At 48.0% G+C, this 71391-nt stretch overlaps 1 protein-coding gene across 2 annotated transcripts; it reads right to left on the bottom strand.

The window, feature by feature from the left end:
- Positions 1-28391: 28391 nt before the first annotated feature.
- On the bottom strand, positions 28392-70639 carry FAM167A (family with sequence similarity 167 member A). Of its 2 annotated transcripts, none has more exons than XM_058550402.1 (4): positions 70453-70639; positions 63818-63917; positions 50179-50951; positions 28392-31670 (listed from the first exon to the last, which is right to left on the bottom strand). In XM_058550402.1, exons 3-4 carry the CDS (start codon positions 50521-50523, stop codon positions 31407-31409), a joined length of 609 nt encoding a protein of 202 aa, XP_058406385.1. In that variant the 5' UTR covers positions 50524-50951; positions 63818-63917; positions 70453-70639; the 3' UTR covers positions 28392-31406. The 2 variants fall into 2 exon arrangements, with proteins under 2 accessions (XP_058406385.1, XP_058406386.1); XM_058550403.1 differs by lacking the exon at positions 70453-70639 and adding an exon at positions 67280-67340.
- Between the last annotated feature and the right edge of the window lie 752 nt (positions 70640-71391).

Here is a 71391-nt window from a genome sequence, read left to right as displayed (position 1 = left end):
AATTCTGGCACAGAAGAGAGAGAGAGAGCGCTCATCATTCCCTGTCAGAGGCTGCAACCCAGGAGTGGGTCTAGAGCCGACAGGCACCCTCTCAGTGACACCGATTAGGCTTGCACTCTGAGGACCCAGCTCAGAATTCACCTCCACCTCCAGGTCACCTTAAAGCCCTAGTGACGCTGGGCTCCCTCTAGTAACACTTGCCTGTTTATAGTCTCTCCAGGCTATTCTGATGACTTCTACTGGACACAGAGACACAGGGACAGATGGTGTCAGTAGAATGTGTGGGAAATGAGCATCCTGAAGAGGAGGGTACGAATCTCTATCCAGGGCTTCTTGACTGGGGGGCTGTGAGCACAGCACAGGTGTGCTGACACTGATGCCCTCGGCTCCGGGGAACCCTTAGAATAGACATTTATTTCTCACAGTTCTGGAGGCTGGAAGTCCAAGATCAAGGCACTGGCGTCTGTAGAGAGCCTTCTTCCTGGTTCGTAGACGGCTGTCTTCTTTCTGTGTCCTCACATGGAGAAAAGGGCGAGGGAACTCTCTGGGCCTCTTTTATAAGGGCATTAATCCCATTCATGAGGACTCCACCCTTATGACCTAATCATCTCCCAGATGCCCCACCTCCTAACACTATCATATTGTAGGTTAAGTTTTCAATATATGAATTTTGGGGGGACACAAACTTTCAGTCTATAGCACCTTAGCTGACCCATCCTTAACCCCAGTGATTGGCTGGGGCACATTTATGAACACTTCTGCCTCCTCTCCTGTCTTGCTGCTCAAAGTGAGGTCCACCTACCCCAGCCCCATCACCTGTTAGAATGCAGACTCTCAGGCCCCACCGCAGACCTGCCTAGTAAGTCAGAATTAACAAGATCCCAGGTGATTCAGTACACATGAATGTTTTTGAGAAACGCTGCTCTACCAGATACTAAGTTAGTGGTGTAAGGAAAAGCACGGTCGCAGGGCAAAGTGTGGCAGATGGAGCCACACAGTTGTGGTTTCAAACCTGACTACACCACTCCCACCCATGCAACCCACTGCAAGTTACTCACCTTCTCTGAGCCTCAGTTTCCTCACCTGCAAAACCAAGACAATCACAGCACCAGCTTCATAGGACTAGGGGAAGTGTTAAATAGGCTGATTATGTGAAGTGCCTGGTGCACAGTAGGTGCTTGGTGGATGAGAATTCTCTTTCTGGAGCCTCCTTCCTGGCCGATTCTTCAGGGGTGGGGCTGAGGAATGGGCATCCTTAAGAGCTCCCAGGTAATTCTGATGCAAAGGCAGGTGACACTGCTTCATATCACTTACAGAACCTACTACCTGGAATTGTGCCCGGAGAGTGCCTGGTGCCTGGGAAGAGGCTGACTACTGTTGGAAGGTGAAATTCCCCGCAGTGAGAAGAGGACACTCCTGATGGTCATGGCAGTGAGTGATGGTCCAGCCCCTCAGAAACATGGTAGAAGATTAGATTTGCCAAGCGACACTCACCAAAAACACGGGAGGGAGAAGTGGAGGCAACAGGTTTAGATTAGCCATTTTAGGGGCTTGGCTGAGAAAAGAAAGAGATTTGCTATAGAGAATCAAAAAGACTTTTAAGAAAGTAGAGAATTGGGATGGTATTATGGGAGTTAACTAAACCAGCATTTATTCAGCACCTAACATATTCTTCTATAGGCTTGTTTTTTTTTCCCCTTTGGAAACAGCATAATATAACATACATATAGAAAAGTGCATAAAACAAAAATGTATGGTTTAACAAATAATTATAAAGCAAAGTCTTCCGTAGCCACCAACTAGCTCAAGAGACAGAACCTTGTCAGCACCCGGAAGTGAGTGAGGAGCATGGACTCTCTTGCAGGAAACTGCACCTACATGTTACTTTATTAGTGTCCCTATTTTACACTAATAGCAGGAAACCAAGACTCAGGGAGGTTGACTATCTCCCCCAGGGTCAGAGCCAGAATTCAAACCCACCTGCATCTGACTGCAAGCTGGTGCTAATGGGGCAGGGCTCCTGCATGGGAGGGGGAGGGGAGGACTGGAGGGCCAGGCCCCAGAGGAGGTGGGCAAGGAGGGGATGGACTTGGGGCCTTGGGTTAATGCTTCTGAGCAGGGAGGGCTGAGAGGAGAGGTGAAGAGCAGTTACTTTGGAGTGAAGAGGAGCAAGCCCCGAAGGTGTCTGTCCTCACCATGCTTCTCGTCATCTCTCCCCAACAGTGCCAGGAGTGGTCAACCCTCAGAAAGGCTTGGGACAGGATGCCCTTGAATCTTTCTCCTAAACAAAGAGCTTGGCAACTAGGTCTGGGAACAGAGCAGGGCAGGATCACCGAATGAAAGAATGTCCATGGAGACGATAGAGAGCCAAGCAGAAAGATGGAACTACCTGCAGAGGGAAGGATCCCAGCTGAGCTGGCTCAGCGCCCCTGGGCCCACTACTGTCAGAAAGTGGGGCTGTTTGCAGAGGAAAATGCTCTGCTGGGTTGGCCTGAGGGCTCCTGCTGGGTTTCAAGTGAGATAAGACAGAAAAAATGGCACCAGTCAATGGCAAGTGAAGGTAAACCCCAGTCAGAAGGAGTTATCATTCTGAGGAGATCACATAACCAAGGTGCAACTCCCCCAAATAGGGACCTTTCTGCTTTTCCATAAGCAGCTGGGAATTTCTGAGACCTGTTTATGTAGAATTAGAACTTCTTACAAAGGAAACCTGACAAGTGTCACACTCGCCCTTGACCTCCAGCTGCCCAGTTCCCACCCGCCCCCGGGTAAACTCTATTCTTAGTTTCTTATGCACCTTTCCAGAGCTTTAGAAATGCATAACCAAGCGAATCAAATACTAGATTATTATTCCCCCCCTTTTTAACACAAAAGTAACCTATTGCAGAGAGGGGTTTGTACCTTGCCTTTTTCCCCCCAATTTTTAAAAATTTTAGTAAAATCCACATAACAAAATTTACCGTTTTAACTTTTTCTTTTTTTTTTTTTGGTGAGGAAGATTGTCCCTGAGCTAACATCTGTTGCCAATCCTCCTCTTTTTGCTTGAGAGAGATTGTCCCTGAGCTAACATCTGTACCAGTCTTCCTCTACTTTGTATGTGGGATTCTGCTACAGCATGGCTTGATGAGTGGTGTGTAGGTCCACGTCTGGGATCCGAACCCGTGAACCCTGGGCAGCCAAAGTGGAGCATGCAAACTTAACCATTACGCCACTGGGCTGGCCCCCATTTAAACCATTTTTTAAGTGTACAGTTCAGTAGTGTTAGGTACATTTACATTGTTGTGCAATCATCACCACCATCCATTGCCTAGCTCTTTTCATCTTTCAAAACTGAAACTCTGTCCCCATTAAACACTAACTACTCATTCCTCCCTTCCCCCCAACCCCCGGCAACCACCCTTCTACTTTCTGTCTCTACGAGTTTGTCTACTCTAGGTGCCACATATAAGTGGACTCATACAGTATTTGTCCTATTGTGACTGGTTTATTTTGCTTAGCACAATGTCCCCGTTTCATCCATGTTGTAGCATGTGTGAGAATTTCCTTCCTTTTTAAGGCTGAATAATATTCCATTATATGTATATACCACATTTTGTTTATCTAGTCCTCCACTGATGGACACTTGGGTTGCTTCCACATTGTAGCTATTGTAAATAATGCTGCTGTGAATATGGCATATTCACATATTGGTATATATGCATCTTGCTGTTTTAACTTAACAGTGTCTTAGTGATATTTCCTGACCAGTAGAAGACTCATTTTATACATGAAAAAACTAGATCCCAAAGAGGAAAATTTTGTTGAAACTGGAACTGGGTCTCCAGACAGCCCTTCTACTCCCAGACCAGCGTCTTTTCTAGTATATTACTTTTCCCCAGCATCTGTTATATTAAAATGAATACTAGTCCACAAGTTCAGGGCCTAAAACTACCATTCTATTGAATAAGTTTAAATGAGGACATTTGGAATGTGGTTCTCACCTCAGAGCTGCATTTTCTTTTGGGCCCCACACATACCTCCAGCAATGATGTTGAATGCAGGTGGCCATAAATTCACACACAATGGACTGAACAAGCACCTCATAATTTATGTGTATTTCATATCTTAATGTTCCATAGACATCAAAGCATAGAATTTCCTTAACTCAATGTAGAAGGAAGGTTTGCTTGAAAGTTCTATTATTCAATGGACCAGCCAATGTTTTCTTTATCTTCACAGCGTTCCTTCTTTGGGAAAACGTCCTCTCCCATTTCAAGGAGGGAGCATCCTTGTAGCACCACACCTCCCGCTACAGGTACACCGTATGGCCAAACACACTGTCCAGTCTCCTTGGCAACCATGGTGTCCAATAAGGTCTGTTATGGATTGAACTGTGTCCCCCACCCAAATTCATATGTTGAAGTCCTAACTCCCAGTACCTCAGAAGGTGACCTTATTTGGAGATAGAGTCTTTATAGGGGTAATCAAATTAAAATGTGGTCACCAATCCATTATGACTGATGTCCTTATAAGAAGGAGAAATTTGGACAGAGACAAGACACACATAGAGGCAACACAATGTGAAGACACAGGGAGAAGATGGCCATCTACAAGCCAAGGAGAGAGGCCTGGAGCAGACCCTTCCCTCATAGCCCTCAGATGGAACCAATCCTGACACCTTGATCTCAGACTTCAGGCCTCCAGAACTGTGAGACAACACATTTCTCTCAGTTTAAGGCCCTCAGTTTGTGGTACTTTGTTAAGACAGCCTGAGCAAACTAATGTGGGTCCTTTTTGGGAATTGGCAGGTGGACAATGGAAGAAAGAAAATCTTTGTTGTCAGACTTGCTAAGCTGGGAGAATGTGAATTGGGTGCTGGAGGCTTCTTTCCCAGACATGGGAAGAGAAACCATCCTCAGAACTGAGCCAAGCAGACAGAGGTGAGTGATGGATTGAGAGGGAAATGCCCGGAAGGCCTTTTCTGTCCCTGAGGCCCTGTTCCTGAGCCCTCCCTTCAAACTTATGAGCTCTCCAGGATCTTTCCCAGCCCCCTTGGAGTGGGTTGGAGTTGAGAGAAAGTCTCGATCTCTGCACACCACTGTGTGGTGGGCATATTTGCTCTTTGAAGACCTCTTTTCTACAGCTATTTGTAAATGGGCCACTTCCCATAAGCCCACTCTCTCCTTGGCACCTTCTATCTTTTCTCAAAGATTTCTTTGTAGCTGGGTCAGCACCGCCACATTCCAAATCAACAGTCAGCTACACTCTGCCTCCCCACCCCCACCCCAAACCAGGTCCTCGCCTCCCCGCTGCCTGACCCCGGAGTGGAAGGTCATCAACAGCCACTGGCTAAGCTCATTGGGGGGAAGTGTCATTCTCCTGATAAGGAAACCAGAAAATTGTTTACATATGCCTGAGGAATGTTCCAGAGCAGGCCTGGGACTAAGGTGAGGCAAATGATGCACTCTTCTCGGGCACAGAATTTAAGGAGGTGCCAGAAAAAATTTAGTAATCAAGATAAATAATATTTTAATGCAGTATTTAAAAATTGTAGTAAAATATACATAACAAAATTTACCATTTAGCCAATTTTAAGTTCAATGGTTTTGGGTACATTTCACATTGCTATGCAACCATCGCCACCATCCATCTGCAGAACTGTTTCAAACTGAAACTTTGTGCCCATTAAACACTAATTCCCCATTCCTCCCTCCTCCCAGCCCCTGACAACCACCATTCTACCCTCTGTCTCTATGAATTTGACTACCCTAGGAAGCTCATATGGGTGGAATCATACAGTATTTGTTTTTGTGATTGACTTATTTCACTTAGCTTAATGTCCTCAAGGTTCATTCATGTTGTAGCACGTGTCAGAGTTTTCTTCCTTTTTAAGGTTGAATAATATTCATTTGTACATATATACCATATTTTGTTTATCTATACATCCATCAATGGATATTTGAGTTGCTTCTACCTTTTGACTATTGTGAATAGTGCTGCTATGAACCTGGATGTACAAAAATCTGTTTGAGTCCCTGCTTTCAATTCTTTTGGCCATATATCCAGAAGTGGAATTGCTAGATCATATGGTAGTTCTATGTTTAATTTTTTGAGGAACCACCATACTGTTTTCCACAGCAGCTGCACCATTTACATTCCTACCAGCAATGAACAAGTTCCGATTTCTCTACATTCTCTCCAACACTTGTTTTCTGTTTTCTTGGTAATAGTTATCCTAACAGGTATGAGGTGATATCTCATTGTGGTTTTGATTTGCATTTCGCTAATGATTAGTAATGTTGAACATCTTTCCACGTGCTTATTAGCCATTTGTAAGTCTTCTTTATATAGTCTGGATATGAATCCCTTATCAGAGATGTAATTTGCAAATATTTTCTCCCATTCTGCTTGCCTTTTTACTCTGTTGATAGTGTCCTTTGATGCACAAAAGTTTTAAATTTTGATCGTCTAATTTACTTTGCTTTTTGTTGTCTGTGCTGTTGGTCTCATAGCCAAGAAATCATTGCCAAATGCAAAGTCATGAACTTTTTAAAAAAATCAAAATTAATGCAAAAAAATCCACATGAACACACTATCAAAATATAACTGACAGGATCCAACCCACATTTGCATTACTCTCCTTACTCACCTCACCCTAATCTTGGCTCTGTCCAATCCTGTCTTCACTTAAAATTTTGATATTTTCTTCATCACAGGGTTTGGGGGGCATTAATTTTGATCTTTTAAAATATTCCATTAAAATACTAGTCATCTTGATCACTGAGTTTTTTGATGCCCCCTATAATTTTGCACCCGAGTCGAGTTCCTCCCTCACCTCAGCCTAGTGCCCACACTGCTCCAGAGACAGCAGTTAGCCAAGGCTCTCTAGAGCCGACAACTCTCTTCACACTGGACCAGTGCTCTTTTAAGACTAGGTGGGGCAAGCCAGAAACCCACCTCCGCAGAGAAGCCCTTTGCTCTGTCAGTAGTTAAATGGACAAATGTCCATTACACAACTCACCAAGATCTCGACCAGTGGTGTCCTGGTAAATGTTTAACAATTGGCTCTTGGTGGAGTCAGCGGGGGGCAGGGTGGGCTTGGTTTGTAGTGTTTGCAGATTTCCATGACCTAAATGCTCCCCCTACGGCTGATTTCAAGCCACAAACATGATGTTGCTGAAAGCGGAGTTGGGAAGAGATGGCAATGGGCAGACCCAAGCTGTGGAAGGTGTTGAAGGGAGAACTCGAGGCCAGTGGGAGAGAGGGGCAGAGCCTCCTTGTGGGATGTTACTATTTGGCGTTAAAATTGCGATGCATCAGCCAAAGATTAACCAGGGAAAACACGTTTATAGTAAAGGAGCTTTAATGCAGGGAATTGGTTACCCAGGTGATGGAGGGACTCAGAACCAAACAGAGACAATGCGAGATGAGGAGCAGCAGGAGGTCACTCGATCCCTAGGCTGAGAGAAGTGTGAGGAGGCGATGGTGGTTACCAGAGTCAGGGGCCGGGGTCCCCAGGCAGAACCTCAGCAGCAGAGGGCATGCACGGTAGTGGCTGAAACCACCGACGAGATACAGATGCTGCTGGAGATGCCGCCGGAGGCAGAGAGGGAGGGAGAATACCCTGGCTTCTCTTCTCCTCCCACCTTTCCTCCTCACTGGTTCTTCCCATTGGGCTGAACCCAGGTAACAGCTGAGAAGCGGGCTCGCAGGCTGCAGGACACTGCTTCAATATACAGCAGAGCAGGGAAACGGTGAGGAGCAGATCTGAGGGCAACCAAGCCCAGGACTGGCACATCCAGGTACTGGGTACCTAGCGCTGGTCCATTATCATGGTGCCCATTGCAAGGGCAAATGGTACAGGTGGCCTGGCCCCATGTTTCTGAGTATTGCTTGGCTATTAGACTATCTACGGAAGGAAAGGGCATATGGTTTAAATAGTTGAGGACTTTAGATCTAAATGTGAAAAAATTCCTATAGAGCAGCAAACTTTTCCAATGCAGGGACCTACAGATAATGTGCTTAGATTTCCTAACAATATAAGCAGAGAGGATACTAAAAATGTTTAATAACCTTAAATGATAACCTGAATTGCTAGTGTTGCGAAGCAGGTTGGAAATCAGATCAAGACTTACATATAGTCACTTACATAGAAACTGTGAAATGGGAGTCATTAAATGTTTGGGAAATCTATTTTCAATTATAGATTTGGCTTCAGTAAATAATATCTAACAGACCTCAAAACTTTGTTTAGCTTTACTAGAAAGAAATATTTCAGTTATTAAAGCTGATAGATTATTTTGGTGAATGATAAAAATCATTCTTATAAGTCTAAATACAAAAAATAACAAAGAGAAGCAGAAGATATTAAGAAATGAGGAAATAATGAAGAAATATATCATTTTAAAATAAAATACCAATCACAAGAGAAAAATTATTAATTTCCAATAAATTATATATAAATGCGTTTATTTGATGACAAAAGTAAAAGACATAATGAATTCAAAGTTCTTTCAGTGCGGCTGATTGATATTCACAAAGCCCCATGGATTGCCAATGAACATAGGTGACAAAATTAAACCAATTCTTTAGTAAGACATTTCAATAAACATTCTTATGATTTAGTTGATAATAGCACTATTGAATAAATAGAAATATCAAACAATGTTATAAGGGTTAAGAAATTCTTTAGTGAAATTCCTGTCAGTTCAGTAGAATCCAAGAGAAGATTCAGCACCAAAACCCAAATTATTGATGCTAAGAGAAATTTACTTATTAAGACAAAAAGTCACCTATTGAATATCAACCTAGTGGGAAAGTTGTTGAAAACAGTTTGATGTGATTCCCAAGTCAAATTATGGCTCAGGCAAGGGTATCATCTAGCAGGTGATAACCAGCCAAAAAAAAAAAAAAAAAATTATGGCAAAACCTTCTAAAAATAAATACATGATTTGGAAACTACTAGAATGATTTGGCGATTTATTTTCACAATAATTTGTATCACTTGATAAGCCATTATAGTATTCATATAATTCAATTTATTTAGATATGAAATAGAATATATTTTTGCTGATTTGATTTGCATATGATTTACATTACCATTCCTGCTGTTAAATATTTTCAGATCACAGCTGCATACGGAGCTCATTTCAGGGAGGAGAGGCTGGAGGTGAGTTTCAATTGATAAGTTGGTAGAGAGGCTTCAGCTACACATGGCATATGAACATACAGCGGCCTCCGTAGACCGCCAAGTGTGGGCAGGGAGAGCTTACTGGTGATTTCAGTCATTCGTTCAACAAATATTTATAGGGCACCTACTGTGTGCCAGGAACTGTTTTAACTGCTAGGGTACTGCAGAGAGCTAAAAAGATAAAGATCCAGTCTCTCATGGACCTTACATCGTTGGGGAAGACATGATAGGGTACAGAGCGATTTTTTAAAAAACTGAGGGATTTTGGTTTTGAAAGTTATACAAATCTCTGCCACCAGGGGGCACCCCAGTGTTGACCAGGCAGACAACTGGAGAGAGCATTTCATGGGTTGGTATTTGCTGAACTTGATTGTGAGAGGGCAGGCAAAGGTAATTCTGTGTGCTGTCAACAAGGGTGCATCTGGAGGGGGCCATGTCTGTCTGAGGAAGCCAAGAATCAGGTTTGTGTCACCCTTTCTGTTCCACATAAACAAAATGCAGTGAAAGTTACTAACTTTACATGTTATGACATGAAAAAAGTGAGATGTAGTTCACTTTAATTCTTCAAATGAATGTGTGTGATGTGGCATTAGGGAAGGACACGTGAATATGTCAAAACTGTAAAAAGGATGGAGATGCACCAAGTGCCCCTCTCTATACCACCCCCTTTCCCAGAGAAGTTTTGACTTGAGGTATATGCAATAACACATAAGAGGTGTTTTAAAATTTGTAGGGGAAGACAAAGGAGACTTTTGGACTGTGCTCGCTTGACTTATCAGATTTGGCAATTATGTTAAAAAACAGCCCCACCCTCTAAAGTAACATTACCAATTCTTTTTTTTTAAATTGAGGTAACATTGGTTTATAACATTATGTAAATTTCAGGTGTACATCATTATATTTCAATTTCTGTGTAGACAAGGTCATGTTCACCACCCAAAGACTAATTGCCATCCGTCATCATACACATGTGCCCCCTTTCTCCCTCCTTCCTCCCCTCTTCCCCTCTGGTAACCACCAATGTAATCTTTGTATCTATGTGTTTGTTTTTTTTTGTTGTTGTTGTTTTTATCTTCTATTTATGAGTGAGATCATATTGTATTTGACTTTCTCCTCTGACTTATTTCACTTAGCATAATGCCCTCAAAGTCCATCCATGTTGTCACAAATGGCAAGATTTCATCCTTTTTTATGGCTGAGTAGTATTCCATTGTGTATATATACCACATCTACTTTATCCATTCATCAGTTGATGGGCACTTAGGTTGTTTCCAAGTCTTGGCTATTGTGAATAATGCCACAGTGAACACACGGGTGCATATATCTTTATGCATTCATGTTTTCATGTTCTTTGGATAAATAAACAGCAGTGGAATAGCTGGATCATATGGTATTTTCATTTTTAATTTTTAGAGAAATATCCATACTGTTTTCCATAGTGGCTGCACCATTTTGCTTTCCCACCAGCAGTGTATGAAGGCTCCCTTTTCTCCACATCCTCTCCAACACTCGTTATTGCTTGTCTTGTTAATTATAGCCATTCTGATGGGCATGAGGTGATACCTCATCGTAGCTTTTATTTGCATTACCCTAATAATTAGTGATGTTGAACATCTTTTCATGCGCCTGTTGGCCATCTGTATATCTTCTTTGGAAAAATGTCTGTTCAGATATTTTGCCTCTTTTTTAATTGGGTTGTCTGTTTTTTTGTTGTTGAAATGTATGAGTTCTTTATATATTTTGGATATTAACCCCTTTTCAGATGTATGGTTTGCAAATATCTTCTCCCAATTGTTAGGTTGTCTTTTTGTTTTCTTGATGGTTTCCTTTGCTGTGCAGAAAGTTTTTAGTTTGATGTAGTCCCATTTGTTTATTTTTCCTTTTGTTTCCCTTGCCTGGTCAGACATGGTATTTGAAAATATGCTGCTAAGACTGATGTCGAAGAGGGTACTGCCTATGTTTTCTTCTAGAAGTTTCATGGTTTCAGGTCTTACATTCAAGTCTTTAATCCATTTTGAGTTAATTTTTGTGTATAGTGTAAGATAATGGTCAACTTTCATTCTTTTGCATGTGGTTGTCCAGTGTTCCCACCATTTATTGAAGAGACTTTCCTTTCTCCATTGTATGTTCTTGGCTCCCTTGTCAAAAATTAGCTGTCCGTAGATGTGTGGGTTTATTTCTCTGCTCCTGATTCTGTTCCACTGATCTGTGTGTCTGTTTTGTGCCTGTACGAAGCTATTTTTATTACTATAGCTTTGTAGTATATTTTGAAATCAGGGAGTGTGATACCTCCAGCTTTGATCTTTTTTCTCAGGATTGCTTTGGCTATTCGAGTCTTTTGTTGTTCCATATAAATTTTAGGATTCTGTGTTCTATTTCTGTGAAAAATGTCATTGGGACTTTGATAGGGATTGCATTTAATCTGTTGATTGCTTTAGGAAGTATTTTAGCTATGTTAATTCTTCTAATTCAAGAGCATCTAATATCTTTCCATTTCTTTGTGTCTTCAATTTCTTTCAGCAATGTTTTACAGTTTTCAGTGTACAGATCTTTCACCTCTTTGGTTAGGTTTATTCCTAGGTATTTTATTCTTTTTGTTGCAATTATAAATGGGATTGTATTCTTAATTTCTCTTTCTGCTACTTCATTGTTAGTGTATAGAAATGCAACTGATTTTTGTATGTTGATTTTGTATCCTGCAACTCTACTGAATTCATTCATTATTTATAAAAGTTTTTTGGTGGATTCCTTAGGGTTTTCATATACAAAATCATGTCATCTGCAAATAGTGACAGTTTCACTTCTTTTCCAATTTGGATCCCTTTTATTTCTTTTTCTTTCCTGATTGCTCTGACTAGGACTTCCAATACTATGTTAAATAGGAGTGGTGAGAGTGGGCATCCTTATCTGGTTCCTGTGCTTAGAGGGATAGCTTTCAGTTTTTCACCACTGAGAATGATATTAGCTGTGGGTTTGTCATATATGGCCTTTATTATGTTGAGGTACTTTCCTTCTATGCTCATTTTATTCAGAGATTTTATGATAAATGGATGCTGTATCTTGTCAAATGCTTTCTCTGCATCTCCTGAGATGATCATGTGATTTTTATTTTTCATTTTGTTGATGTGGTATATCACATTGATGGATTTGCAATGTTGAACCATCCCTGCATCCCTGGAATAAATCCCACTTGATCATGGTGGATGATCTTTTTAATGTATTGTTGTATTTGATTTGCTAGTATTTTGCTGAGGATTTCTGCATCAATGTTCATCAGTGATATTGGCCTGTAGTTTTCTTTTTTTGTTGTTGTCCTTGTCTTGTTTTGGTATTAGGGTAATTTTGGCCTCATAGAATGAGTTAGGAAGCTTCCCCTCCTCCTCAATTTTTTTGGAAGTGTTTGAGAAGGATAGGTATTAAATCTTTGAATGTTTGGTAGAATTCACCAGGGAAGCCATCTGGTCCTGGACTCTTATTTTTTGGGAGGTTTTTGATTACTGTTTCGATCTCCTTACTGGTGATTGGTTTATTCGAATTGTCTATTTCTTCTTGATTCAGTTTTGGAAGGTTGTATGATTCTAAGAATTTGTCCATTTCTTCTAGATTATCCAATTTGTTGGTGTAGAGCTTTTCATATTATTCTCTTATAATCTTTTGTATTTCTGAGGTGTTCGTTGTAATTTCTCCGCTTTCGTTTCTGATTTTATTTATTTGAGCTTTCTCTCTTTTTTCTTCATGAGTCTAGCTAAAGGTTTGTCAATTTTGTTTATCTTTTTAAAGAACCAGCTCTTAGTTTCATTCATTTTTTCTATTGTTTTTTAAATCTCTATTTCATTGATTTCTGCTCTGACTTTTATTATTTCCTTCCTTCTGCTGATTTTGGGCTTTGTTCTTCTTTTTCCAGTTCCTTTAGGTGCACTGTTAGATTGTTTATTTGAGATTTTTCTTGTTTGTTGGGGTAGGCCTGTATTGCTATAACCTTCCCTCTTTGAACCACTTCTGCTGTATCCAATACATTTTGGCATGTGGTATTTTTATTTTCATTTGTCTCCAGGTATTTTTTGATTTCTCTTTTGATTTCTTTGTTGACTCAATAGTTGTTCAGTAGCATTTGTTTAATTGCCACATATCTGTGATTTTCCAGTTTTCTTCCTGTAGTTGAGTTCTAGTTTCACACTGTTGTGGTCAGAAAAGATGCTTGGTATTATTTCAGTCTTCTTAAATTTATTTCGACTTGTTTTGTGGCCTAGTATGTGATCTATCCTGGAGAACGTTCCATGTGGATTCAAAAAGAATATGTATTCTATGGTTTTTGGATGGAATGGTTCTACTAAGTTTATCTGGTCTAATGTGTCATTTCAGGCCAATGTTTCCTTATTGATCTTCTGTTTGGATAATCTATCCACTGATATAAGTGGAATGTTAAAGTCCCCAATATCATTGTGTTACTTTCTATTTATCCTTTTATGTCTGTTAATAATTAACATTACCAATTCTTAAGTAGGTTGGTGACGTCTAGCTCGAAGCTTACAGCCCTGTACAGAACAGGGCTATATTCTGCATTCCACAAGCTAGGTCTGATTTAAATTACTCTTTTCTATTGTGACCGCCAGTGCCTTTGCACTTATCAGATCCTGCCTCTGTTTGGCTTTGGGAAACACCATTGTACTTCTTGGAAAACAGAAAATCCAGACGTGGTGCCCCTACCTTGCCCCCATTCTGTGAGTCACTAGGAGAGATCTGATGGGATTTCAGTAGGAGGTAACAGTTGGTGTTAGGACCATGCACAGGAGGTAACAGTCCTGAGCTGAATAGAAGGGTTCAGGACTGACTTTTAAGTTCCTAGAAGGCAAGGGCTGTGCCTTATTTATTTCTGAATGCCCGTTATCTAATAATGCCTTGCCTGCATTATTATTTCAATACATTGTTGAATTGAAATATTAATGAGTAAAGCCTAGCCTAACACAACAAGCAGAGTTATAGTCACTCCATCCTTTGAGAAATACATGTGGAGTGGCCTGAGCAAGAAAATGAAGGTTACATCATAGTTCTTCTCAGATCTGTTACTGTTTTGTTACTGATATGTTGTTGCTCATGGTGATTCTAATTAATTACATAATAACTGAGTTACCTTTCCAAGGGACGGGAAGATAGGGGAGGTAAGAGAATTTGGAAATCAAAGTTCGTTGGCACTTGAACTTGAATCCCAGGTCCATCATTTTCTGTGTGATCTTGGAAAAATCACTAATTTCTCTGAACCTCAGTCCCCTTTTCTGTAGCAATGAAGATGACGATAGTATCTGAGTCAAGAGCCATGTGAGGATTGAATAAGAATATAGGAAGATGTCTGGCCACAGACTGTAAAAGCCAACGTAGATGTGAAAGGCTTACTGTGATGGTGGTTGTAACTGTGGACAGGCACGACTGGCAATTGATGCAGAGAAAAAGTCAACCGAACCTAGATGTGAATAGACAGGGTCCTGTCCATTGTACCACAGGTGTAACTGAGGCTCAGCAAGGGAGAGGCGTTTCACAGAATCTCACTTGCTTTACCTCTTGTGTCTTCTGGCCTCTGTCTCTAGGACTCCAAAAAGTCATGATTTTCCTTTCCATCTGTTAATCTCTAGTGTTTTCTAAGCCTTATTTTTCCCCAGAGAGCCTACATTTTTTTTGGAATGAACTTTATTGAAGTATAATTTACTGAGCCCATCTTGATGAGCTTTGACACATGTATACGTTCATACAACCACATTCAAGCTACAGAATATTCTTGTTACCCCAAAAACTTCCCTGTGCCTCATCCCCAGTCAGTCCCCATCCCTGCCCCAGGTAACCACTGAGCTACCGTCTGTCACCCTAAATTAAATGTGTCTTTTGTAGAGTTTTATGTAAGCAGAATTATACAGTTTGTACTCTTCTGTGTTTCACTTCTTTTGCTCAGTGTAACGTTTTTGAGATTCCTCTACTATTGTATCTATCAGTAGCTCACTCCTTTTTATTGCTGAATAGTATTCTATCGTAAAAATATACCACAATTTTTTATCTGTTCACCTACTGAAGGACATTTTAGATTGTTTCCAGTTTTTGACTATTATGAATAAAGCTGCTATGTACAGTCATACGAGTCTTTATGTGGATGCCTGTTTTCATTTCTCTTGGGTAAATACTTAAGAGTAGAATTGGTGGGTCTTGTGGTAAGTATATGTTGAACCATGTAAGAAATTCCCAAAGTGGCTGTACCATTTACAATTCCAGCAGCAATGTATGCGAGTTTGCTCCACATCATCGTGGGTGTGAAGTGGTATACCGTTGTGGTTTTAGTCTTCATTTTCCTGATGACTAATGATGGTGAACGTCTTTCCATGTGCTTTTTGGCCGTTTGTATACCTTTTTCTGTGAAGGGCATGTTCAAAGTCTTTGCTTATTTAAAAAAAATTAGGTTGTCTTTTTATTATTGAGTTGTAAGAGGTCTTTACATTTTCTGGATATAAGTTCTTTATCAGGCATATATATTGAGAATATTTCCTCCCAGTCCACAGTTTACCTTTCCATTAACAATATCGTCCAAAGAGCAGAAGTTTAAAATTTTGATGAGGTCCAATTTGTCAAATTCTTTTTGGTTTGTGCCTTTCGTGTTTTTTTCTAAAAAATCTTTGCTTACTCCAAGGTCACAAAGATTTTCTTCTGCATTTTCTTTTAGAAGTTTTATGATTTTAGTTTTTATATTAGGTCTATGATTCATTTTAAGTTAATTTTTGAGAATGTTGTGAAGTAAGGGCTACAGTTCACTTTTTTTCTATATGAATAATATGAATGTCCAGTTGTTCCAGTACAATTTATTGAAAAGGCTATACTTTCCCCATTGAACTACCTTGGCAAGTTGTTGAAAATCAATTGACCATATATGTGGGGATCCATTACTGTGCTCTCTTTTCCGTCCATTGATCTGTACGTCTATCCTTATTACTACACTGTCTTGATTACTGTCACTGCATGAAGTCTTGAAATTAGATAGTGAGGGCCTCTAACTTTGTACTTCTTTCCAAATTTATTTTGGCTCTTCTAGGTCGTTTGTATTTCCATGTAAATTTTAGAATCAACTTGTCACTTCCTACAAGAAAGCCTACTGGGTTTTTGATTGGAGTTGTGTTATATCTATAGATCAGTTAGGGAGATCGAGTCTTTCAACTCATTAAAATGGTATATGTTTCCATTTATTTTGGGCCTCTTCAGTTTCTCTCAACAATATTTTATATTTCTCAATGTATAGGTCTTACCCATACTTTGTTAAATTTATCCCTAATTATTCATGTTTTTGGGTGCTAATTTTAAAAAATTTCAATTTCTTTGTGTGTGTGTGTGTGTGTGTGTATGTGAGGAAGATCAGCCCTGAGCTAACATCCATGCCAATCCTTCTCTTTTTTCTGAGGAAGACTGGCCCTGGGCTAACATCTGTGCCTATCTTCCTCCACTTTATATGGGATGCCGCCACAGCATGGCCTGACAAGTGTTGCATCAGTGCGCCCCCGGGATCCGAACCCGGGCCACCAGCAGCAGAGCGCGCACATTTAACCGCTATGCCATGGGGCCAGCTCTCAAAAATTTCAATTTCTAATTGCTAATATATAGAAATACAATTGATTTTTGTATATTGACTTTGTAACTTTATATATTGTTACTCTCACATTAGTTCTAATAGCTTTCTTGTAGGTTTCTTAGGGTTTTCCATATATATGATCACGTAGTTTGCAATAAAGATAATTTTACTTTTTACTTTCCAATCTTTCTTTTATTCCTTTCTTTTTTCTTTTAATTTTTTTTTTGTGTGAGGAAGATTAGCCCTGTGCTAACATCCAATGTCAATCCTCCTCTTTTTGCTGAGGAAGACTGGCCCTGGTCTAACATCCGTGCCTATCTTCCTCTACTTTATATGAAATGCCACCACAGCATGGCTTGACAAGCAGTGCATCGGTGCCTGCCCAGGATCCAAATCCATGAACCCTGGGCCACCGAAGCAGAGCACGTGCATTTAACTGCTATGCCACTGGGCTGGCCCCATGTTTTATTCCTTTTTCTTGCCTTATTACATAGGCTAGGACCCCCAGTTCATCGATGAAAAGAAGCCATGAGAGTGAGCATCCTTACCTTGTTCCCAAACTGGGCATGAACACATTCAGTCTTTTGCCATTAATCGTGATGTTAGCTCTAGGTTTTTCATAAATGTTTTTATCACATTGAAGAAGTCTTCTACCCTTAGTTTGCTAAGAGTTTTTAACATTAGTGAGAATAGAATCTTTTCAAATGTTTTTTCTACATCTATGAAGATAATCTTTTTTTTCATTTATCCTGTTACAGTGAATTACATTAATTGATTTTTGAATCTTAATCAACCTTGAATAGCTGGGATAAATCTTACTTTCTGTATATTGCTAAATCCAATTTGCCAGTATTGTTTTCCATGAGAGATATTAATCTGTGCTTCTCTTTCTTTTTTATGTCTTTGTCTGATTTTGGTATCAGAGTAATAAAGACCTTATAAAATGAGTGGGAAAGTGTGCCCTCCTTTATTTTCTGATAGAGTTTGCATTGAATTGGTATTCTTTTTCTGTCTAAATATTTCATAGAATTTAGTAGTGAGACCAGCTGGGCCTGGAGCTTTCTTTGTGGGAAGGCTTTTCATTACCAATTCAATTTCTGGGGGCCGGCCCAGTGGCATGGTGGTTGAGTTCACGTACTCTACTTCAGCAGCCCAGGGTTTGTGGGTTCAGATCCCGAGCATGGACCTATACACTGCTCATCAAGCCATGCTGTGGCAGCATCCCGTATACAACATAGAGGAGGATGGGCACAGATGTTAGCTCAGGGCTAATCTTCTGCACCAAAAAAAAAAGAATTCAATTTCTGTAGTAGTTATAGAGTTACTTGCATTTTCTATTTTTACTTTAGTCAGCTTTGATGATCTGTGTGTTTCAAGGAGTTTTTCCACTTTATCTAAGTTGTCAAATTTAGCTATGAAATTTTTCATAACATTCCCTTATTATTGCTTCTACAGAAATCTGTGTGCTGTTCCCCTTCACTCCTGCTATTGGTAATTTGTATCTATTCTCCTTCTCTCTCTTTAATTGATCAGTCCAGCTAGAGGTTTATCAATTTTATAGATCTTTTCAATTAACTTACTTTCAGTATCATTGACTTTCTCTATTGTTTTTCTGTTTCTATTTAATTGAATTTTGTGCTAATATTTATTGTTTTCTTCCCTCTACTATTCCAGGTTTAATTTGCTCTTTTTTTCTAAGTTCTTAAGGTGGAAGATTAGAAAATTTACTTTAGGCTTTTCTTTCATTCTAATATAAATATTTAAAGGAAATTTCCCTCTAATCATTGCATTAACTGGAATATCATAAATTTTGATATGTCATGTATCCATTTCAATTGGCTTAAAAGATTTTCTAATTTCCTTTTTTATTTCTTCTTTGACTCGTGGGTTATTTAGTAGTATGTTGCTTAATTCCCAATTATTTGGGGATTTTTCAAAGAGCCTTGGTCTAGAGAAGGGAAACGTTTGCACAGGCTCACCGGGTTTGCCTCTCCTGCCTCTGGCTCTTCTCTAGGATGTGGCATGAGCAGGACTTTTGTTTTCACCTGCTGTCTCTAATGTTTTCTGAGATCCAAGTGTGATGTCTTCATACAAAGGAGACTTTGAGGTTGGCCATGCCTAGAAGGGCCCAGTCTTGATTTGCAGGTGACTTGCTGTACTTGTGGACAATTAGAAGGAGCATCAGCAGAGGGGGCCAGCGACTCAGGCCATGGGAAGTGACTGTCCAGGTCTAGAACGCCCACTTCTGGCTCAGCTCAGTCACAACCGTGCAAGAGTATTGTTCTTCCCCAGGACCCGGAGTCACTTTCTGTAAACACTTGAGGTAGATGAGACCCTTAAAATAATTCTGGGTCTACTCATTTTCCTCACATTTATTGAGGGCCCTGACCGCTCTGGTTACTGACTTAGGTACTAGGCGTTTAGAGAGGAAACTTATAGGCTAATTGTGGAGTTGGGACAAACACAGGGAAAAGAGGACCAGATGCTCAAAGAGGCAGGGAGAAAATTGTATGTATATATATATACACACACACACACACACACACACACACATGCACATACACACTCACGCATATACCTGTATCTACACATTTTTTAAAACCACTGACCTAGACAGTAGGTCAGAAATATTCTGATGTTGTGGGTATTGTATAGTTTGGATGCTTAATATGTTCACTATTAACAATTTAATGTTTGTTGACAAACTTTAAGCTGGAATTTGGGCCGGCCCAGAAAAGGAGAATCACACATCCAGTTCCTGAGGTTATAGAGGTTGTTGGGATGGTTTGGGTTGTTTATTCCTTCCTTTCAATCATTTTCCCATTCAGGTTTTGAGAAAAAATTATAGGTATAAATTGCATTATTTCTTGAACTCAAGTTAATATTAAGCTCAAGAAAGCCCTCCCCACCTTTTTTTCTTCCACAAACTGTTAATAATGGATCACATGGACTTTACTGTGGTGCTAACTTATATCTGGATATACTGCCAGGAATAATTAAGGTGAAGATATACTGCTTGTTGGAAAGGGCGGTGGCCATTTGGAGAGAGGGGAGCAGCTCAGAGAGGCATCTCCTCTTAAAGGAAAAAAAAAAAAAAAAAAGCAAGACCATAAAAACAAAATGAATTGAGACACATCCAGTTGAGGACAATTAGTCATGAGGAAACTTTACGACAAAGAACAGAAAGCATTTTGTAAGTGCCATCCTTTTGTTCCTGACTGACGGGAGGAAATTGAGAGACAGAGATGGACAGTGAGAGACTGAAGAAGCAAATTGAATTACTTGAGTCACTGTCTTAGAAAGTTTTCCCTGGGGCCGCCCCGTGGCTTAACGGTTAAGTGTGCACGTTCCACTACTGGTGGCCCGGGTTCGGATCCTGGGCGCGCACCGATGCACCGCTTCTCCGACCATGCTGAGGCCCCGTCCCACATACAGCAACTAGAAGGATGTGCAACTATGACATACAACTATCTACTGGGGCTTTGGGGGGAAAAAAGGAGGAGGATTGGCAATAGATGTTAGCTTAGAGTCGGTCTTCCTCAGCAAAAAGAGGAGGATTAGCATGGATGTTAGCTCACGGCTGATCTTCCTCACCAAAAAAAAAAGAAAAAAAAAGAAAGTTTTCCCTCTTGATGAGGAAGCCAGATTTTAGCTGCAAGCTGAGCGACTGCTAGAGCTTTGAAACTGAGTGAAGCCAACGTGGGGGAAATCTGGAGCAGTCCAGGTGTTCTGATATGAGAGAGCAAACGAGAGAAAGATGGAAGGGTTTCTTGATTTTCAGTTGTAATGGAGAAAATAGCTGCATGAATTAGCAATTGTAGCTTTTCACAATGTAAAGGAAAGCACCAAATTAAACAATAAAATTAAAAACTTACACTATTTTCAGGTTAACGGCCATTTTATTTTCTTTACAAACGATTGTGTTCCAGAACTGAGGTGAAACACGAATTTCGGTTCAGATGGCATGAATGAAACCAAAGCGTTGTGTCTCTTCAGTTTTTAGTCATCTTGCTTTCCTAGAGATGGCATGGTGCTTGGCACATACTAAATATTAAAAAGTATTTGTAGAATTTAATTAAATTGAGACAGAATACTCCATATAGAGATTTCAGGTTTTGAGTGCTGGAAACAGCATCTGAACTTGAAATTTTCCAGCAAACATGGAAAGTGATGACAATAGCAAACTGCAAGAAATCAAGCAAACATCAAGGTGTAAATTATTGGTGTTGCTAAACTATTTGACAAAAATCCACATGTAAATAGATTCCGCTGTTTTTCCAGCAGGGGGCACTTTAGGATTTCCTTAACACAGTGGGTCTGAATTACAAGTCTGGCAAAACCGTTTGTTGACTCCTCAGGGGACGAACTTCACAGATCAGCTTTCTCAGTCCTCCTCTGCGTGCTTCTGGTGAGAAGAACTCAGAGGTGGAGGAGCTGCAGGGAAAAGAGTGTGTTGGGAAGAGACACATGAGGAGTCAGGAGACCGCGGGACACACCCAGCTCTGCACCAACTGGACAGTGACCTTGGCCAGCTGCTCCCCCTCCTGGACCTGCTTCTTGGTCTGTGCTCTGATCACTAAAGCCCTCTGACTGAGAGCACATATGTCCCACTTCAGCAGCTCCTTTAATATTTTATATGATATAATTCTGAGCCCCATTTCATCATGGCCAGTCTGTTTCTCTCCTCTTCCTTCTTCCCTGAGACTCATCACTCCCTGACGCTGCTCCCTGTGCTCCGCTTTGCCCCTTGAAGTCTGGACTGTCACCTCCTCTAGGGCCCGGGCTCCCAGTGTCACAGCCCCTGTGATGCGGCTCTTGCGTGTCTGGCTGTCCCGCTTGGTCTGCGATCGCAATCAGCGTCTCCTTGAAGGAGTCAGGCGTCTGGCACCATAGGTGCTTCAGAGATGCTGGAATAGCTTTGAGTCCGTAAAGGAGACCAGATCCCTTTCTCCCAGAAGGCTTCTTGGCCCTGACGCAATTTGTCCACCCCTGCTTAGCAACCTAGCCATGTAGAAGGAGTGGGGGAGGACGGTCTTTGTCGAGGCCAACAGTCCTGGCTCACTCTCCCCAGAGAAACGGTTGCTGATGACTTTCATCTACTTCCCTGAAAGGGACCACTCAGGCGGTTTTTCTCAGGGAGACTCACTGTCTCCACTGCTAGAAATAGAAGTGGCTGGAGACTTTGAACAGGAACTTGCTTTCAGAAAATCTAGTTCCACCTCCCTGGGCGCCCTGCAACATTTTTATGATGGTTCATTCAGCCTTGTCTTTCCTTGGAGAGAGAGAGAGCAGAGGTTGGAGGCAACTTTAGGCTGGGGGTGCCGGGGTGGGGACGGGAGCAGAGGACAGCAGATGACATTTTGTGTTCCTTTGTCTCCTCCAAGAAGCAGGCAATAGGTACCTCCTCCCTCCCTGCATCCAGCTCCCAGACTCTCCAGGGTTTCCAAGTGCCCCTCCATCTGTGGGCTGAGCTATGGTCATTTTGGCAGGGCCCCCTGGGGAGCTGCAGGGGGTGGGGGGATGAGTGGGCACAAGATTGGCCAGCTTTGCTCACACTGGGGTGTGGGCTCACATGGGCTATGGGGTGACTGGCACGTCCCCTGGCTCCCTGGCCTTGGACCCACTCCTGCACCCTGAGTCTCAGACCCAGAAGCTGTGATTTCTGGGCCCTGTTCTAAGAATCGACCAAGACATTATAAAAATGGTGGGGGTGCAGCGCAGGAAGCAGCCTGTTTCACATTCTCCGATTTGGTGCCAACTCCACACTTAAACAAATCCTCACTGCTTTTGCTGTTGCTTGCATCATTTTTCTTTCTTGGCTTCCTCTCCTTTTCTCTCTTGCTTTCTCCCTCTCCCTCGTCTTTCTTCCTCTCCTATCTTTTGTTTTCTGTGGTCGGGGGGAGCAGAGCCCCGCAGACTGGCAGGAACGTGGTGCCTTTTACCAAAAGACTAAAGTGCAGCGACTGACCTCTGGTGGCCACAGAGGGGCAGCGGGACATTCGGCACAGGACGCACCTGTGTGACCTCTCAGGAGAAAGAATCATCCATCTCTGGGTCCGGTCCAGCCCAGCCTCGGGTCCAGCAGCAGGCAAAATCCCGTACATGTCTCTGCAGGCAAAGGCCGGGTCGCCCACTTGTTTGATGTTGCACTTCATCTGCAGAAAGCTTTGCACGGACCCCCCAACAGATTTACACTTCATATAATGTATTATTGTACCAGTACATTATGCACATTTAAAGCATATTAAAAGTAGATAAGAAGAGATTAAAAATATTAATAGAAGTTCGCATCTTTTCTTCTCAGACCTACTGCATCATCTCGGGCACTCCCAGGTGCCTATAGCACACCTGGGAGCCTGCTGGCCAAGCTGTCCTTAGGGCTACAGGCCAATGGGGTTTTGCAGATTCCCCCAGGTGAGGTGGGGAAGAATGATGGGGTGGGGTAGTCATTAACCTCCTGTTCGTAAACATTCCAGTTCTCCTCTGCTCGTGGGCACATGGTAAGCTTGCACTTCGTCACCCCTGGAGGTTCAGTTTGATCATGTGACTTGTTTTTGCCAAAGAAATGACAGCAGAAGTGACATGAGTCACTTCCAGGTAGATGCTTTAAGAGCTGGGGTGGAGGAAGAGGGAGATACAGAGGAAAAGCAAGTGTCTTAGGTGGCTTGGGCTGCCATATATAGTTCCACAGACTGGGTGTCTTAAACAACAGACGTTTATATTCTCATGGTTCTGGAGGCTGGACGTCTGAGACCAAGGTGGCAGTGGGGTTGATTTCTGTGCCTCTCTCCTTGGCTTGTAGATGGCCATCTCCTCCCTGTGTCTTCACATGGTCTTCCTTCTGTGTGTGTCTGTGTCCTAATCTCTTCTCATAGGGACACCAGTCATGCTGGATTAGGGCCCACCCCAATAACCTCATGTTTCCTTAATCACCCCTTAAAGGCCCTATCACCAAATGTTGTCACATTCTGAGGTACGGGGGGCTAGGTCTTCAATATTTGAATGTTGACGGGACACAATTCTGTCCATGACAGCATGTGAAGCCGTTATCTCCCTGTGGCAGCGGCAGGCAGAGGTGTAGACGGAAGACCTCTTGAGAATCACCCGCTTAGGTGCTTCAGGAAGTCCCGGAAGGCACCTGCCAAGCTCGCTGAAGCCCAGCGCAGTTTCAGGACGAGCTCTGTGGACCGTCCCTTCTAGCAGCCACTTCCCTGCCTCTTCCGATGGTGCCATAAGCCCCTAATCCCTTGTATCAGCTCTTTCCTCTCTTGGAATGCCGAGAGCCACTTCCACTTTCCCACAAACCCTGCCTGGTGCAGCTGGGGTAGAGGAGAGAGCATCTGTTCCACCCCCAGCCTTGTGCTACCCCAAATGCAGCACCCTTCCAGATGGGGCTCACAGTGGGTGGGAGCCCCCACTTCTGTGCCTGGGCCGGCCACCTGGGGAGGTGAGTCTCCTAGAGGGAGACAGGAGGCTGGTTTGTTGTTCCTAACTCAGGTTTCCCGTGGGACTCTGGATGTTCTTTGGCAAGTCATCTTTCTTAGTGCCTCAGTTGTCCCTGCGCGGAGAAGGAGGCAGGAAGAAGAGCTACGGAGTCTGACAGAACGGTTTAGGAAATATACTACAGTCCTGCAAAGTGGAACCAGCCTCGCCGGGTTATTTTCCAGGGAATTTCCACACAGTCCGGGTCCCGTCCCTGCCGGTCGGGGAAATGTCCACAGTGAACTTATCTCCCTGCAGTGAGTGGTGGATGACTGCTTTCCAGAGCCCTCAAACCGTTGAGGTTTGTCTTCCTGAATCAATTTCCTTTGGAGACCGCCTAGCTGTCTCCATCGCTGTTTGCTTTGAGCCTGTGCACAGGGTATTTAAAAATAGCCAAGGCTGAGCAGTTCCCATCAGATACGGTTCACAGTTATGCTGGGCCTGTTTGTGCCGGCAGGGCTGCCTTTGGCCGCGCTGTCGTCATTCTCCTCCAGCCCGGCCACCACAGCCTTCTTCCTCTGCCATCAAGACCACAGACTTTAGGTTGCTGACGGAAAGAATTAGGAAGGGGGAGATGCTTCTGTTCTTGCTGAGAAGCCAAAGAGAATGTTGTCAACCGAGTTCAAACGCCTTTCTAAATAAGATAGATAAGATCTGCGGGAGGCCCTGGCAGCCACAGTTTTGACTGATGTCACTAGTCTATGAGGCACACACTTGGCTGGGGCCACTGGGCAGTGAATGTACCATCAGGGTGTGTCTCCGAATGACAAAGCTGCAGCGTCCCTAAAATGTCACTTCCACTCCCCCAGTACTCTGATCGTCACCTTCTACGCACTCTCTCTTTCTCTGGACTCTCATGCCAGCAGTGCCCAGATGGCACTGAGACCTCCACCCACAGACCCCAGTGCTCTAGCACTGCTGTCACACCCATCCCCATGTCCCCTCTTTCCTCCTCACTCCACTTGGATTCCTTGGTCCAACACTACGATTGCTCCTTTGCAAAACACTTTAACTTTTGCCTTCCTCCTTCTCCGGTGGCCCTGCCTGGCACATCCCCTCTCCGCTCTCTGCCTGGCCTGTGTCTGCACTGGGACAGCTAACCATTGCTGGAGAAAAAAATCATTCAACCACATTCACCAGATTCGCTTCACCTGTATGACCACAAGCCTCAGATGGGGAGCCAACACCGTGGGAAGATTCCACTACCCCTTCCTAATAAATTAACATGAGATCATTATTTCAAAACTTCTTTCTCCTCAAACCTCTGATATTCCACTGCCTACAAGTCACTCTCCTATTTCATAGAGAAAATAGGAAGGATCCAGCAGGACTCTCCTCCTCTTCCCACCAGGGATTTCCCTAACTCGCACATCTTCAGCCGACCCCCTGCCTTCGCTCTTGCTTCAGTGAAAGAAGGCTCCTTGCTCTTCGTGCAGCCCAACCTCCCCACTTATGCTCTGGCTCCAGGGCCCTCTCTTCCTCAAGAACTTCACTGTAATTACCCTCTTCTCTCTCCCGCACCATCAAATTCTGCCTCTCTGACAGATTATTCCCATTGGCATATCTTAGATGCCAACACCTTTATTGTATATTTTTATTATTATACATTGTTAATATACAATGCTACTTTATTATACATTTATTTTATGTTGTCTCAAGAAAACAAAACATCATTTTCTTGTCTTTATGTCTTTGTCCAGCTCCTGTTTCTCTGCTCCCTGGTGGCAAACACTTGAAAGAGTGGGCTCTCTTTGCTGCCTTCATTTCTTCACCTCCCGTTTGCCCCTCAACCCCACACAACGGGACTTCTGTCCTCACCCCTGGACTACAATGGCTATTACCACTGTGATAAACGACTACATGGTCTCCATTGTGCTGAAGCCACTGTTATCTCTGTCCACTTCCTCCTTGATTTCTCAGCAGCATTTGATGCTGACGACTCTCTTCTCTTCTTTAAGGCTCCTGACACCTCTCATCTGGTTTTTCCTCTGCTTTACTAGGTCTTCTTTCTCAGTCTCCTCTGATGGTCCCTCCTCCTTTATCAGGCCTTTAGATGTTGGAGTCCCTTTTATGTCTACACTCTCTTCCAAGAGGAGTTTATCCAGGTATGGTGCTTTTAATATCATCCAGACCCCCAAATCCAGACTCCCAAATATATGTCTCCAACGTCGGCCTTTCCCTGAAGTCCAGGTCCTTACATCCAAGCACCTCCTCACCCTCACTTGGATGTCTAATACACATGAAAATGCAACATGGCTGAAACAGAACCATTGATGACGCCCGTCTTCCCCCAAGCATGCTCCCCTCAAACTCTCTCCGTCTCAGTAAATGGCCCCCGTCTCCATCCAGCTGCTGGCCAGAGGGCCATCCTTAATTCCTCCATTTCCTTCCCACTCTACATCCAAGCTATCAGTGTGTCCTGTTGGCTTTACCTCCAAAGTACATCCCAACGTAAATCCCAAATCAGACCATTTGTGACCCCCTCCACAGCTGCTATCCGCATCCATGTCATTCTCACGTCTATTGTAATCGCTTCCTAATTCCTCTGTGGACTCCACTTCTGACCCACTCCCGCCTTACTTTTTACATCGGTCTTGCTAACATTCAAATCAGATCATATATCACTCCCCTGCTCAAAAACCTCAAAACACTTCACACACAACCCAAATAAAACCCAGACTCCTTACTCTGACCTATGAGGCTGACATGATCGGCCCGTCTCTGCAGCTCCCCTCCCACCGCACCTCTGCACTCTGGCTGCGCTACAGACCACGCTCCTTCCTGCCCCAGAATCTGGGCTCTTGTTTATCTATCCGGAACACTTTTTTTCCTGATCTTCGTGTGGCTGCAGTTTCAGCTGAAACAGCACCGTCTCAGAGAAGCCTTCCCTGACGAGGTGGTAAAAGCAGCCCCCTCCCACACATGAGGCTGTTGTTGCATTTTTTCTTCTCTGTGGCACTTAAAATTATTTGTTTGGAGGACAAATTAGAGCAGTTTCCTTTTGGTCTAAAAAGGTGTATGTGTGGTCCCGTCTGCAGGGGTGGTAAGGCCCAGTGCTTCTTCAGTTCCTCTGAACCACACGGCCAATGGTGATGGCGGGTTTCCAAGTGCCCACTCTGCCCCTCACCTCACAACCCAGAGTCCACACGTCCAATTTATGCTGTGTGCTCTTTGTACGAAACAGATCCTAGTCGTGCATCCTCTTGGCGTAGGCAGGTGATATAATCTCAAGGGACTGCTAGAGAGCTTCTCTTTAGCTGTTCTTCCACGAAATGGGATTTCTAACAACAGTTTTGATGCTCTGACATAGGCGTCTCCTGATAACACTGATAGGAGCATTCAAAACAATGCCTTCCCTTGCCTGCTTTGTCCTTTTGAAGATTTCTGGAAGGGTCTATGACCCACCGTGTCAGTCTCCTGGGGCAGGTTCCTGGGCCCCGTGCCAGAGCTACACAGCGAATCCCTGAGGTGGAGCCCAGGGGTTTTCCTGGGAATAGGCATTGGCAGCAGGTGCCCAGGGGATCCTCAGGCAGGCTGGATTTTGAGGGCTGCTGCTGCAAGAGGCTGAAAAAGTTTAAGGCACAAGATCCCCTCAGAGCGCAGTAATGCTAAGTGCCATACTTCCAGGATGGAACTGTGATTTGAAATACATGTCCTGTTGGTCCACTGTCCAGGCATTGCTCTGAGTTTGACCCAAACATTCTGAATCCAGTCAGAGTCACCTTTGGAAGGGGCTACCGTAGGAGAGAATGGATTTACAGCAATAATGCCTGCGTCTCTTCGCTCGGCATCTTGAGCTCACTTAGCCCCCGCAGGGAAGCTCCTGATGGCAACCAGCACCAAGCAGCCCTCCTTGGCCGAAGGCTCGAGAAAGGAAGAAGAGGGATTAGGGTGAATCTCTTCCTTCCTCCCACATCTACGTTTGAGGGTTGAATGATCAAGCCTTCCCTTCCCTTCTCTTCCCTTCCTCTTCTTCCTCTCTTTCCTCTCCTCCTACCCTCTCCCTCCCTCTCCCTCCCTCTCCCTCTCTCTCCCTCTCTCTCCCTCTCTCTTCCTTTCAGTTAAGTGCTTGGTCCTGTATAAGCTATAACAGGAACAAGGTAAAAGGAAGCAAACTTCTCCTCTTTATATAGATATCTTCTTTTGAAACATTTTTATTTCACTTTTTCTAACAGCAATATAGAAACAAATAATCATAAAAAATAAAATTATAAACTGTCCATCGATTATGTAATAGCACTTGGTATTGCTACAGGGATGAGGCCAGGGGCTGGTCAGGGCATCTCAAGCCTGCCCAGCTCTCCAGGCCTCTGGGATCACTGCCGAGCCCATGAAGGCCTCAGACATCACCGCACGCTGCAGTGTCAATGGAGACTTCAAGTTTTACACCCAGGGGTCCTTGGGGATGACAGAGAGACGGGTAGACAATGAGTAAAACTGGAAACAGTACTGTATACACGTGGTAAGCCAGAAGGTCGCCCTGGGGAGCAGGCGACGCAGGTTAGGTTGCGGCTCGCTCACAGACAGCTCTTCACCACACAAGGCAGGGGCTTCACAAGGCTGAATCGGCTTGGTTAGTTGTCTGTGTTCACTGTGGAGACAAGGGAGCTAACAGACACTGGACAACGAGTAAGAAAACACACCTATCTTTCCCCTCTACTGCTCTCCTCAGATCCCCTCTTCCTTCTCCTCCTTCTTTATCCCAAAAGAAAATTCTCTTGGGATGAACTAAGCAAAAGAGTCGAGACATCTAACCTATCCAAAAACGGGTGCCTTGACTTCAGTTTCCTCTCAGAGAACAAAGAAAGGAAAGAAGCATTCGGTTAACCGAGCAACTAAATTGCCCAGTTGATTCCAGTTCAATAGGGTTGACAAAATTTAACTAAATCACTCAGCTTTAGTTGAATCCAACTTTTTCAGTTACTATAATAATTAATTTCTACAAAGAAAAAAAAAATCAGTTTGGCATTTTCTTCAGAATATGGAATGAGCTTTCCTGTGAGGGTCTGGGTATGTGTACGTGTGTCTCTATACAGTGAGGGGTGAGTGTGTGTAATAGGCCAGCCTGATATCCCACGACCTTGAGGACTCGTCTGGAAGAAGCCTGGCAGGACTGCTTCTGTAGGACTTGGCAGTGCCTGTACCTAATCCCTGAGGAGGGACATTGCAGGGTAGAGAAAATCTCCCTCCTTTCCTGCCTGAGGGGGAATAGCCCTGGCCTTCCTCAGAGGTCTTCTCCGTGGAAGAGTCCCTTGGGCCTCAGACTTCTGTCACTGCTCAGAGTCAGGCTGAAAACAAATCTTGGCTATGTGGTTACATTTTCTTTGAAGGAAGCATAAGCCCTCTGGTTCTTTGAAATCACAAGGAAGAGACCAGTTCTTTTCTAACTAGGAACCATTCATTTGCATCCTCCTACTCCTGGCCCACAAAAGAAAAGCAACCTTTCCCAGTGTGGGTCATGGAGTGTGTGTGTGTACGTGTCTGTGAGTGTGAGTGTGCATGGGCCCCAATGAGATTATACAGGAAGATGAAGCATGAAGGCAGAGCAGTAGGACACCTCACTTCCTATACGGAATCGGGATTGTTGATACATGTGCTGTGGGTCTACTGTCTAGGCATTGCTCTGACTCTGATCCCAATATTCTGATTTGCAAAGTGGGAGGTGTGCATGGGGGCTGAATGAGGTGGAGAGTAGAGGGGCTGGCAGTTTGTGGATTTGGCAAAGAAGTAGGGCAATCTTTGGGGTTCAAGTTCATTGATACATGATCTGTCTAGGCATTATTAATAATGATTCAACACATCAACATTCTATAGCCAACAAAGAGCTGTGTAACCTCAGGGAAGTCATTCTCCTTCCATGGCTTCACTATACTCCTTTATGAATGAGAGGGCTCGACTAGATGACGTCAAAGGTCAAACCCCCCAGCTGCCGGGGAATCCCCTGCCACGTGGCCTTCTACCAGGTTAACTTCCCTAACCTATTGAGGCCTCAGTCCTCACATGCTGATCTTCACACTTGTCGTTAGGAAGAAACTTCTGAAACCAAATCCTGAATCTCTGTACTTGACCTACCCAACTGGTTCACCATTTGGACAAAAATCAAACAGTTATTAACAAGTTAGTAACAGATTAGTAACAGTCTGATTCAATTAAAATTAGTCCTTTAAGTCAGGCCCAGAATCTCAGAGGAGGCTTAAGGTGAGCTTCTTCGCTCCCTCGAGTCCTTCTGGGGAGGGCAAGAAGGTGATGTGGGTGACACCGCTGGAATTCACCAGGAGGCCTCTGCTGGCCCCCAAGGGGGATCCTGTTATGGGAAACCCACTGACGGATCTGCCTAGTTCAGTCACCAGTGGTCTCCCAGGCACTCCCCCAGGGCTGTGGGGTGGCGGCAGAGGCGCTCTTTGGAGATTGGGATTGGTATACGTGGCCAGGGCAGGCAACAGAGGGCATCTGTGCTTGCTGCACCCACGCTACCCTGGTGTGTCCTGGTACACGCCAGAAACAGAAACCATTTACATGCCACCTATAGTGCCAAGGTTGAAGACTGACCACAGCCTGGACCTCACGCTCACCGGGGCACCGCCTGCTGGCTGTGGGGCCTGCGTCCCCAAGCTGCACTTTGTTATTCCTTTCCTTGTGGGTCCTGTCAAGGTGGCTGAGTCACCCATTTAGGGTGAATTTGAGCCAGTACTTAGAGGACAGCAACAGGGAGATGGGCATGTCTGACATATCTGATCACCTCCCCCCTGGGGGCTCAGTACCCTTGAGGAAGCTTTCTGCAAGAATCACAGCTTTTGGGGGGCCCCATTTGGGATCCCAGTTCATAGCACCAGTGATTCTGGGAAACAGGAATATAGAGCACTGAGGGGAGGACTGTGACGTGTCGTGCTGGGAACCCAGGTCTCACTGAACATCTGGGTGGAGGGGCCCTTCGGCAGAACTCTTTGGGTGTTAAGCAAGAGCCAGTCATGGGATGTTGGGATCCATAGCTGGGGGCCCCAAGAAAGCACCTGCCGACAGGTCCTGGGGGCCCACGGTTCACAGGTCTCGCCTATGGGGAGACCCACTTGGGGTAACTTGGCCTCAACACCCTTCCCACACCCTCTCCCTGCCTCCCAAACTCTCTCTTCTGGTTTTTCTGCCCCCTTCTAGGGCTTCTCAGCAGAGAGAGAACCTCCGGGAGTTGATGTTCATCTTGGTGACTCCAATGAGCTTGAGTGGCGTGGACAGACTGAAGGAGGAGGCAAGTGGGGAGTCGCAGAAGAGGTCGGACAGCTCATCCCGTTCCTCCAGCTCGTAGGTGGCATCGTTGAGCATCCTCCTGTGGAGGTCGCAGGTCTGCTCTATCTTCAGCTTGTTGATGTCACTGCGCAGGCGCATGAGCTGTCTGGCCAGCTGCTGGTCCTGAAGCCGCATCTCTGTCTGGAAGGCAGGAGGGGGAGGCATCAGCACCAAGCTGCGTGAGGGGGCCTACAGCACCCCTCATAGTCGCTGACAAGCACAGACCCGTTAATAGGAGACCTAATTAATCGCTTGTATCATCGACTGGTCCACCTGGAGATATTAGCACGTTCTCAGCTCAAAGAGGTGAAAAGACACACATAGAGAGATGACAAATGAGGACGTGCTTGCCAAACTATACTTTGTGCTAGGCCAGATACTATGTCTAAATCCTCTGGAAGAGGTGCATGTCAGTCCTGGCTTTAAGGTATTTCCAGTTCAGTCTCATTGTGTACACATGGAGTAAGCACATAAAGTATGCATAGGAATGATAAATGCTAAATTCAGAAGCATGGTTACCTCTGGGCAGGAAGGAGGAAATGTGATTGGGGTTGCCATACAAAATACCATAGACTGGGTGGCTTAAACAATAGATATTTATTTTTCACAGTTCTGGAGGTCAGGAAGTCCACGTTCAAGGCTGATTCAGTTCCTAGTAAAGACCTTCTTCCTGGCTTGCTGATGGCCACCTTCTGGCTGTGTCCTCACAGGATGGAGAGAGAAAGCTCTAGTCTCTCTTTCTCTTTTTATAAGGACACTAATCCCATCACGGGGGCCACCCTCATGACCTCAAAATCTAATCACCTCCCAAAGGCTCCACCTCCAAATACCATCACATTGGGGGTTAGAGCTTCAACATGTGACTTTTGGGGCACACAAACATTCAGTCCATAACAGGGTATATTAACACCCAAGTTAATCTTCACTACAACTCTGTGAAGTAATATTACCATCATCATCCACAATTTAGAGATGAAGAGGCAGCGGCACAGCAAAGTCAGTCACTGTGTCAAGTCACAAAGCTCATAAATGGCAGAGCTGGGATTGGGAACCCAAACTACCGACAACTAAGTTCTTCTGCCTCTTCGGGTAGAGCTGGAGTGTGGGGTATGGAGCTAGTTCTGTGCTCAGTGACCTACTAGAAGGTTCATAATATTTTTAGTGCCTCAGTGTTTCCTATTGAAGAAGGTATGTGAGAATAACTCCTCACCTGGTCTAACATTTAGTTTCCAAAATTCATCTTCATGTTAATCTTGTTGGAACTGAACAGCCAGCCTGGAGTTACCAGCAGGGCAGTTTGGTTGAGTGTTTTACAAGCTGGAAGAGTTTCAATGAGTTGCTTAGTTTCCCAGTTGTGCGATGGCAGAGACCGGGATGGGAGCTCATGAGATCTCTTCAGGCTCCTAGTGCAGAGCATTTTCCAACAACACTAAGACAGGACACCAGCTGCTCCTACATGACAAGAGGTCTAATTCCTTCTCACCGTTTACTCTGCCTAGGCTTGCGAGTGGTTGTTTTAGTATTTTTGCGTCTTCACGCTCAATCATGTCATTCACCTGATGCTTGGAGCCAAACTGATTTAGAAAAATCAACCATGAGACTCCAGAGGGACCCACCTGTGGTTATGCAAATGAATGCAAATGTTCTCACCCTTCCCCTGTTTGGGTTTGGAATGGAGTGCATTGCAGGGGAGAAAAATACGCAGCTTCACTAGGAAGCATTTCTTTGTTCTCTTTTCTCTCTTATTTTTTTATGTGCTTCCACAGATCTCTTTTCTCCTGATTTTATAGATGAGAAAAATCAGAAATTCTTGCTGGGGATCAGCAAAGTATTTAATGGCAAAATTGGGATTAAAGTTCATAGCCTCCCGTTCATTAGTTTACTTCTCAGTTCTTGAGCATAACAATGCAAATTTATTGGCATCAGAAAGTCTGTTGATCTACAATAGCGCCAAATTAATGATGCTGGGTTAGCCACAGGGCAGGTGGTCATTCATTCATTTATTTGGAGCCCCTGGTCATGCCTGGAACTGGGATAGGTGCTGCCTAAGCCCTTCTGAAGGAGATGAGGGTCAAATTTGTCTGAAAGACAGTGCAGCTCACACCCATTGCTTTCTTTAATGTGGTCTTCTGGGGGGTTTGCTCAAACCACTTCTCTTCAGAGTATTCTGTAATTGGAGGATAGATCTCTTTGGAAAGCTAGGAACTCTATGGCTTAGATCTGAACTGTGGTATCAGGAATTGGATCTCAGGTCTGCAAAGATCCTCTAAAGTTGGAGAATTTCAGGTCTGAGCAGGTGTTTGGGACTATCTGTGAGATGTGGCCTGCGGTGGGTACCTAGTGGGGGGAGGGGCTATTTTTCTATGGCTGATAGATCCGGTCAAAAGTCAGAGAACAATCTAGAGTTTAACACTCATCAGAGTCAGCTAAAAGGAGTGAAAGTGGGGCATCTGTCCAGTTTCCTTTGACTGGACAAAGGCCACCCCGGTGGAGCTACCTCTCACACCCCTTGTTGGAGGCATTCAACTCTACGTAAGCAAAAGAAGAGAAGTAAAGCCACACTTTCAACAGGGATGGCAATTCTGGTCATTCTACTTGTTTGTGCCCCAAGGGAACATGAGGAGGGGGCTGGGACCCCACTGCTTCCTCAGCAGGCCTTTGTTCTGAGAGCATCTCACAATGTGAGCATCCTGCCCTAGGAATCACTTGGCATATATATTTTGTTATGACCCCTGACTCAACTACTTCATCTGATGCTCAAAGAAATGGTGTTTGTTCCAGCACTACAAGGAAAACTGGCAGTGTTGACCCTATTCTCACCTCCTCTGTGGGCCACACAGCTTAAACCCTAAGCTGAATCTTCACTTAAGAGGTAACTCCGCTGTAATCAAACCAAATCCATATAGCAACGAGTTCTCACAGGCTCCAAAGAGACCTGAGCAAAATGTGCAGGGCTAAGAGGCTTTTTTTTCCCTCCAGAATTTCTTTTTCAGTTATGATAAAATACACATAAAATTTACCATCTTGACCATTTTTAAGTGTACAGTTCAGTGGCATTAAGTACATTCACATTGTTGTGCAACCATCACCACCATCCATTCCCTTTTTTCATCTTGCAAAACTAAAACTCTCTCCCCATTAAACACTCACTCCCCATTCTTCCTTCCCCCAGCCCCTAGCAACCACCATTCCACTCTCTGTCTCTATGAATTTGACTACTCTAGGTACCTCCTATAAGTGGAATCCACAGTATTTGTCTTTTTGTGCCTGGCTTATTTCACTTAGCACAATTTCCTTAAGGTTCATACAGTTAAGAGGCTTTTTATAAATTAAACCTTTTCAAAAATTTTTAACGAACATATGTCTTCGCTGAGCCTATTTAGAGTAAGTCAGAAGAACGGCAGTTCCTGTGGAAGGTGCAGAGGCTGCGATGCGGGTACGGTTACAGAGAGCAGCGTCTAGGCCGGGCACGGAGCTCCTCCTTCCTTTTTCTCTCTTCTCTGCCATGCAGGCATTCGAGTGGCAATGACAACACACCCCCATCTTCTACCACATACTATCAGATGCATTTTACATACCTTATTTCACTGAGTCTCCCAGAACTCTAGATGACAGGTATTTTGATCTGTTTCACAGACAAGGAAACCAACCCAGAGAAGTTAAAGAACTGTCCAGGATCAGACTAGCCTGTGCTGGTGGCACTTGGACCACACCTGGGGCCCAACAGCCCAGAGCTGGTATCCTCTCCATGGCTCCTATCTTCCTGGAGGTGGGATGGGTCCCCGAGGCAGCAGAAGTGGGAAATCCATTGCTCTGGAGTTAGAATGTGAGTTCAAGGAGAATGTCACCTCACCAGCTGTGTGGCTTTGAGCAAGTCACTCACGCTCCTTGAACTTCTGTCTCTTCATCTACTGAAAAGGCCTCATCCAAGGACTGTGAGAAGCAAGCTAGATAATAAGTAATATGCCATATAAGCTGAACAATGCTGGTCAAATAAAGGGAAGAAGTTCACTGTTTAAGTTCTTTCTCTCCAGGCCAAGGTTCAGAATGTGGAACCCGGCCAGGGCCTCCCAGTTTTAAGCTTTTATTAAAGAGGCAGAGACACTGGCCCTAAGACCTGGCCCCACCAACATGGGCTTAATGCTCTCCTTGGCCAAGGCTGAACTGTAGGACGTGCGGATTTCCAATCCCCCCTCCCAGGGTGGCCTGTTGCCCCTGCAGGATAAAAGCATTTGCAGGTTCTCAGAGGTGTGGCCTGTAATTCCAGCAACCCTGTAATTAGGGCAGAGTACTGGTGAGAGGGGAGACTCCGCGCATTGTGGGGAAGGGTGTGTTCCCACGGGGTGAGAAGCACATGAGGGGGGTGGCAGATGATCGGTGGCCCTGATGCAATAGCTGTGCTTGTGGTCTACACTTGGCTGTAGTTTGTTTCTTTGAGTTTGGTTGTTTCTTTGAGTCAGACAAGAATGCCTCTTGGGAGAGCCCAGTTCTTTCTTAAGGTAGAAGGTGAATCCTCAAGAGTGGGATTAAGTAACTCAAGGTGGTAATTAAACTGCCCTGCAAGAGGAGGAGGAGATTTCTTCAGCTTTGCCTGGTGAGATGAGGGGGTGGTAAGGGCCCTGGGGGAGAGGACATAGTGAGGCCGTGGGGGAAGGAGCAAGAGAGGAAACCGGGAGGATGGCCAGCCAAGGAAACTCAGAGGACAGAAACAGGTACTATGAGTGTGTAGTGATTTGCTGTGAGGTCTCTTTAGGCAAGTCTCATGGGGCGCTAGTGATCTCCTGGGGAGTTAGAAGAGGGGCTGACTCCTCCCTCCAGGCCCGGTGCAATAAAAACAAAGGCTGCTGTAAAATGATGTGGAGAACAGTATGGCAGTTCCTCAAAAAATTAAACACAGTATTACCATGTGACCCAGCAATCCCACTTGTGGGTGTATACCCACAAGAACTGTAATTAGGGACTCAAACAGATATTCGTACACCCATGTTCATAGCATTATTCACAATAGCCAAAAGGTAGAAGCAACACAAGTCTCCATGGATGGATGAGTGGATAAACAATGTGGTATACACATACAATGGAATATTGTTCAGCCTTAAAAAGGAAGGAAATTCCGACACATGCTACAACATGGATGATCCCTGAGGACATTATGCTAAGTGAAATAAGCCAGTCACAAAAGGACAAACACTGTATGATTCCACTTATATGAGGCACCTAGAGGAGTCAAACTCACAGAGACAGGAAGTAGAATGGTGGTTGCCAGGGTCAGGGGGAGGGGGAGTGGGAAATTGTTTAATGGGGACAGAGTTCCAGTTTGGGAAGATGAAAGAGTTCTGGAGATGGATGGTGGTGATGTGAATCTACTTAACGAATTGTACATTGAAAAATGGTTAAAATGGTAAATTTTATGTTATGTGTATTTTTCCACAATTAAAAAACAACAACAAAAGCTGCAACTTTGAAGTGATCACCCCAACTCGGGTTGCCCAGGACCTTCCTGGTTTTAGCCCCCAAAGTCCCATGTCCTGGAAAGCGCTTCAGTCCTGGGCAAATAGGGATGGTTGGTCACTCTACTGCAGCAAGTCTGGCTGCAGGCGTGGGCGACTGGGGGCCCGTCCTGGACAGTCAGGGACCCGTCTGCGTGATGCATTCTTTAACTTGGGTGGCACTGGGAACTGACCAGATCCTGAAGAAGGCAGAGTGGCCTGGGAGGTTGAAGGCCTCTCCGAGGAGGGTGAGAGGAGCGGTAGCCATGGAAGGAGGGGCAACTGGCAAGGGGAGAGAGCATTCTGTTCTTTGCCCATGACCTCTGCAGCATTGGGGATAAGCACCATTTTTGTGGAAATCTGGAGAATTGGCTTCTTTCCTCAGCACCCTTTGCCCACGTGCTCTGTGCTCACTTGCTCCATCGAAAACACTGAATGATTTCTTGGCTTTCCAGGGAAGCAGATGCCTTTATTCCTACTTGCCAATGGGATCTGCTTGACTGCTTCCTTGAGTCTGATATCTACAGGTCAAAAATGTCCTGAAGATTTTAGGAGTTAAAACAAAAACAAAGGACATATAAATATCAGACCATCAGGAGCACAAGGAGCGACTCTTCTGAAGGTGCCACCTTTAACCACTGCAGCTCCTGCCTCCTAAAATGAGTGCAGACGTAGAGGCTGTCAGACAGATCCTCCTCTTCCCAACAAAAGTCTTCTCTGGAACCCTATCGTGATCTGCTTTGTTTCTATTCTCTAGTTCTTCATTTTCTGGAGAATTCTGCCTGTGAAAGCTTCTATTCTCTCAGTTTGGAGAAAAAATAAGACAGTGACAGTGGCTTGAGACACGGCCCTGTGAAAATCTGAAAGCATATTTGGGGCAGAGATTTCAGAATGCATCTTTAAAGCTTGCCCCAGAGAAATCCCAGTGCCTCGGGACCAACCAGAGGTGAAAAAACGAGCAGAATTGCAGAGCGTCCTAATTAGCACAGATCCAGGCAGACAGAAAAAATCCCAAGGTGATCAAGACGTTTTGTCTAGTCCCTATTTCTGAGGCTCGTATCTAAGCTATCCCAGCCCAACAACTACAATGATCTCTGACTGATGTTGAAACGAGACTGGGTATCAAATTCTGGCCATTTTCTCAGCTGTGCGTGAAGGGACAGAACATGATCTATTCTCTACGAGACGTAATTCTTAAACCTTGGAAATAGTTTTTGTAACCTGTCACATGATTTATTTAACTTAACTGAAAGGTCCAGCTTATTGCTTTAATCAGTGTTACATAGGAACATAATACTGATTAGAAGCCTGGATAAAATATTATTCATTATTTGATCTTGGGTTTGGTCTCTGAGAAAGAGCCAGAATAATGCTATTAGGAAAGAAAGCAAGTGGTGTCACTGAAGTGTGTTGCTGGATGGCAACTTTAGATTCTGGGAAAAATTTAAAAAATTTTTTTCAAACACTTCTAGAAACCAAACTTGTGTTTGTGAATTGATTTCCAGGGGAAGCTGTTGACTCAGGTGGAGGCTGGAACATGTTTCTCGGAGGTCTCTACTCTGGAGGCAGCAGGCCACTGCTCCTGGCAGCAGAGGCCACACTCACAGCTGCCACACGCTCTGTAACCTCTGGCCTTGGGCCGGGGCAGGTGCCAGGCTGGTTCTGGGTTCTCTTGGATGCCCCTGGCCTAGGGTGTGGGTGGGCGAGAGGGCACCCTGGCTTCCATCCCCTCCACAGGAGATGACTCGTCTGTCTGGCTGGGCTCCTCCGAGGGGCTCTTGTGCTCCCCTTGGAACCCCTCGGATGTGTCAAGCTCTACATATGTTATAAGATTTTTGATTTTCAAGCTTGGAAGGTCCTAGGCCTAACCGCCATTGTCACAGGTAAGGCTGGCCTTTGGGAAGGACTGACTGATCCATTCTAAGGGCCCCCAGATCTGCCCTCAGAGGCTCTGGGTTCTAATCGGCTAGGGTCTGAATGTTCGTGTCCCCCCAAAATTCATATTTTGAAATCCTAACCCTCGATATGATGGTATTAGAAGGCTGGGCCTTTGAGAGGTGCTTAGGGCATGAGGGTGGATCCCTCAGGACGGGATTAGTGCCCTTATAAAAGAGGCCCAGAGAGCTCCCTCGCCCCTTCCACCACATGAGGACACAGTGAGGAGTCTGCAACCCGGAAGAGGGCCCTCTCCTGACCATGCTGGTACCCAGACTTCTAGCCTCCAGACTGTAAAAATTAACCGTCCCAAGTTTAAGCCACCTAGCCTGGGGCATTTTGTTGTAGCAGCCTGAACAGACTAAGACACAGTCCCAGTTCAGGCTCTGACTAGATGAGTGGCTTGGCTTTGGGCGCTTTGTGGAAGGGGATGCTGATCACCCCCACACCTCATAAGCTGCATGCCAGATGTGAGGGGGGCCAGAAAACTGTACACCCAAGGAAGGAATTCTGTGCACGAAAGCAAGAGCAGGAGAGACAGGCCTGGAAAGACAGGCCTGCATTAGCATGCCCACAGTTACCTCTCGCCCCACACCTTGGCCTCCTGGCTGGCCTCCCCCCTGCCTCCCCTCCCACTCTGCACTTGGTCCTACACTCAAGAGGCTGATGGGCAGGTCTCTCCCCTTCTTCAAACCTTTCAAAGGTACAGCCAGGCCTCCTGGCTCTCCTATTCTCTTGAGCCTCGCTCTCCCATTCTGAGCCGCTCGCCCCCCAGGGCAGCCGCATTGGGTCTTTGTCCCCTCCCCTAGAACCACTCTTCCCACCCCATCATTCTTCAGGCCCAGCTTAGCCTTTGCCCTCGATCCTTGCAGGTTGAGTGACACCCCTACTATGGGTGCCTCCTCCCACAGCACCTACACACACCATTGTGTTTGTTCAATCATCTGTCTCCCCACCAGACGGTCAAACACCAAGGAGAGATCAAGACTGTGTGCTCACCAGGCCCATCCTTGTGCCTGGTGCATAGCTCTGGATCCCAGAAGCCATTTGTTGAATGAACAAACAAATGAATGAATGAATAGCTCCCCAGAGCCAGGTCTTGATTTTCCACAGCTGGGACGATCTTGGGAAAACCATTCCTGACTTTTCTACCCTAGCTGCCCTCCAGGCCTGTGGAGAGGCAGTGAGTAGGATGAGCAGAGCATCAGCTCGTGGGTTCAAGGTCCCTCTCCACCACCCACTGGTGGTATGACTCTGGGCAAGTTGCTCAAGCTGTCTGAGCCTCAATTTCCTCATTTGTGAAATGGGTATAGTAATAATAACCAGTCTGAGAATTAAATAAAACATATCTAAGACATTTGGTACAGGACATGGGGTTCCATATATATTAGTTCCACTTTATCCTTCTTCATGATCAGAACCACAGAGCTAAGCATTCAATTTTTGTTGTTACTTCCCATATGACATTCTCATCTCTCTTTCTAGGTTATAGGAGTTCTTGGGTGCGGAGGCCCTGTATGATTCTTCCTTGCTCCCCAACAGTGCCTGGAGCAGAGCTAGTCACCAACCCATGCTTCGCACATACTTCTTGAGTGATTACGTACACCTGATACCTGTGTCACTCTTTGCACTTTCCCAAGCACGGCTGGTGGGGTTGGTAGGACAGTATTAGCATCTCCACCACCAAGTGAATCACAAAGCTAGTAATGCCAAAGCACCTCAGGATTTGAAATGGAGGCAGGGGACCCTCCCATGCAGGGCTGGCACAGGATGAGGTCCAGGTCCCCAGAGTGGAGCCAGGGACTTCCCTAACTTCCCTGCCACTGCCCTGGACAGCACACAGGAGCCTTGTTGGGCCAACAGCCAGTCCCAGGACTGTGCTGCTCATGCCAGGCTACTGGAGTGGGGCCCACGGCATGGCTATTCCTGCTGGGCCCCCTGCAAGACTGCAGGGAGGGCTGGCTCCTTCACGTCTCCAAACCAGCATGCCCTGCAGGGGTGTCTCTGGGCGAGACAGCGGACAGAGAGAAGACTCCCCTGATGGGGACTGTCTGCCTGCTCTTGCATTGCCTTCTGAACTTCCACTTGCAGGAAGTACTAACCGCCCCAGGCATGGACTGCGCTTGATTAAGTGAGTACCTGGAGATCAGCTTTGGCCAGGGCAGTTGTCAGATGGGAATAAAGGGTGCTGAGGTGCCCTGGCATCCTTGGAGAGCCCTCAGAAGACACCTGGAGCACCGATGTTGGGACTTGTAGACTTGTCTTGGGTTCTGGGCTTCCCAGTTTGGAAACTGATGGAGTGGCACTTGCACATCTGATGCTGAGTGAGCCCCAAACCAGCCAGTAACACTAGCGGACCAAGAGAGAGGGAGTAATTCCACTGACCAAGAGTGAGGGAGAGCTGCTATGGGACGAGCACTCTGTGGACTTGGGTCTTGCGTGAGTAATTAGGGCTCCTGTCCACCAGTAGTTTCTATATATAGATTCCCGCCCGTGCCTCCAAAAGGAGGTGAAGCAAATCTATTCTCTGCCTCACCTTCCAGGATTGATTGAGGCCATTTTGCTCTGTAAAGTCATTTCACACTCCATTACCCTGGAACCTGCCTCCTTAGGAAGAACAGATGGTCTGGGCTTCATCTACTGGAGGGGCCTCACAGTAGGCTACGGTCCTGGGGTGAACTAAGAACCCATCTCAGCAGAGTATTTGCTGTGCTTGTGGAGCGTCTGTGACCCCGGTCCCCCCTCATACTCCAGAGTTAGAGGATGAGTTGGAGCTGGGCCCCTGCACCCCATGCACCCCATGCACCCTGAGTGCTCAGGAAGGTCTCTGGAACTGTTGAGTACCATGAAATGTGGCCACACCAACCATGGGGCTGCTGACATAAGTGTGAGACGAGAAAGGGCGTGGGACAGAGAGGGCTGGGATGGAGGCTGTGAGCTGCCTGATGGACACTCACGAATCTCTCTGCACATCTCCTTCCTTCGCTAAAAACTGACGGCTGATCATCCCTTTGGTTCCTTCCTGCTCTAGCATTTGATGATTTCATTCATAACCCTAACCAGCACTATCAGAATTAGCACTATTAGAAAGAGGAGCTTTTGTCTTCCTTAGTCATAAGTACCGGTGGGGTACCTGCCCTGGGTGGGAGCTCTGTGGGAAGCAGAGAAGCCAGGACTTCTTGACCGGCCTGGGACCCTCCTTCTCTCCTGGCTCTTGAGTGGCCTGCGGGTTTCAGCCTGGACCAGCGGTTGTGACTGTGGCTCCTGAGTGATAGGCCCTTGGTGCAGACTTGGTGCAGACTGTCTCCAAGCGGCCGAGGGCCTAGCCACCTTGAGTGAGCCTCTCTGACGTTTCCCTGGCTTTCTTCTGCTCACTGGTTGTGTCTGTCTCAGGCCTGTGCTCAGGGACACGACCAACAGCCAATGGGCAGTGCCCGCATTTTCAGCCCCTAGCAGCAGCCTGGGGACAGGGGGCGGGTTCAGGAGCTTGTAAAATAACACATCTCCAAGCAAGGGATTGTCCAGCCCAGGGGCACACCTCAGGCTTGAACAGTCCCTTTTGAACGTGTGTGCCACCAGACCTGGCCTTGGTATAAGAACAATGAGCGTCCTTCTCAGAGACAGAGGGGAGTTCTTGGAAAGAGGGCAAAATCAGTAAACTTGGGAGAACAACAGCACAAAGTTCCAGGAGGGGAGAGAATGTGTTGAACGAGCATAAAATTTCATAAACTACAAAGTGCATTCGTGCTCATTGGATCGTGGGACGAACTGGCTGTGTAGCAGCTGTTCAAAGCAGGGGTTGAGGTGGGGCAGATTGGGGTTCAATCCCTGCTCTGCTGGTTGATCTTGGGCAAGTTACTTGACCTCCATTTTCTCATCTGTAAATAGGGATAGTAATAGTGCATACCTTAAAAGAGCGCTGGGAGAATGATATGATGCGACGCATATAAATGTGCATGACCTGGTACCTAACTGTTCCAGGCACTCAGCAAGTGCTCCCTGCCTTCTGCCTCTGCCCTCCTCATCTTCTCCTTCAACACCCTGCCAGAAAGGTATTTATTATCCCCATTTTACAGTGACAAAAACCAGGGCTATGGTTAATTGGGTTTCCTAAAGTCACACAGCTAGAATGTGGTAGAATTCGACTAGAAGTCTAATCTAGTTACACATTCTATGCTTTCCCCACTCCAGCTGTGACCCGTTAATGGGCCAGTTGCATTAGAATCACCCACAGGCACTTGTTAAATTCCTGACACCACCCCAGATTTACAGAATCTGTATTTCCACAGACGGCCTGGGAGGGATCTGTATTTTTGACAAATGCCCTGGGTGCCTCGTCCAATAGTCACTACACACGAGCATGAATGCAGTTCTTATAACCAGGAGGGCACCCATCAGAGGAACTGGGTTTTAATTACTATAGGAGAAATGTTAAAGGGAAATAGGAGAAGCCTAATGCCAATCACGCTTAAAGATGGGGATCTGGTTGCTGAGGAAGTGAGGGATTTGTGTTTCTTCTCTTTGGTTAATGTCATTGTCCACTGCACCTGGCACAAGGGACCAGTCACCATGGCACATCGGCCCTCAGCTCCCCGAAGCACTTTGGAACTATATTTATTGTACGTCTGGTATAGCTCTCCTCATGCCATGTCACTGTATTTACGTGTCTGTCTCCTCCACAAAGGAAACCCCATCAAGACAGGAAGCCTGTCCCGTTCACCTTAGGTGCGCCCAGCCCCCCGCCCAGGCACTCAGTGAACAGAGGTTGTGTTGAATGAACAGAAGATTGGATCAGAGGCCCCGGCCTGTCTCTCACAGCTCCAGGACTGCCTGGAGCTGTTATTCTGGTTAGGTCCTGCTGTCAGGCCTCTTCTTCCTCCCTCTCCTGCTCCCCTGCTCTGCACAGCCAAGAAAGGGAAGGGGCGAGATCTCCTGACCCGGAGTCGACTTCGTCTCATTGGTCGGCAGTCCCCACTGCAACAGCCCTCACGCTGTGTGGGGTATCTCTGGGGATAGCAGGCCTCATTTTTCTTATCTTATTCTAGGAGACTCTAAATCTTTTTTTTTTTTTTTAAATCTATGGGCCACTAGGTGAGGAACATGTAGCAATTACATTGGCAAGACAGAGAGGAGCTTGGTTCTTTTTCTCTTTTGTCTTTTATAATCTGTTTTCTCTCGAATCATATATATTCCTATTTTAGAAATTTCAGAAACTACTGAAAAGTCCCAAGAGTAATATTAGTACGAGCATTTCATTGATGAAGATCATTGATGCTTTGGAGTATTTCCTTTGCTGGTTCCTTTGTTTATAAATTCTTCAGTAACCACTCAAGGGCCAGTATCTGGCCAGATTAGTAGAACAGTCCCCCTCCTGCAGGTTGCTGGTGTAGACAGGCTGAAAGCCCCCAGCTATGCTGAGAAGACGTAGCCTTGGGCAAAGGGACACCTGGACCAGAAACTCTTGTGAATCAAACCCCAGCTCAGCCATTATCAACTTGGGAAGCTCTGAGCAAGTTATGCTCATCATGGAACAGGCACGGCCGCCCCATTCCTCACTCAAGTGTTGTTACGAGGCGTTGCTAATAACTCTCTGTAACCCTTTACACGTGTCCGTTCTGAAATTAGGGTTTTAAACGCAAGCTTTTTGACAACTCATGGCTTCACTGACTTGAACATTTGATGTATGTATACCTAGCACAAGGCTAGAGATCTGGATCCAGAGCCAGGAGATGTGGGTCTATGTGTTGGTTTAGCCACATCCTTGCATATGACCTGGGCAAGTCACTTAACCTCTCTGACCCTCAGGCTCATCATCTTTCTGAGCCTCAATCATCTCATCTGTAAAATGGGAACAGCCAATACCTCCAAGCCTTCTCACAGGCTCCTGTACATAAAAGTGCTTTGGGGACCATACAGTGCTCCCTAGATGGGAGGCATTAACATGGCCATCACCTTCACATTTCTCACCTCCATCCCCATGAGAAGATGTTCGGTGAGTTTGAACTATCATTTGGCCATATCATTCAGCAGAAATGGATAACACTGGCCTCAGAGGGCTGTGCCTGGACACACCAGTCACGTGCTTGCCAAGCAGGCAGCCTCGGCAAGGAGGGTTAACTGGGAGAGGCTGAAGTCAAGCTGCTGGCCACAGAGGGGCCAGCTGGGTCCAGGCCTACAGGCCTCCTGCCACAGAAGGCTCTGGAATTATTAAAACTTGTCAGGTTTCTTTTCTTTCCCTTTTTCTAACAACCATAAACACCTTTTAGGGGGCTCTGTCTGTGGGGATCAAAGACCTGCATGAGGCTGAAAGAAAAATATCTGTCAACACCCAGGGATTCTCACCACAAAGACAACCCTTAGGAAGCCGGATGTTTTGTTTCTAGTTTTGGCACCACACAGGCCAAGTAGAAGATTTCTCCCTTTCCTTTATCTTTCAGGGTTAGCAAGGGGAACTTTTCAGCAGGATTGAAGGGAGAAGACAGAAGGGAGCATCCTTTTCCCCTTGTGCTGCGAGCTCTGGCAACAGGCATTTGCGAAATGTTCTAAATTCCAAACTCAGCTAGAGGGCTGAGTCCCACAGCTCCAGGGTCATGCCTTTCCTAGCTCATCCCTTCCTGAAGCATCGCCCCCACCCAGCCCAGGCCACTCAGCCACCCAGTGAGGCTGCTGCGAAGGTGGAAAGCTGGAGGCAGTAACCTCCCGGCCACATGAGCATCCGGGAACAAGCAGAGTGGCACAAGGGCCACTAACCTGGCTTTGAGTTGGTCCCGAGAACAGGGAGGCTGGACCTCAGCCTGGAGGAGTCAGGTGGCCTGAAGCCGCCTAGTGCAGGGGCAGCAGCCCTGCCTGCCACAGCCAGTGGCGACACGTACTTGGAACTTGGGGAGCTGAAGGGCAGGCTTTCTTAGCTTGGAAGAGTAATGCCAACAGGGTTTGAGGATCTCCGCCTTCTTGTATTCCCCAACGCAGGAACCTGAAGAGAAACCCACTCTCCTAGCAGGCCCCTGGAGGTGACAGGAGGGACTATCATCTCTCCTGCAGTGAAAGCTGAGAGGGAGAGAGGATCCTGCGGGAGCTGTTAGGACCTTCTTGCCTTGGATTCAGGCAGTCACTCTCGGCCTTCGAGATGGCCTCCCAGGAGGCGGGGGTGGACCAGCCATCCTTCCAGACCCGACATCACTTGCCTCTGAAAGGGCCAACATTGACAGCAAATGCCTCGCTGGTGGCATGAACTGCTCCTGAGACAGACTTGCGATGGTCAGAGAGCTCCTCAGGACCTGCCCTCTACTGGGCACAAACCCACGAGGGAACCCAAACTTCCATCAAATGGAATGTTTGGCGTTGTGTAGGGAACACAACCACAAGACTGACTGAAGTACAGATTTTTAACCTGTTTCCTTGGCCACATCAGGAGAAAAGACAAATTTGCACCTGAGCCTGACAAATCTGCAGAGAGCGCCTGCCCAGGTACAGAGAAAACTTGATTCTGGGCTTAAAATAAAACAAAGGTTACTTGAAACCACTTTCACTGGGTTAAAAAAATAGGTTAATTTTTAATGACACCTTCCATGAGTTCATAGATTATGAATCAGATTATGAACAATGACGTGAAGTTTAATGTTTTGACTGTGACTTAAAAACGTGAGAATGGGTTTGTTCAAATGTTGAATTCTCTGTTTCCATTCGATCAAAGGATTTTACAAGCTGCCTTTGTTTAATCTTTGAAGCAGGCAGAACTGCACGTTCCAGTTGGCCTGCCTACCAGTCTGCACTTGGGCTGCTCTTGACCTCAGACATACACTATTCTGAAGGAAGGTTCTGAAGGTTCTTGGACAACTCAGTGCGGGATGCTCTGACTTCTGACTTCATTCTTGGAGGCCCATTCATTGGCTGAGCCACAAGCTGAAAGGGCAGTTATGGCAGGGACAGGGCTCGGGGCACAGGCTTGGGGATGCCTGGGGCTTCCCTCTGAGGCCCCTTCTTGGTCCTCTGGCCCCAGTCTTGCCTGCCCTTCAGTCTTTGATTCTCAAAGTGTAGTCCATGGACCAGCAGATAGCATTACTTGGGGGCGTGTTGGAAATTTGGATTTATGGACCCCATCCCAGACCTGTAGGATCAGACTCATCATTTTAACAGGAGAGCAAGGTGATCTGTGTGCACATTAGAGTTTAAGAGTTACCGCTCTAAGAGACTCTCTACCTTGCAGCTGAGCAGGCATGCCCTACCGGGCCTTTGCAGGAAGGCCACCTCTCCTGCCTCTCCCCGCAAAGCTTGCTACTCTCAAGGGTGAAGGCTGAATTCAAGGTCTGGCTCTGCCACTTACTAGTCATATAATCCTAGGCAGGTCATCTGACTTCTATGAGCCTCGGTTTACTCATCTGTAAAATGGAGACTATAACAGCAATTGCACAGGTCTGTTGTAGGAATCCAAGAGATAGTGGAGTGAGTGAGGGCTGGGACTCCCTCATTTAATCTTGTTTCTTTCTCTGCCCCCACCCCCATGCATTCTGTTGACTGCTGACATCTTTGTGAATTTGCACTTTTAGGAATCACACAGCAACATCAATTGCCTTCGGAAGACACTATGTAGTATAGTGGCTAAGAAGAGCATGGGTGATGCAACCAGATGGGCCACTGTTCAAATTTCTACTGTCTCACTTATTGCTACATTCCTCTCTGAGCCTCAGCTTCCTCTTCTGTAAAATGGGGGTAACAGGAAGGTGATGTGCCCATCAGAAGAGGTAAGTAATGCATGTGAAGTACCTGGCACATAGTAAAAACTCAAATAGTGACAAATCTCAGTATTATTATTATTACTATTATTACTCACCCCTGGAAGCACAAGGAAGTGGCAGGGAGGATGGAAAATATCATGCAAATATAAAGCATTATTAATAATGCTGGTATTCCCTGTACTTACTTAAGACAGCCTCTGGCAGCCAAGTTAGTGCTGACAACACTCCTCTCTCTGCCTATGGAGTATACCCAGGGCTGTCCTTGACCTGGCCCATCTTCCTCCTCTCGGTCAGTGTACTCTGGCCAGGGTACCTCCCTTGCTTGGCTTGCAATGGCTTGGCAAGAATAATGAGCACAGTCTGTAGATCTACGGCAATGGCTCTCAACCTAGGCTGCACCTTGGAAGCCTCTGGGGAGTTTCAAAAGCTACCGATACCTGGGTCCCACCCCATACATTCATTTGATTGGTCTGCAGTGTGGTCTAGGATTTGGGAGGTTTCAAGGCTTCCCAGGTGATTCTAATCTGCAGCCAGGGTTGAGAGGTGCCGCTCTCATCCAGAGGAGGAGGATGACAAGCTCTGGAGAATTCCCGACTGTTTACACGCAGGAATCCCTTCTCTGATCTCCACCCCGAAGGGGGCCCATGGGGAATGCTAACTTAGAAAGTAAAAGCTTCCACTCCCAGAAGCAATGAAACCTCAAATGAACCCGAAGCAAACAAACTGAATCCTTGATTAACGGGAATATTTTTTGTTCTTCTTGATGAAAACAAATCAAAGCAGTTCAGCCTCAAGAATTTAAAGAGCAGCTTCCAGGGTCCATCCTGGCCACCTCGTGTCCATCTCTCCACACCTCTTACACCCCCATGAACACCCAGTGGTGATGGAGCGTTGGGATGCAGCAGGATTCCACAGGTGCCCCATCTTCTATGCAAGCCAACTTACACCCCAGTTACTCAAGACAGACAGTGGAATGGCGCGTTTTGAGAAGCAGTCTTAACATCAAAGATTAAAACCAAAAAAGATTTCCAATTAATCAGATACCTGAGTCCCTGAGTCTCCAGCCCCAATTATTTATTTCAACTCAATAGGAATTCCAGGCCCCAGCGAGGGTTTATTTTTCAGGATTCTGCGGAACAAACCAAGCAGACTTCTGCCTACTCTGTTGACCCAGGAGTTACTAGTTACCCTGCAAGGCAGTTGACCCTTGATTGCTGGCTCACTTGTGGCCAGAGTGGCCTGAGTGGGCAGGTGTGACCTGGGCCACAGGAGATGCGGCAGAGCTGGAGTTGAGAGCGTGAGGAGGGTTAGCATCATGCCTGGGACCAGTGATTCTCCCCTGGGTTACTGGCTCACAGCTTTGCATGCCCACCCCTTTTTATGTGCTGACAGACGCCACTGATGAGAGTCTGCTGTGCCCTTGGACAGAAAAAAGTTCCAGCTGCTGTCCCCAGCTCCCAAACGCATGCCCGTTGCTCACACTCATTCCACCTGGACGCCCTCCCAGCCTGACTTCAGGGCAGATTCCCACTCAGCCTCCAAGGCCCAGCACAAAAGCCTTCACCCCAGGCCTGATCAGCCACGCCTCCCTCTGGGCAGCTCTTTGTACATGGCTCATTATTAGCGGAGCACTGCCAGGCTGAGCCTGAGCTACGCACCACAGTCCCCGCACAGCTCTGTCCCTGCACCGCTCCGCCCTATGCTCGCCCCACGCAGCCCTGCTGTATAGCACAGCACCATAGGGAGAGCGGCCACTCATGCTTGCTGAACAAGTGGTCGCAGGAGCCAGCTGGGAGCTTGGGCGGATGACAGACAGAGGGCTTCAGAGAGAAGGAGGGGCAGTCACACTCCAGGAGCCCCCTGAGCAGTGCAGGAATGAGAATGTGAGACTTCGATGCCAGGACTGACATTGGGGAAGTGTGGGGACACGTTCCAAACATGGACTCAGGTTCTTCTTTTTTTTTTTGTGAGGAAGATTAGCCCTGAGCTAACATCCATTGCCAATCCCCCTCTTTTTACGGAGGAAAATTGGCCCTGGGCTAACACCAATGCCCATCTTCCTCTGCTTTATACAGGACACCGCCACAGCATGGCCTGACAAGTGGTGCGGCAGTCCGCACCCGGGATCCGAACCTGCAAACCCCTGGTGGCTGAAGCAGAGCGTGCGCACTTAACTGCTACGCCACTGGGCCCACCCCTGGGCTCAGGTTCTTACCGGTAACTTCTTTCCTCCATGAGAACCTGTGATTAGGTGCTGATCGACAGGTGGATCTCATGTAATCACGTAGTAATGAGGTCTACCCTTGATTTAATAGGAAGACAACCCATGTGCAATTAGGAGGGGTAGAGATTGGGGGGGAGAGAGAGAGAGAAAGATGAAGGAAGACAGAGAGATGGAGGCAGAGACACATAGAGCCAGAGAGAGACACACAGAAGGAGAGAGAGAGAATGGAATCTTTTCTGGGGATCCTTGGAGAGGCTGCCACTTACCAGTTCCTTCCTGAGCCAGGCTATAGCTTCGTCGATACTCTCAAAGCCCTCCAGCTTGCCAGTGGCCCCGGGGCCGTCGTCCCTGGGACTCCTGTTGGGTGCAGGGTGCTGCCTGGGCTCCTCCTCCCCACACTCCCCCTGCTCGGCAGCCGGTCTCGGGAAGGGCCATGTCTGCTCCTCCAGCCTGGCCTGCCATTCCAGGTAGGAGGGCCTGCGGGTCTCCAGCCTCAGTTTCTCGGTGAGGGCCTTCAGGCTCCGGAGGTGGTCGTCAGGAGGCGGGGCTGCTCCGGCCGGCCCTTCTTCCCCACCGGCCGCTTCTTCTACTTGGATCTGGGGCACAGACATTCTAGAGTCTGCCAGGGCAGCCAGACATGGGAAGTCGTGGGGGGGGCAGCGTGGGAGTCTTGGCGGTGGCAAGCCTGAGTCCTGCTGGGGAACGGTCTCATCCAGCTGGGACCAACACTCCCTGGGGCATCGCTAGGATGTGAACAGCTCCCGGAGCCGAGCCCGGTGGTGGATGAGCTGCACAGAGCGCCCTCTGGAGCAGCTGCAGAGGCTGGGGTTTAAGATTCTTCTCTGAGTCCTGCGAGTGCCAGGCTTCACAAAAGGCAGGAACAGACAAGTGTTAGCAGGAATCTTTGGGGGCAGCTTTGCCAAGATCTTTCAGTCCCGGAGGAGGTGTAGGCAGATCAGAGGCCAGCGGGGGAGCAGGGCCGAGCTCCCTCCTCTTGGAGAACCGCAGGCGGTGAGAAGCTGCTGGCTGTTGTGAGGCCCTGCAGGAAGGATGCGAATGATGTCAGTACTAATCCCTCCCCTTGCCCAGAAGGGGAAACTGAGGCTCGGAGAGGTTCGGTGACAGGGCTGCTAATTGCTAGTTCAGAACTAGAAGCGAGGCAATTTAACACCTTAACTCAATGCAGAGAAGTTAATAATATATCAATACTTTGCACAGTGTTTCACCATTTATGAAATGATTCCACCTCTACTATCTCATTTAATCCTCACTGCAAGTCTGTAGGTGCTTGTTTTTGTCCCATTTGACACTTGAGGAAGCTGAGTCTCTGAGAGGTTAAATGACTCACCCAGGAGCTCCCAGAGATTAGCAAGGACAAGGCCCGGTGGCCTGATTCTCAGAGCACAGGCCCCTCCTCTGAGCGCAGCTGCCCGTTGGTCCCATGCAGACCCCCTGCCCCGCCGCAGGCACTGGCTCTTCTGGGTGAGTCTTACTGCACACTGTCAGCTTCCTCCAAGAACAACACCTTACCTCACCTCTTCAGAGGAGGAAGAAGACACCTGCAGCAGCTGAGGGAAGAGCCGACTGCACTCAAGGTGGATTGTTCAACCGAGCAAAGCTCGTGACTCACCGTTCTAGAAAGATGGTTCTCACAGTCACCTAAAATGCCCACACAGCAGGGCACCCTGGGCGAGGGCTGCAGCTCTCTGATCTGATTTGGGCTTCCCACCTCTAGAGAAGAGGTTTGAGCCAAGGTTCTTGCCCCACGATGTCGGAGCTCAGGGAAGAGAAATAACTCCGTGTTAGAATTAGGCCTCCCAGCCTTTGCGTCCCTGCGCCCACAGGGTTCAGGCAACTGCAGATGGTGCATCAGAGTAGGAGGCACTGGACTCGGAGTGGGGAGAGAAGTCCTTGGTTTTCAGGGTGAGTTTTAAAACTCCATGCTGAGGGCATGCAGCTGTGAAAAAGAATGAACTGCTATGGAATGATGCCCAAGATAAAGCTTATATAAAAAAACACGACGTTCGCAGCCTGCAGAGGACACCATTCTCGGTGTGGAAAAGGAGAGGAAGGGAGAGAGATTTTTCTTGACTTGTATGTGCCTAAAAGGATCTCTACAAGGAGAAAAACTGAAACTAAGAGCTGTGCTCATCTGGGATGATGGGAACTGGGCATCACAGAGGTGATGGCGGGCAGGCACAGGACGGGGCAGAGAAGGGGGGGCAAAAAAACCACAGGCTGGTCCACCCATCCTCTCCGACCCAGGCGTGGAGATGACCAAGAAGAGCAGGGCTTGCTGTCTGTTCCAGGTGCTTTCTACAATACCCGCTGCAACGGGCTCTGACCAGAGGAAGTCTGGCCGCCCTCCACACCCTCCTCATCCTTCCCAGGCTCTGAGCCCAGCCCCTGCATTGGGGAATCCCTGAGAAATGAGGAGGAATATTCCACCCCAACTGATGGCAGAGAAACCTAGTTCTCACCTCGAGCCAGAGCCACCCAGGTGAGAATCCCCTGAGGAACTTTCACAAACGTGGATTCCCAGGCCCCGCTCCCAGGGGGTCCTGGATCAATTGATCTGGGGAGAGACTCAGGCATCGGCATATCTTTATTTTTTTTTTAAAGATTTTATTTATTTATTTTTTCCCCCCAAAGCCACCGTAGATAGTTGTATGTCATAGCTGCACATCCTTCTAGTTGCTGTATGTGGGACGCGGCCTCAGCATGGCCGGAGAAGCGGTGCGTCGGTGCGCACCCGGGATCCGAACACGGGCCGCCAGCAGCGGAGCGCGCACACTTAACCGCTAAGCCACGGGGCCGGCCCTATCAGCATATCTTTAAAGCTCCCCTGGTAATCCAAGGAGTGGCTAGGGTTGAGAACCCCTGGTCTTGAGACAGAAACACTAGACCTGGGATCAGATGGCCCAGCTGTAGGTTTTTCAGACTTGCTGAGCCTCAGTTTCCTCGTCTGTAAAATGTGGGTGATAATACCAACATCCTGGGTTTTGGGGACTGGCAGAACTAAGGTTTGTAGGCACTCTCTGTAGGCTTAGCATGCCCCGCCAACGTGGGGTGTTCTCACGGGGCCTTTCGGTGCAGTCTCACAGTCACACAGGCTCCTTAAGAATCTCCCCAAATCTAAAGACCCATTAGCTGCTTTCTAGGGCCCCTCCCAGGCGCCGTCTGCCTCTTTGCTGAGGTGCGAGAATCTGTTTTGAGTGTGCCTTGGGGTGGCTTTACCCTACAGGGCTTCTTTCCACTAGCAGGGGAGCTCTGATTATTTCCAGCGAAGCTTTTTGGAGAGGATCTAATTGCAGACAAACCGTGAGCAAACCCTCTCGACCATAGATCTGTGAGCCGGTGAACCAGATAGGAAGCCTCCTCTCCCCTACTCTTCCCCTGCTGTATACTCACTGCAGAGGGCAGGGCCCTCAATGGCTCCGGGAAGAAGCTGTGAGGGAAGGGTCTTCCCACTGGGGTGGGAAACAGCTACGACTTGATGACTTTATGTGGCTGCCTCCTCTGGTAGGGGGAGTTTGTTTTAATTAGTGGTGTCAAAATCGATTCAGAGAGGCCTGCAAAGATGTCAGGTGTCAGGACAATTTGGAGGCATTACAGGAGCCCCAGTGAGCTGAGTCAGCTAATGACAATCCTTTGATCTGTGTGCACATCGTTCCACTCGAGCCTCACAGCAGTCCTGAGAGCAGGCAGGATCATTCCACAAACGAGAAAATCGAGGCTAGGAGGGGTGAAGCGACTCACCCACGGCCACAGGCAGGTGCCAGCAGTGGGAGTTGGGCACAGAGTCCTCTGACCCTGGGTCAGCCTCTTTCTACTCCAGAGGGCATGGGGCTTGGAGTGAGACCCCTCAGGCACCCAATTCTCTGACCTTGGGTGTGTCGCTTCATGACCACTCTGGGCTTCTGTGCCCTCTTCTGGGAAGTGGGGATAACCAGGATTTGCTGGACTCGGTGCAAAATGAAAATGCAAGGCTCCTTGTTAAAAAGTACTGAGAATTTCAAGATGGGGACAGCAGAGCACTAACCCAAGCGCAGGACCCTGTGGGACTGTCTGGGTCTCTCGCTCATGGATCCGGCCCCAGGGGTGATCATATCAACTTCATAGGTCACTGCAAGGATTAGATAAAGTCACAAATGCTGAGCCCCTATGCCGGTGCTGGGTGTACAGGAAACCCTAGACAAAGTTACACTTCAAAAAACATCTTTCTTGGGGCTGGCCCAGTGATGTAGCGGTTAAGTTCACACACTCCGCTCCGGTGGCCCAGGGTTCGCGGGTTTGGATCCTGGGCGAGGATCTACACACCACACATCAAGCCATGTTGTGCTGGTCTCCCACATACCAGGTAGAGGAGGATTGGCAACAGATGCTGAGACCTATCAGTGCTCTGTCAATCACGTCACCAGATGGCCGCCTTTTGGCTGTGCTGGGCAGTCATCCTCTTGGTCCCTGACCTGCTGGGTGGCCTGAGCCCATCTCTGAATCCTTCCGTCCTTCCCTGGAAGCCACATAAGATGAAGTCGGTTGACCCCCTCTCCCCCCAGATTTTCGAGTCTCACTTGCATTTTCATCACGCCGGGACAGCATGTCTGCCATAGGAGGGAGAAAAAAGGCCCAGCTTACAAAAACACCACTCTACACCCCACTCCCTTCCCTCCTTGCTCACATTTTAAACACCCTTGCCGACAGCTCAGGGCCAGGGTGACCCAGGTTTGACACTGTGATTGCCATGTGGTGAGAGCAAGGTGGGGGGGCTGAATGCCTCTCTTCTGGTCCCAGATCTGCTACCACCACGCCTCTTGGCCTCAGTTTCCTAACATGTGCAATGGTGCTCCCCACCCCCATCTGCCTCATAAGGATGCTGTGAGGGTCTGCTGGAATCTCGTACGTGAACGCTCTGCAAACTGTAAAGAGCTGTACCCACCTGAGGATTATTATTACCATCAAAGCATGTGTGGGACGTGGGGAGTCCTGAGTCAGGGACTCGCCACTTTAGGTTGCATGGTCACACGTAGCAGGCTGGACCAAGCCTTAGACTGCCTATTACCCCCAGCACACCCAAGTGGTGAGGATTTGCTGAGTTAGGATTTGTTCTCCTGGTCATCAGACATGTCCCAGGGGGCATTGCTCCTCTGGATGCCCTGGTGCCCGAGAGGCCCCATGGGGTTCTTCCCTCCCCTCCAGCTGCGCCTGGGAGCTGAGCTGGAATGTCACCCACACAGGTCACTCCAGGGATGGGGGCACTTAGTGGGCACTGAGCTGACCAAGCTGAGCTGGTGGAGAGGTGCTGGCCGGGTTCAGGGAAGCAGAGGCCAGTACTGACGAGCTTCCTGAGCTGCAAGGGCAGGAGGGACTTCCCTTTCCTCTGGACAAACCAAGGACTTCGGGGCACAGGCCCTGGGAGGAAGAGCCCTCCAACACCTGGGCAAACAGGCCTTCTTTACATCTAGCCTAAGTCTTTCCTGCTGCCTAGCAGCACATTTTCTCTCACTCTGGGCTTTGAAAAGGCAGAGAGGCCTGGGGAGGAAAACTAAAGGACGTTGCCAAACCTGGGACACGGGGCATCAGGAAAAACAAGGTCAGACCACAATCCCACTAGGTTCAGGTGTGCCCCACCAGGCAGGCCACCCGGCTGCAGGAGAACCCAAAATTCCCGTAGCAGAGGACAAGCCCCGGGGGGGGCGTCAGCCTTTTCGCAGCAGCGACATGCCAGAGCCGGGGGACCTATGCTGCACATAGGGACTGCTGTTCAAACACGCTGCCTGGCTCGCTCCGGCCCACAGCGACTGCCACGAAAGAGCCTGTGCCAGCCATGAGCCAATTCCTCCGGCTGCTGGAGGAGCCAGGTGGGTGCAGCTCAGGCATTCAGCCAACACCTCGTCTTGTTATGACCTAATCTGTCCACTGGGACAACTTTCAAACCCACTTCCTAGATTGGCTCTGAAGTCAGGGAAGGATGCTGGGGGCAGCTGACCATTCTCTCTGTCTCTGTCTCTCACTGGTGAAGGGAGTGTGAGCCCATTCCCTGGCAGCACTCCCTCCCTCCCTCCCTCCCTATCGCCCTGCGTTCTCCTGAGAAACTCAAAAGCTCCCTCTCTCTGTTTGGATCCACAGGTTCATGCCTGCTCCTTCCAGTCTGGGGTTCTTCCCTAGAACCGTTTCACTTCTTCTCCATGATACACAATGATACAACGAAAAGATACTCAATCTTTCCAACACTCCTGTCCCACTGAATACCACGCTCCTCTCGCCCCCGTGACTTTGCACAAGGTGTTCCCTCAGCCTGGAACACCCTTCCCTCCCTTCTATGCCTCGGTTCTCAGGGATTTTCTCCTTCAGGAAGTTTTCCTTGACTCGCCAAGCTGTGTGTGCCTGGGATGCAACGAGAGCACGTGGGAGAAACAATTATGTCATCACCACAATATTGGAGCATACCAAGCCAGGCATTGTTTTAAGGGCTTTACATATACTAACGTATTTAATCCTCACAACAATTATTATCACAGTCTCCATTACACAGATGAGGAAACTGAAGCTCAGAGCATTAGGGAGCTTGCCCGAGGTCACAGAACTAACCATCGGTGAGGCTGGGATTTGAAGCCCCGTAGCCTGGCTCCAGCCTGGCTCACAACCACTGGGCTTACCAGCCCTCTTGAGCCATAGCACTTCTACCAGGGACTTTCCTGATGGTCTCCTCTACCCCCACTCTGAGCTTCCCCAGGCCAAGAACTGGGCTTTGTATCCTGGAACCTCTAGCACTTAGCGCCACGCTGTTCTCCTTAAACGGTCGTGGAATGAATGAGCAAATAGAACAGATTGCCCCCCACCCCACCCCACCCCACTCACTAGGCCTATACCTGCTCAAGCCTGAGCCAGTCTGGATGGGCCCAGAGAAGCAGAGGAGCCCAGGGCTTCCTGTGATGGCACCCTCACCACCTGTCCTCATGACACCTGCCCTGACCTCAGAGTCCTCAACACAGGCCGTCAGGCCCTAGGAAGACAGGAACAGCCTCACCCTGCACTGGGAGCTGGCGCGCACAGAGGGCAATCCTGCATCACAGATACAGCTCAAGGACCTCCGGGTCCAGCATCATGAGGTAATTCCCACTCAGCATCCCTTCCCTCCTCTGGAAAGAGCATTTATCTTTCTTGTGGGGAGTCCTTCCACATGCTTCTTGTGGGACTGATGGTCCCTCTCTTGCCTCAGGGTGGTCACATGACTCAGCTGAGCCCATGAGAGCCCTCCTGGGTTTTTGTGCCGGAACCATCCAAAAGCCGGCAGTCTTCCATGCTGGCCTGGGGCTGCTGGGGGCCATCTTGCTCACCACAGGGAGAGGTTCTGCCTGACAACCAAGACAAGCAGATGAGATAGTTTGAGGCCCTCAGTTAGGCCCTGTTGGAAGCCACCCCACCTGACCGTGATTATATAGCCTATATTTTCCTCTTGTTTAAGCTTCTTTGAACTGAGTTTCTGCCATTTGTAACCAGCATAAGCACGTGTTGGACAAAGAATATAAAATAACAGAGTGGATATTTGTTCATATTTGTCTTTTATTTGTTTGTTCTCCATATCCTGTTTTTAGGGAGGTCCTCATTTTGTGCGAGACAGCAGGCAGGCTGGGCACCCTTCTTCTCTGAGACCAGAGGATCATACCCGCCTCCTCCCTGGCCAGTGCCCTGGCCACCAGGTGTGAGCATGTGACTGGAGCTTAGCCAATCGGATGCCCAGAGCCAGGTATCTGAATCTGGTGTGGGTGAGGCCAGGATGGAGAGGGGGTTAGGCTTCATCTGTGGCCATGGCAAGCCTTGGAGGCAGATGTGAAGTGCAGGGAAGGTAGCATCATCTTAGCCAAATCGTCCTGCTAAAGGACTGTTGGAGGGCATGGTATTGTGATATAATAAGAAATATGTATTTGGTCTCTGTCCCCAGTTCTTGACACAGGGCTCTTAAAACCCTTGTAATTTCCTAAGTGATGAGAGAGACAGGAGTATTTCTTATCATAATATCTGTTTTTTCCCCCCTGTTCTTGAACCAGCTCCAGAGCAATAAAGGTGAAAGAGGCACTTTTTGTTATTCATAACAAGCCCCTTTCAACCCCCCCTGAGTTTATGATAATGAGGTGGTTTGTGGAAAGCCCCCTAGGATGGGGCTGGTTGCCAGGGGAACCAACCATGTGATCAGAGAGTTAGAACTTTCAGCCCCGCCTCCGACCTCTGGGCAGGGAAGAGGGGCTGGAGGTTGAGTTAATCACCAATGGCCAATGATTTAATCAATCATGCCTATGTAATGAAGCCTCCATAAAAACCCTAACTGAAGGGGTTCAGAGAGCTTCCAGGTTGGTGAACACCTGGACGTGCTAGGAGGGTGGAGCCTGGAGAGGACATGGAAGCTCCATGCCCCTTCCCCATACCTTACCCTACATACCTCTTCATCTGGCTGGTAAACGGAAATAAAAGTTTTCTGAGTTTTGTGAGCCATTCCAGCAAATTACTAAATCCAAAGATGGGGTTATGGGCAATTCCTGATTTATAGCCAGTAGGTCAGAAGTACAGATGACAACCTGGGATTTGCAGTTGGTGCCTGAGGTGGGGGGCAGTCTGTGGGACTGAGCCCTTAACTTGTGGGATCTGATGCTAACTTTAGGTAGACAGTGTCAAAACCACATTAAATTGTAGGACACCCAGTTGGTGGCTGCAGAGAACTGGAAAATTGTTTGGTGTGGAAAACTCACACCTGCTGTCCGAAGTGCTCTGAGAGTGCTGTGTGAGTAGAAACCTAGCCCTCCACTGAGTTGGTCTCAGATCTTTAATTTACCAGGCTTCCCACCTCTCTGTTTTTTGGAGCTGCCCTGGTTCTCCCTGTTTTCTCCCTTGGGTCTTTACCTCCCGCCAATTCTGTGAAGGCCTTTCAGTAACGTTTTCCATTGCTTACAACCAAGAGCCCTGACTGAAATGCGGGTGGACGTACAATCCATTTGGGGAAGCAAAATATATAACTGAGGGCTGAGCAGTGTCATAAAATAGTGTGACAACCAAAAAAGGCTGCCCTCCCCCATGTTTTCGTGTGTCCCTTAGAGGTGAGTGGTGCCACCTCCAGTTGAGAACCACAGGGTGGATGACCACTGTCCTCTTAAAGAAGCTTTTACTGAGAGTCCATCTGCATTCATAGTTATGTTTCCTAGTTTAGAATCTACTACAGGCAATGCTGGTGTGAGGACATCATAACAGTTTTCCGTATGTGTAAATTTACACTTACACTGCTCCTTTTAGCAGAAGTGCCACCCATGGTCCTTGTGCAAAAACTGACATGCTCTGGTTTTAGGCTTGGTGACACATGCAGCACACTCAACAGAGGTGCTCTCTTTCAAGAAGTGACCCCTCTGTCTATCTCAGGAGCGTGATGGCCCACAGAGGGAGAAGGTGAATGAGCAGAGAGGTGGCAGAAGCCACAGTGGGGAATACAGACCGAGTGGGAGTGAGCCCCACTGCTGTGGTCTGTCTCCTGCGGGGACGTTTCTGCAACGAAGAATTGGCTACACTGTGACTTAGGCCCCCACAGGATCTGAATTTCCTCAGCAAGGCAGGTCTAGGGCTATAGGATGTCTTAAGGGTCCATTCTTGCCTTCACCCCCAGCCCCCACTGTCTGTTACCCACTGATCTGCTGCTGGAGGCCAGGGCCAGCCTGGACGGTGGGCAAGGCCTCAGATGAGTCAGCAAAGCAGTGACTGGAAGCCAAGCCAGACCCACCTCCCACCTCTCAGCAGAGCCACACAGCCCCACCTTCTACCCGAGACGAAAGCAGGGCCCACAGGCTGTGACCTGAGAGTGGATCAGAGGCTGACGGAGGCTGAGAACAAAGGGGGCCCCAGCTCCCCAGGCTGTGGGGTCTGCAATCTGGGACAGGAGCCCACCTCCTGCAGGAGCCATGAGACTCAGAGAGTCACCTGGCTTCATCTCTCTGGGTCTCGGGCCTCTCTTTTGAAAATGGGGTTGTTGCAGCATCCACTCTGCAGAGGCGCAGCGAGGATGAAACAAGAGCGAGAGGAAAGGGCTTTGTAGACTAGAGTGCTTTTTATAAACTTAAAAAAATTCAGCATGGCTCAGACCACAGCTCACACCTGAATCTTTTTCTTTCCTTTTCTAAAGCAGCTATTCCCCTTTTTTTTTCCAGGTGGGTGAGAGTTCAGTAGGTCTGGGACAGAAAGGCAGAGCTGTGACAAGGCAGGCTCTTTGGTCTGGGTTTAATCATAAAACCCCGATGCTTATCTTAAATGGGGAACCCAGGGCCGGGACTCAGGACTGACCTCCGGTGGCCAACGGAACCTGTGAAATTCCCCTCTGTGCTTGGCAAACTTGCAGGAATGCTAATGACTGGGGCTGAGAGGCTGGGAGACACAGCCTGTGCCCTGCAGAGCTGCTCACAGGAGCCAGGGAGCTGTGAGGAGCAGCCAGAGAGTGTGTTTTCCCTCCTCATCAGAGGTTGCCATGGTGACTGAAGCAGGAGGGGACACCCGCTGGTTGGCCCTATACAGATCATCTTTCCAGGCTCACCTTCTTTATTCAAGGTCTTGGTCTTGGTCAGAGCTGGTGTTGGGAGTGCCTGAGATGGGGGAATGACATTGTGCAGGGACTGGACCCTTGGCAGCAATTGTGTGTATGTGGTGGGGGTGAACCGTGTTGGGACATTGTATGTGTGTGTGCACGTGTGTGTGTGTGTATGTGTGTGGTTGACTGGGTTATATTGTTGTGTGTGTGCTCTGCGTCTGTGGTGGGGGATGCTAGTAAGGGAAGTGGGGAGGTGTCAGGGTTGTGCGTGACAGTGGGGTCTTCCTCAAAGGCACACGTGAGCTACACCCCAGAGCAGAGCACACTGCAGGGGCTGCATGCTGCCCACCCAGGAGAACCTTCCACTTCCCACTTCATGGAAGCCATCCTTTTGCTGCCTGGATTACTCCTCCAGGCAGCAAACCGTTGTGAGAATCCGGCCGTTTCTTCTACGAGTCTGAGGCTGTGCTCCCGCCCTTAAGCCTCAGCTCCATCAACTGACGGCCCCCTGCTCTCACGGGCCCATGTCACTCAAGTCTGCTCAGATGTCACCTCCACACACAGACCAGCTCAGACCATCTATGGAGATGTCTCCACTTATTTTTCTTTGTAGCTCTTATCACTCATAACTATGATGTTACATGTAGATTCGTTTACTCGCTTATCGTGTGTCTCACCCCTGTGAGGGCAGTGACTTTCTCTTGTTCACGACTGTGTCCCCAGCACTCAGAACAGTGCCTGGAACACAGTAGGCACTGAGTCAACTTGTTGAATGAATGAACAAGGAATTGAACAGATGAATGAAGGAAGAAGGACTTTCTGGGCAGTCTGTTTTATCCCTTTGCCCGTCATTGGCTCTTCTGGGAGCTCGCTCCTCCTCACTGAGTCTACAGCTCTGTCTTAAAGCTCAGCTGAGGCTGCCTCCTCTCCAATGCCCTAGAAATACCCCACCTTCTAGACCATTCCTTTCTGAATGCTCCCAGCCGGCGCTGGCTTCCGTCACACCCACCGCACACTGTACGATCTTGAGCTGTGGGAGTGTCCTGTCTCCCTGACCAGATGTCTAGCTCATCAGTGGGAAGGGCATTACTTTCTCTTTTGTGTCCTGAGCACAAGGGTCTGCAAACAGTGGATGTTCAGTAAATGCTGAGGACGGCGATGCTGGGAATCAGTGAACAGATTCTAGCCAGAGCGTTCACATCTCTGGATGGTTTCCTGCCTATAGGAGACCTCCTGTGGGGTCATGGGTAGGACTTTCAAGGTCAGAATGTTTCTAGTGAGTCTGAATTGCGGGGCAGGGGTGGTTTGGGAGGCTGGTCTCAACTTGATGTTTTATCCTTTCCCCATAACCTCATGGTTGAATTTGACTAAGTCTTCAAGCCTAGTTCAAACACCACCTCATTCTACGGTCTTCTATGCTCCTTCTGAATGGAGATGATCACCTCCTCCCCTGGCATATTTTTTAGTGTTTTTCTGCACCAGTCTTAGGTCCTGACCATTGGTCTCCTTGAATCGTATCACTGTCTCTGATGATCCTGTGAGGTGGACGGATGTGTCTTTGTTGAGCACTCCATCTGTGGGAACCACCCCCATATCATTTCAGGTGGTTCCAAAGGGACTGTGAGTCACAGCTCCCTGCCCATCACCCCCACCCCCAGGAATGCTCACATGACCCACACTTAGACATCCATTTTAGCTCTTGCCCTGGCAATAGTGACTGGTCCAATGGATGTGCAGAAATGGCCAAGCAAGGCCGATCTGAATATTTTCATGGGATTTAAATACAGACACTTGGAGAAATAGGGTGTCTTTTCAGCTGGGACAGCCCAGCTGGGAGGATATAAACCTGGAGTTACCAGGGCCCACCTTCTCAGCGTTATGGAGAAAGCCTGTTTGCAGTACGAAGGAATAAGCCTTCAAGAAGGAGAAGAAAGAGAGAGAGACCTGATAACATCTTTTGATCGGTTGGACCCAGCAGTGCCCAAAGACCCCAAGCTTTCCAATACTATGCACTAATACATTCTCTCCTTTGCTTGAGCTCATTTAAGCTGGGCTTCTGTCCCTTGCCATCAAAAGGGGCCTGAGTAACCTACCTACACTGGACTGTGAGATCTTGGAGGGGAGAGTCTGTCTCCAATTCTTCCCCATACTTCTCACAGCTACTTGCTTGGTATAACCAGTTCAACTTTAATGCATATTTTCTGCATAAATAAAAGAAATATATAAATGGCCATTTTCTCTCTGTCTGAATACAGCGACAAATGAAAATTCTTAGAATCAAGAGGAAGAGGAGACGAGAACCATTACCCAGTGGCTACTATGTGCCAGGCCCTGTGCAAATGTCTGGCTGAATCCTTGAAATGACCCTGATATAGGACTAGTATTACCCTACTTCACAGGTCAGATGAAGGTAAGTGAAGGAATCACCATTTCAGTCCCAGTCTTCCCACTTCCAGCATTGTGATCACGTCACAAATGGTCATAAGTAGAAATGTGACGGGAACAAGCGCTTCAAGTGTTTCAGTGTTTTAAAGCCCAGCATTCTTAGGACTCCCAGGGCCAAATAATAACATTTAAACATTCTTATGGCAGCGCTTTGTTTTCCTGTGAAATTGACCTGGGCAGGTGAGGAGAGTGAGACTCAAGCACCTAGACTGGAGTCCCTCTCTGCTGATGCTGGGGAGCGAAGCTACTGCAGCGTGAGAGTCTCTCCTGGGCAGGAGGCCACCTCCAAGGGCAGGGCCGGGCAGCGAGGAGACCTGAGCCTAAGGAAGGTTCTGCCATTCATGACGGGAAACCCCCCTGTTCAAGTCATGTGACTTCTAGGAAATTGAGCAAAGTGCCTGGTGAGGGACAGAACTCACTTCGTTTATCCACTGTTTCTGTTGGGTGGGGGGCTCCCAGGCCAGTCCCAGGGGCAGCTGCATGCCTAGACCTGAGGCTGCCAGTGTGGGAGAATGGGCAGAGGGGTGTGAGGCCCAGATCAGGACCCCAGGAGAGCCCGGTGGGCTGTGCTCCTCTCTCCCCTTGACTTTCCTGATCCAGGCAGCCCAAGTGGCCCCGAAGATCCCAGCACTGATGCTAGGAGATGGGAATGAGACAACCATTTCAGACAGACCCAGCCCACGTGGGCCAGAAAAGAGCCTCAGGCCTGGGAGTCATCTCCAGGGACCCATCCCACTTTGAGTGACTGCAGCAGCTCACATCCCTCTCAGGGCTTCTGCTTCTTCCATACTTCCTTCCACCCCGACACGCACAGGGTCTGGACCACAGCAGCCGGTGCGGTTGTCACCATGTCACGGAGTGCACGCACAGCACGTAGGGGGACAGAGGAACCCACCTACCTGCGTTCTCCTGGGCGTGTTTCCCAGTGCAGCTCAGTTTGCAATGTCCTCTGCTAATGGTTGCACCTCCACTTATCATTCAAAGCTTCCATTTCCACACCTGGAATAACAAGAGCAATCACAAACATTTTGAAATCACACTGTAGTTACAGATTTTTTTCCCACACATGATGGACTGGGCTGGAGAGGTCTTCCCAAGAGTTATACCACAGAGAAACTGCAAACCAGAGCAGTCATAAGACTTGCCCAGGGTCACACAGCACTGTTCATGGAGCTGGCTGGGCTTGGACCCATGGCTTCTGATTCCAAGTTGAGCTTCCATTGTTTAGAATACAGGGAAACCTTGCTTTGTCTCGCTGGGATATTGTGAGGCAAGAATCTATAAAAATACTTGTTAAGACCTTTGCACATTCAAAGTGCTCAGTCCATGCTGAATAATTGATGGGCTCTGCTCCTGGCTGCTTAGAGCAGACACACAGGCCTCCTGCTGTAAGGCTGGGAATGTGGAAACCTCTCCTATCATTCTGCCCGGTGAAAGAAGTTGCCGAGAAAATTGCCCAGAAAGAGTGTGCTTGCCCGTTGGTGGGGGAGAGGCCCTGGCTTCTAGGAGCCATAGATCTAATTTACTGCCTCACTGAAAGGAGAGTAGAAAACTGAGGGCTGCTGCCGGGCCACCCAGAGTCGCCGCCACCGTGTTCCTTCCAAGGCTGCGAGGCTCTGGGAAAGGGCTGCTCTACTGTGACAGGCAGGGAGAAAGGTGCCTGAGAATCCAGCAGTTCGGTAGGGGGTAGGGGGGTGCAGAATTGGCCATGGGAAATGCAGAGTCTGAAGCAGAGGTTCTCCTCCATGAAAACGCCTGACAAGGCAGAGATGCCCAGGAGGGGGCTGAGGCAGCCTGTTGCTGCCCTGGCTGGCCGCTGCATGTGACCACAGGACTTTTCTGGCCAAAGGCCATGGCAGCAGAGATTAGGGGGCAGAAAGCAGACACAGAGTGCTCTTTAAAGCAATTTGCAGAGATCAAAGTAGAACGCAGTTCAAGTGGGTGTTCCGGCTATAAGAACAGGGAACATTTCACAGCTGACTGGACCTCAGGGTACTGTTTCACAGCTAAGGACACTGGGGATGTACCTCCTCGCCCCGTGGGGTCTGGCCCACCAAAGTGTCCCCTAACTGGCATTTGTTTCAGCCCCCAAACAAGGCAGGTTTAAGACCATCCAAATCCACAGGATAATTGGCTCCAAATTCAAATAAATAGAATCAACAAAGTCCAGCTCAAATAGGATTTGTTCTGAGGATCGGCTTTCTAGTTTACTCTGCGTTGCGACTTCCAAGCCCACTGGTTTCACAAGGACTTCCTAAGAAGTTTCACAGTGTGCTCTGTGCCTATGCAGGTCACTTCACTTTCATACACCCTCTGGGTGTGCTGACCTCTCAGGGGGTTGAAGGGCCCTTAGAGTTTCCCAGTGTTTGCGGGGCAACCATCCTGAGGACTCGGGTGGAGGAGGTGGTTTCGGTGTGGCCTCAGCCTGGCTAGCAATGTCCGGCTCTGCCTGCAGCTAACCCAAGGTACAGCATGGCACCCACACAGGGGTTTGGAGGGGACATTGGGCACTGTGTCAGCTTGAGCTGACTGTAGCTGGGCCGCTGAGCTGCTTGAGTTCATACCTCAGAGGGAAGGAATCAGGAACAGGAGAAAGAGAGAGCAGGTTAGGGATGGGGCAGGGCTGGGTGTCGGTGGACGTGGGTTGATATCCCAGCCCTGACACTTTTCTAATTCTATGACCTTGGGTAATCAATTCAACCCCCTAGGCCTCAGGTTCCTCATCCATGAAATGGGGATCATAATGGAACCTACCTCAAAGCCTTGGAAGGATCCAATAAGAGAAAGCGTATGTGAATTCTTAGTTATGCCTCTAATAGGACTGTCACCTCCCGCCCATGACAGCGCTTGGCTGGACCTCTCCTTGGCCTATCGAAAGAGGGAATGGCTACTGAACCATTAAAGATAGCTCATGTGTGGGCTGGCCCCGTGGCTTAGCAGTTAAGTGCACGTGCTCTGCTACTGGTGGCCTGGGTTCGGATCCTGGGCGTGCACCGACGCACTGCTTCTCCAGCCATGCTGAGGCCACGTCCCACATACAGCAACTAGAAGGATGTGCAACTATGACATGCAACTATCTACCGGGGCTTTGGAGGGAAAAAGGAGGAGGATTGGCAATAGATGTTAGCTCAGAGCCGGTCTTCCTCAGCAAAAAGAGGAGGATGAGCATGGATGTTAGCTCAGGGCTGATCTTCCTCACACACATACACACACACAAAAAAAACAAAAAAAGTAATGGAGTAGATGTTTAAAAAAAAATAAAGATAGCTCATGTGTATCTGTGTGCTCTAGAATGTGCAGAACACCACTTTACAGTCAGCCCAGTACCCGGGCTGCACAAATTACCTTTTCTCATCTGCAGCCCTGACTAGACTCCGCACTCCTTGAGAGCAGGACCATTGTCTTATGCTTCCTTGGTAGGATGTCTATTATTAATCTTAAAACCCTTCACAGAGATGGTGAGATGTTCTGTGTGGTATCATTCGGCTAGCTGCAACCAGCTGCATTCAACAAGTGTGCATTCAGATCGGGACTCCCCGCTCCCAGGCCAGCAGCCCCGTGCAGAGGGTCCCCAATCCAGAGGGGCTATGGCAAGCACTTTGGCTGTCTCTCTCTCTGCTCAACACCAGGCATTTGATGATTAGTAGTGTAAACGTTAGAAATGCATTCTCCTTGGTGAAAACAGAGGTATTCAAGATATGTGGGTTGGCCAAACAAATTTTGAGGCACTCTTGACTCTTGAAAGAGCAGGGTGAAAGGATCTAGTGAGCTCTCGGGGGATGTGTGGTCAGGGCACCCAAAGAGCAGATGGCTGCCTTCACCGAGCCCCCAGAACAGGTGGTATGAACACTGCTGGACCCATTTGCAAATAAACAATTGTTCAAAAAATGTCTACACGTGTGGCAGTATTTGGTCTGAGGCTTGCTTTCATTCAACCTGATAATGAGGTTTGCCTTCACCTTCCTCAAAGTTTTCTTTCAGTGGATGCTGTCAAACAAATATACAAAACAACACAACACAACAAAACCAGAGAGTTAGGACCAAACGAGCTTAGGTCAGTTCACAGTACCACTGTGTCCCCAGGGCCTCGCACCTGTAAATGCTCAGAGGATGAGGGAAGTAGTGTCACTTTTAACTTGATGGCAGACAGGGGCGTGGGAGGGGCTAAGTGGCTTCCCACTCAAGGGTGCTGATTCAGAACCTTCCTGGGTACTCATCACCCTGAGAGTTCCCCATCAAGCGCCCAGCTTACATGCAGAGGCTCTGCTGGCTTCCTGGAATGAGGAAACACTGCTCAGCCTTCAACAAGCCCTGAAACTGTGGTCACTGTGGCCAAGGTCACTGTCTGGGCCATTACGTACCTGGAAAACCAGCTCTGAGCTGGGCCTTCCCTTCGAGGTCCCAAGGGACGAGCCCTATGAGGAAGTCTTTGGGGACCCATTACCAGCTCCCACATATGGATCAGGATACCCGAGCGGAATTTCCGGCCATACTAGAGAGGTCACCTTGAAAAAATAGGGACTCAGTCTGCGCCCCGGAGAATCTGAACCCCCACCTCTTCCCCAGGATCTGCAGAAGCTGCTGGGCAGGGGCCCCGGTGTGAAGGCGCCTGATGCTGGAGCGCTCACTACCCTCCACCACTGGAGACGAGAGCCCAACCTTGGTGGGTCATGTCCGCAGGGAAGCAGGCTCCTGCTCTCTGCATTCCCGTCTTGAAGGAGCTGTTCATGGCTGAGAATTGTTGCGGGGCGGCGGTGGGTGTGGGGGTAGCCTTTAAGAGGAAAGGAGATGGGCGTGGGCCAGCACGAGCCTCTTACTTCTCTTGCTCATCTCTCTCTTTATCTTTCCTTCCTCTCCAGAGAGAAGTTGGGGGGCGGGTCAGGGTCGGGAAGCACTGGGCTTTCATGCACCAGGGCAACTGTCCTAACCATGGAAAGGCTGACATTTGCAGCCTTCCAAACTCATGTTGGCAACTTGACCCTCTGTGGCAGCTCAAATTCTACAGGCTGATTGCTAAGTTCCTTCTAAACCCTTTCCCACCTCCAGTCTCATCCTTCCTGCTCCCACATGCCCACTGCTCTCTCTTTAGCCCATCCTCACCCCTTCAAGGTCTGCTTCCGAATTTGCTTTTCCTTCCTTTCTCCTCACCCCAATCCAAATCCCAGGGCATATTTGCATATTAAGAGCCATCCTGGTTAATGCTAAAGGATTTCCAGTTAGTGAATGAGAACTCCTCCACCCCTAGTCTGTAAACCAGGAAGTAAACTGCTCAGATTATCATTCACCTTCCATCATGGCAAGTAGCTCAACATCCCAGTCAAGCAAAGAGCCATTGCCAGAGAGAGCACAGCTCCCAGAGGGTTCTAGGAATTCCAGACGCTCTTGTGGGGCCCAGGGAGATTTCCACTAGCAAAATTTACCTAGAGAAAACCACCTGAGTGTGTGAGGAGCCTACCGAGTAGTTTCTTCCTCATTGGCCTGGGGCTCTGTGGAACTCTCTCAGCAAATAGTTAGGCACTGAGTTAATTTACTTCCCTGCCAGAGTCCCTCTTGGAGGGAGGCCAAACTGGTAGATATGGAAGCGAGACTGTTAATTTAGTGGAAATCCATGCGTATAATTGGGAGGACAAGATGGGAGCAAGTGCATGAGAAGTTGGGGGTCTTTGGGCAAGAAGGAAAAGAGAGGCGAGGGAGGACCCTTCTCTCCGCTTCAGGCGAGTAGGGTTGAAGTGAGCCATCCCTGATAGCAGAGTCGTTCAGGCTCCGGACACAAGAAATGGCTTTCCTGGCTCTGCAGGGACCCTCGAGGTAGCAAGGGACCTTCCTAGGTCACAGGACGACCCTGCCACACAGCTCTCATTAGGTCTGGGTGTGACTGTTTCTTCCCGCTCTCTTGGCCTTTCTCCTCCGATCTCCTAAAGCAGCCTTCCTTTGAGAGCACTGTCTTAGGAGTCAGGCACGTGAGGCTGAATCTTTCTGCTCTTTCACCAGCCACATGAGCTGCACCAAGTTATTGAATTTCTCAGAGTCCTGTCGGCAAAATGGGGATGTAATGTCCCCTCGAAGGGCGCTTGTAAGGATCAAGTGACCAACAGACTCGAAGGGTTCTCAAGCAGTGCCTGGTCGGTAAATGCACTCAGGAAAGAGCTGTCATCTTTATCCACTCTAAGTACAGCTCGTGGCTGCTTTGCCAAGCCCCTTAAACACAGACTGGCAGAAGCTGCCATCCCGCAGACACAGTCCAGCTAGAGGCATCACAGCCACCTCTGCTCTCTCAGGACTTTGCCCAGCACTTTCTACACTCGATCCCAGGCCTGGTGGGTGGCAGGACTGTCTCTGGGGCATCGGACAGGAAGCTGCTTTAGAGCCACATCTCCCTCGGGCACTTTGAGGATTGCCTATTGACAGGGACCTGCGCTCACCTCATCTGGCATCCACCAGGGATGGCTGGAAGTTGGTGGAAACTTAATTTGGGAGAACCTGCCTGTGGGTTTAAGACAGGGGCTGTGGTCCACCAACCTAGAACCATCACACCTTCCAGACCTTCTCAAGAGGAACCACACACCAAGGAGAATGAAACCCAGATACCAGCAATAAGGGTTTTTTAAAAAAGCAGAACATCCAACCTGGCTTGGAGGAAGGAGACACCTACCCCCTTGCCTGGGACCACAGACCTTCCTGCCTTCTCCCAGTGACCCGGGGTTCCCAGCCTCATGGCTGCCCTGCTCATTCCAGGAGGGCTCTTGGGCTGGGCAGTTCCCTCTGACCATACTGGCTTTATTTTCTTTCTTTTTTTTTTTTTTTTGCTGAGGAAGATTGGCCCTGAACTAACATCTGTGCCCATCTTCCTCTATTTTGTATGTGGGATGCCTCCACAGCATGGCTTGATGAGCAATGCATATGTCCATGCCCGGGATCCGAACCCTCGAACCCCGGGCCACCAAAGTGGAGCACACGAACTTAACCACTGTGCCACTGGGCTGGCATCCACACTGGCTCTAGCCCTTCAGAGGACCCTTGGGCCCAAGTGCCATCGGTCACTTCTCCTGAGTTAGACATTGCATCCTGGAGCCAGGAACTTCCATGTCACCAAGTCTGAAGTAGACAGAGGGGACAGGGTGGGCTTGGAGATGACCGGCGGTCTGGGAGCAGACCTAGAGAGACTGAGTGCGGCTCCTCCTCGTCATACCACGAATCCCAAATCTCCACCCAGATCTTAACCCTGGAAAGGGCCAGCAGGGATATGGGAGATGGAACTCAGCCACCGCTGTCCCATTTCCCCTGCGGGAAGTGAGCCCCCAGGAGCGGGTGAGGCGGACGCCCTCTCCTGCGGGCGGGTGCGGGGTGTCCACTCCAGGGCGCTTTGGAATCGATGTTCCCCCTGCCCCGGGCAGGGCTCCTTCCCGCCACTGTCTGCCCTGGGGACCTGCGGCGCCCCGAGCCCCCTCCCCAGCCGGCACAGCCGGGCACAGCCACATCACCCCCAGCCCGGCCCCTAGCCCTGGGAAGGTCCTCGCCCCTGCAGCGAACCCACCTTCCAGGGCGCTCCGTGGCCCCTTCCAGGGGTGTCAGCGAGGTCCCCGCCTTCTCCTCCCAACGCGGGCTGCCCGCTCCGCAGCCTCTGGCCCCGGCCTCGGGGGCTGAGCCGGCTTCTGCCTCCCTTTCTCTTGTGCTCCCGTGAATTCTCAGCACTATTCTTTTTTTAAGGGACTTTTTTTTTTTTTTTTTTTTTTGCGTTGCGTCAGGGCGGTTGCCTGGCGACGGCAGAGCTATTCCACCGCGAGCCCTTTCAGTCCCATCCCCTCCAGCCTCTCATTCATGCCTGTCCGCCCGCGGCCGGGGACCTGGGACGCGCAGGGTCCGGGAGACGCGCGGCCGGGTCCTAAAGCCCTTCCAGCTGCACGTCCCCGCCAGGACCTGAGCCGGAGCAGCCGGCCCGCCGCAAGTAGAAGCAAAAACCACACGCGTTTGCCAAACCCTAGACGAAACCAAACCCAAATATCCGTTTTTTAATTAAACCCGAAACCAAGGCAGTTTTCCCTCAAGCATGGCAACGTGGCTTTGCCACTGTCAGCAATTTGCCTGCGTGCAGGGGGCCAGAGAACCCCCTTCCTGCGTCGGCAAGCCCAGAGCCTACACTCCACCCAGATGCAGTCTGAGTTCAAACCACCAGCAGCAACTCCCATGACCCAGTGCCTAACGTGCCGCACCGTCACAGCGCCGCAGCAGGGCAGGCGTGGGCATCTCCCGCTTACAGCTGAGGAAACTGAAGCTCAGAGAGGCCAAGAAGAAACCAGAGGTTAACTAGAAGAAGACATTCTTCCAGAGCTGTCTCCCAGACCAGCTGGGAGTAGTCCAGGTGGGCCTGCCCCAGAGCACATGTTTTCCCCCCTAACCACAGGGTGCCTCACGGCTATAACACTCTGTGCTGCGTCACCACTAGAGACAGCGCTCTTCTAAGATCCAGGCCCCG

The sequence above is a fragment of the Diceros bicornis genome, chromosome 11 (assembly GCF_020826845.1).
Source record: "Diceros bicornis minor isolate mBicDic1 chromosome 11, mDicBic1.mat.cur, whole genome shotgun sequence".
NCBI lineage: Eukaryota > Metazoa > Chordata > Mammalia > Perissodactyla > Rhinocerotidae > Diceros > Diceros bicornis.
This window is presented reverse-complemented; position numbering and strand designations above follow the sequence as displayed.

Coding starts and splice junctions, on each gene's coding strand:
- FAM167A (XM_058550402.1), bottom strand. CDS start 50,523: ATGTCTGTGCCCCAGATCCAAGTAGAAGAAGCGGCCGGTGGGGAAGAA. Junction 31,671..50,178: donor CCTGGCTCAGGAAGGAACTG/GTAAGTGGCAGC, acceptor CCTGCCTTCCAG/ACAGAGATGCGGCTTCAGGA.